We start from the raw sequence: 72089 nt of genomic DNA, 5'->3' as shown, positions 1-72089 counted from the left end.
CTATACAGGTGTATTGTTGACCAGGACTCAAAGATTGAACAAAGACAGTCATGGCATAACAGTTGAGGAGATGACAGAGCAACTGACACGAACATACCTCTCACCACTTTGGAAAAATGACCACAACAGGAATAGTGTCAGAAAAGCATGACCTGAGGCCTCACAGTCATACTCTAGGAAGTATAGCACTTCTTTTGGATGGCACCAGAATAAGTATGAAGGATCTGAACAACTAAACTTTTGGGTGCCTGTATATTGTCTTGCAAGTCAACCCTGTGTAGGTCAGCACTTTGAGTGTTTTAATAGAGTACATTCCTTTTTCATTCCAGAGAAGTAAATTGCAGCTATCAAGCACAAGCAATGGTGCAGTTTAAGTTACGTAGTAATGAAATGGTGGAGTCTGGCTCAAAAACCAGCTAGGTTGTAAAAAGAAGTAGCACAGTTCAAGTGCACCTTAAGTATTAACAATGTTAAACATCTAACTTCAGAACGGGATGGCACAGAAACATTAGCATTCTGCTGTTTCCATGAGTAGAAGCAGGTTACATAGATGCAGTAAGGTTCTGCCCTTTTAGCCTGTTGGTTTCTTTTAACAAAAACAATCACTGAAGGATGCACCTAAAGCACAGAAGTTAAGTCATGTGCTGGGTAATTTCCCAAACAGCATTTGAAACTTGGGGCCTTGTTCACACAGCTTGGAGATTATTTAGCTAAAAGTCACTTTTAAAAATCTTTCTGTGGTAACAAACATTCATATCAGCGTATTTTTTTTGTTCCACTTTACATATGTGAGAACACTAATGCTATTTCTGTATAATTTGACAACCATTAAAGCTGCTTCTGATGAAAGAATAAAGTCCAGCAACATGTAATAAGACAGAAACATTTCCAGCATTTCATAACATACTGGTGAATCCTGAGTAAACTATTACCCTGTTTAACTAGAAGATTAATTGCAGTACTACAATACAGGAATCCCTCTGAAAATGAATATCCAGCTTCTATTTGAGCAACATGATGCTCTTAGAGCCAACAGCTGTGGCTACCTATACTCAAAATACTGCAAATCTATCAGCACAAGTCTAAAACAAGACAGTACCTTGACACCATTTGCCTAATCAGGCATACTGATTCAGGTTCACTCGCTGCCACCTTCATACAGCTGCAAAAAGTCATCTATTTTGTACTTCTGGGCATTGAAGAGGAGTGTTAAATCCAGATGTTTTCAGGGCAGCATGCAAGGGAGGGAGCACAGCCCAGCTCTTCCACTCTAGCCTGAGCAGCTAACCACCAGGGAAGCGGATTATCTTCACAGAGAAGCTAATGTGAAGAAAAAAAAACAATACTAAATCAGGAGGAAATAATTTTATTCTCCACACCTGTTCCTCATTGGTATGTGAGTGAAACATCTGTTCCTATTTATAAATGAGCGATGAAGTTGCCACAGAGTAAGACAATGGAAGCTTGTCCTCATGAGAATAGCAGAAGTACCTTTTCAAGATAGGCAGCTTGGGAAAGCTGCATGGGTTTCCGCTTGCTAGTAAGCTGGAAGTAAATCATAATCTGATACAAAAATCCCTCAGAGGCACATTTCTATTGCTGCCAGGTCACTTAGCTCACAACTTTTGGAATTTGGTTATCTAAAGTATGTAAATAATCACACAGTTTTGGGGGCAGGCATAAACACAGGTCAGGTCCTGGCTGCTGTTTTGTCGACGGGAGATGGACACGAGAGGCTGCACTTTAGCACAAGGGAACTGAATCTGAAGTGTTAAACGTCTGTCATTGAGTCACAAAGGTGCCAAATATAAACCAACCAGAACCAACCAAGTTGCCTCCTCAACTTCCCATCCAGGGAAATATTTTTACATATATCCATCTTCCATAGCAGATATACAGAAATCTGTCATCCGGCCTCACCTTAGAAAGCAGGTTCCTTTAGCCTCCACCTTCTTTGACCACTCTCTTCCCAGCCCTTTTATTTAGAGCAATTGAGGCCGTTTCCTCTGCTCCCTGTTCATTGCCTGGCTTCACCCCTCGCTTTCTGGGTGAGGTCGTAAATCCCAACAGATCAAGGGATTTGGAATTGTATTTAAGAGACTAGTTCGTGCTGTTCCCAGGGGGGAGGTGGCTTTAGTGATTTGCTGCATAAAAGCACTTTCTTTCCCTTGTTACAATGATTTCTGACACTCCTAAAGCAAACGTGTGCTGGAAAACATCCAAGGAACTGAACTTTAGAATTCTCTCCTGGCAAAAGGCATTGATGGGTAATGATCTTTACTGACCCAAAAAGAGGAACGCAAAGGCTTTGAGGAGACACTGTATTTAGTGTTGCTGAAATGAATTAGAGACAGTAGAAATGATGGTCTGCCTGAACTGAGCTAGTTCCCAAGGATTTGGTTAGCAGACAGTATGGACAGACCCTTGCTGGGACAGAGGGCATCCCACTCGGCTACTCAGAGGGGCTGTGATACAGGGCTGAATGTGGGTTCAGCAGCACCCAGGAGAATCACTCTAATCCCTGCTAGGCTGGGTGCTCTGGCCTGGGTGAGGCTGCGGAATTACTGCTGAATTTTATTTCCCGGTGGAATGACACAGCCAGATATCAGAGTCCGCCTCTGAGCCCTGTACTTAAAGTCATCAGATAAAAGGCACTAATAGGCCATAGAGAGTTTGCTTGGACACAGCTGCTGGTCACATGCATAACGTGAAGCAACATAAAAACTCTCCTCTCTGCAGGACTTTTTCAGTATATTGCAGGAGACAAAATGTCCTGAGTCTCGCTGTACTGCAGGGAAGGGTCTGGCATGATGCGAGTGCAGACACCCAGCTCAGTGTGGTGATGGCAATAATCCAGATGATCAGACAAGCATAACCAGAACTCATCTTTTTGTTAAAATGAGGCTGTATTTCTGCCTACAAGTCTATATATAGTCTGGGTTATAACACTGTTTTTGATAGGATTCCAGGAGCGCAGAGCTGCAGCATGTAATACATATAAGTTTTCAGGATAACCTTGGAAAGCAGGTGCTGAGTTGTTGGGTCTTTTTACTACTTATCTTCTTTCTTCCTTTTCCTTCACAAAAAATGTTAAATTAAATTACAGTTTGGGTCATTTTTCAATTTACTGAATTTTTCTGAAGATTCAGAGTTAAATTGGATGCTTAAGTTCACCAGGAAGCGCTTGAAAAACTGGGCCACTTGTTTAAATGCTTCATGTGAATCTGGGAGTCTCAGCAGAGTGTGTGCCAAAATATTGCCACAGGACAAGGAACAGCTTGTGCAGCATGTTAAACTGCAGTGAGTTTGCATGAAGGCAAGGCTATGAACTCTGCTTTCTCTACAGCACTAAATGTGCAGCTACCTCTTAGAGGAACATAAGGGTTAAGAAAACTAAACCCCACCTTGGCAAAGCAGAAAAAGCCTTTTCTATTTCTCTGTCTGGAACATTTAGAGGTTTTTACCTGGTATTGTTAAAACAGCACTGTTAAAATGTTCCATGTAGTCAGAAGCATTCCTTTGTAATCTGGGCAAATTATCCCCAGAATATCAGCAATTCAGGTATCTGTCCTGGTCTGGGATAATGGACAATAAGAATATTAAGCAGAAAGGACTAGGGGGAGGAAATAGGTTTCAGCGTCCTTTTACATCAACAACTTTGTAGTAGACTACAAAGCAGTTTTGAGCCTCTCTATAACTTGTGATTAGTTTTAGCTCCTCTTCCAATTTTTCCCCTCCTACTGGCCATGTCTGAAGATTTGAACATCTCTGTCAATAATAGAAATATTGCAGATAAAAGGAAGAGGGTGGCATAGCTTCTGGAAAAAAATTGCCGACCCTCCAACCGGAGTAGGCAGACTCAGATCTTGCACAGAGACGCCCTTATGTCATAGTCAACTTGACGCACACGTTTTTATACAAACTTAAGGAAATTATTAAAGTTCTGTCTCTGAGAGAGCTTTTTGTTGCTTTGTATCACTGTAGTAGTGTACCTCAAAAAAGTTATTTCTATTCTAAAAATCTCATGGAACTTAAAGGTGTGAGGGGAAGTTAAATAGATTGCACCTTGCTTTAACCATAAGTATATATTCAGAAACAACTTTCTTTTCTTGGAAAAGTAAGGTATGATCATTGTAAAACTACGCTGAACAGTTTGTCCTTTGACTTTTTAATCTTTAGACCGACTCAGTTGAAAAACACCGTTGATTGCACCATAGATACAAGTTCTGATAATTCAGCTGGAGATTGCTTTGTCTGAGAGTCCAGTAAGTGCTGGATAAGTCCAATAAAATTCTCAGCTGAGCACATATTTTTATGGAATTATTTAATTTAAAAGAACTTCATTTAAAGTCCTATGTCATTATGAGAAGCAAGCCAACAGAATGAGAACCTGTCATGTAATATGAATTAAATGCAATATGAATTATATACGTTGGATTGCAAATAATCAAGATGAATAGCACATACATACCTACCTGTAATGTAGGTATGCAATTGTCCTATCACTTCATTTCATTCTCCCTTTACAGTCTTTAGTTGCCTTCTTTTTTCTCATGTCTAATACCAGAGATGTGCTCTCTGGGCAAGGACCAAGCCTTTACTCCATCTAAAACCATTAGGCTGCTTTTGAATGTAAGTATATAAATAGAAAAAAGTTCTTTAAGGAAGAAGCATCAAACATCCTACATCTAAACACTCCCCTCAGATGTAGTAATAAACATAGGACTGCACTTCTCTGCTCTACTTCTTGGTCTCTCTGCGGTGAATGGAAATGTTATTATTGACTTCAGAAGGAACCAGAAATAGCCTGAAAACAGCATATACAAGTAGTAGGAATTGTTTCTAAGAGACATTAGAACAGAGGCTGAAAAGTAGTCTTTTTTATTCATTTTAATTTTTATTAGGTTTGTTGTTACTTTTTGTGGCTTCTATTGCCAGAAGTTCTCAGAAGTTCTTTCTAGTAAAGGAGGATTCCTGCTAAGGCCTATCAATGGGGTTTGAGGAAAAGAAAAAAGTGAATTAAAATGAGAAGGGAAAGAGGCTCTGCAGGACATACCTGGCTGTACAACAATATCCCATCCTGTAGCTTATTCCATAAAACATCAGTGTTTAAACTTCTTCAGGCACAGCAGAGGCAGCGATCCTACAAATTTAAAAGTAAATTGGTGAGTAAGGTCCAATCTCATTTGGCATCTGATTATCAGCGGAGAAGGTCTTAGTCAAGGGGTTCAAAACTCCAACTGGATCCAGAGAGCCCAGGACACTATTTGATTATTTCCCCAACTCTAAGCCTCTTTGGCTCCATTTGGTGTTGGATGTAAAGGATACACCTCCTTAGCTGGTTTTAAAAGGAAGATGAAATATTGCTTTGATCATCTGTAAGATCTGAAATTCCTGTGTTTCTTTGATTTTGCTTGTGCTGCTTTTTCTTCAGTGCAATCTTTACCAAGTGCTTAATTTTGCTGCTTTGTTCATTTATGCTCTTGGCAACCTGTACTGCCTGCATAGAAGCTCAAAATAACATGTTATATGCCTGAAGAATAAAGATGTCCTCATCCTTGTGTAGAAACACCAACTATTTCAGTTACTGCTGCTCATAATGAAAATTTAAATATAAGGACTTAACTGTTGGCCAATAAATGTACTCCCAGATCAGCTTAGGTTTGCTAAAATAGAGCAAAATATTTTTTAGGATTCTTTCTGTGTGAAAACATTTGGCTGGTTGTTGATCTGAAGAACATGACTCCCGAATAACATTGAAATAAACGTTACTTGTGTCAGAGCCCTTCTCCTAATGTGATATTCCCTTTCAGGCAAACTCGCTAACTGGTACTCCAGTGTGTATACCTCACCACCCCTCACATACACACCTGTTTGTGAAAGTGTGTGCTGGGAGTGATTTAGGAACTTGCCTAGGAATCAGTCAACTGATCTTTGTCTATCTCCTGTTCTACCCAAACAGAGTAGCAGCTGTTGGCAGTGGCTGTTAGTAGGTAAGGACTGATGAAAATAGAGCTAGTCCTTGAAAGAGAGAGATATTCTATGCAGGGCAAACCAGACAAAGTAAATGTGGTTGAAGCCCCAAAGACGTAGCTTGTTCTATTTCCATTTTGCAGGAAAGGAGATTCAACTAGGAGGGGAAGAAGGAAGCTAAATCTATGACTGTCCACTTCTTTCATCCCCCACTCTCTGGATTCATTTTCGAATGCCTTTCGAATCCTGTTTACAAAGGGAGCAAAAAAGGATTTTTTATATAACAGTGAATGAAACAGTTTATGCTACTGCAATTGTTTTCTCTATTATCAGCTTCATCACCCTGGCCAAGAAAATGAAAACGGGGCAAATGCAGAGGTAACAGACTTGGAAGTAACCTAAATACGTGTTGACAGACAATTCCCCTGAGATTACATGTTCAACTGAGCAAAAATGTTTAACTGTCGTCTCCTCTTCCGTTAACTTGGTTACATTTATGGGACTTCTCTAGTGCTGAAAATCATCCAAGCAATTATTTTTTGTGACTTGGCATGATTTGTGATGCACCTTTAGCAGCAAAGGGCCACATGAATTTGTATAGCAGAAAATATCAGAAATCTTCTCACCCCACTGTTCTGCTTGTCAGTGGCTTGCACTAGATGCTTCACAAACAGCATCTATGGCCCCTCATTATGAATGCCACAGGTGAGATATACGTGAGATTAACATAGAACCATAGAATCATAGAATTGTCTAGGTTGGAAGGGACCTTGAAAGTTTTTCTTCTAATCTGTGTCAAATCTACTGCCTTTGAAAGCTCTATGAGTTTCCTTGCTATTATATTATGGGACAGGTAAACTATCTTAATCAAAGCTACCCAGTATTTTACACTGTTATTATATCCTATTGCTCTTTTTTCAGATTCTCAAGCACTTTTGTATTGACTGTTACGGAACTGCTCCCAGTGCACACAGTTGTAAGAGAGCAAGATTCAGTGTCTTAATCTCCTTTAGTGATTAAAAGGATGATTGATCCCTCCATTCTGTTTGTCTTGCCAGTTAGTTCAATGCTTTCTTTTCTTTCCACTACATCTTTTCCGTAAGATGAGAAACCCACAATTTACTGTAAGTGGAAACATGCCTTAACTGAAAATACTGTTTTCCACAGTAATCTCCATCATTCGCTCAATGAAGCTAGTATCATACTTGGATTTAGTACTATCACTGCATGCTGAGCAGACATCACTACTGGGCTGACTAATGCTTCGTTTTCATTTGGCCTCTGAACTTCCCCCTGCTTCTAAAGGAGAAAACAGTACAAATAAGCCTGCCCTGAAGGTTAACAGTTTCAGGCTGGGGCCAGCCAAGGTACCTCTCCTCCATTAAAATGCTTTTTTTCTCATGCCCTGCTATCTAGACATAGGAATGGATCAATATAGCTGCGTACCGAATGACAAAGCAGTGCTCAAGGGCAGAGGTAGCACCTCGAGGAACCGCAACTCACATCAGATAGATTAAAAGTAGTGCCCTGAATTGCAAGTGGAGAGAGGAGGTCTTCTAAAGTATCACATTCTACAAGGATAAAATGCCTCCAGAAGTTCATCAAGGAATTTCCCACTGAATTTCTAAACTGCAATATTTGCTTTTCCAGTGGGCCTGCTGGTGTCCCAACATATCCTAGAGGTTACGCTGGAAAAGCTTGTTGCTTTTCTCACTTTTGCTTAGGATGTTGTTAAACAAGATGCATGTTGAGTGATCTTGAAAAAATGTCCAAGTTAAATTGTACTTTGTTGATACAGTAGCACTCTCTTCAGGCACTTTTTTAAAGACAAAAAGGAAATTTCCTATTGGAAACTAGACTTTAAAGTAGTTACAGTTTATAGCTCTGCACTTCAATGACCAGTGTTGACAAGAAATAGGGTACTAAAACGTAAAAATAATAAAACATGTTAGAATTGGAAAGTTGGAACTGTATTGACCAGGATCCAGACTATTCTGGTTTCGTATTAAAGGTTAATGATCAGAATGAAAGAACACAAACAAGCTCATTGGTAGCAATGCAGTGGAAGGTTAAATTATATGATGTGATATATGATACAGCAAAGCAAATGAATCCCATTTGACTTGCTTTGTTTACACAATAGTATAAGAGATGAGATTCACATTTTGAGGCACAGAATCTTCATCCAGGAATTTGAAACAGGTAAAAAAGAATGAAAGGAAATAAAGTCTCTACTAAACATAACTACCAGTACTTTCTTGTGAAGAGGCTTTGAGGCTTCAGCCCTGACCCTGGTGATAAATAAAACATCCAGCGCTGACCTGCTGGGGAAACACAGCAGAACCCCGAATAGGTGGTGGGACTGCACTGTGCGTCAACCGGTGTGTTACACACGGAGCTTGTCAGTCTGCAGCAGGAAATAATGCAGCCCTCCCAAGGCACCACAGCCGACAGCACCCCACAGCTGGGGTATTTCAAAGATCTAAATGGGGGAACAATAATGACTGAAGAAATCCTGACTGTCTTTCTCTAATCAGTTCAAAACATTTGCATTTCCAAACAACAGAAACCCCAAAGGACTTATTTTGTTGTTAAAAACTGTCATAGGAAAGATTGTGAGTGGAACAAGGACTACTGCAAGCCAGTAATTACTAAGACTTACAAACTTTAGGGGATTAATGATTGCTAGAGGGTGTTCAAAGCCAAAGATGGAGACAAAATCAGTCATTACAGTCACAGGAAGATACTGGACATGGGAATAATTTCTGACACAGTTCATTTGTGACCTGGTAGAACACCACAACCAGTTTCACATTTCTCAAATTAGGTCTGCAAGTGCAGCTCTGCCAGAAAGCAGTCACTACAGCAGATTGCTTCATGCTTTCTTTTTTCGCAATGACAAATCTGACGCGGAGTGTTACTTTAGCATAAAGAGAGCCAAATTCCGCCTGATGGAGGCAGAGAGGCTCTGTTTATTATGGTATCCCTAAATCTTGCAGCAGGGGCAGCTCAGAACCCAGAGGTCCTTAGACTCTGCTGCCCTCATGTTGCCTTAATGTCCTTGGACACAGGGAGCCACAGACCTCCTTCGCATAGGCCCAGTAAGTGTTTCATGTTATTCCAAGGATGGACTTGGCTCAGAGGAGTTTCATTCGTTGTCAGTTGCAGTGGAGGGGGTTTTTTTGTTGTTTTTTTTTTTTTAATATACTTCATTTATTTCCATGTCTTTGATGCTTTCCAGAGCAGCTCTTTTCTCATTGTCAGCTCCAATTAAAGATTTCCTGGTACTATGTGACTTCTCCCTGAATGCCTACAGCAGGCCTGTGCTAGTGCTGATCCTGGCTGTCACTTGTGGAAATTTTATTCCATTTTCCAAATTTAAAATTGGAAGCTATATTGGAAATGAATGGCATACAATTTGGGGACAAAAATTAGGATTCATTTTTTATGCCTGTAGTTGTCTGAAAAGATATTGGGATATTGTCCCTACAGGCACATACATGTCCCCACCAGCAATGTCATGACAAGAGCAGGGTGACCACCCTCTGCTTTAGGTAGCCAAATGGGCAGTTAAACTAGTGTGGCAATTCTGGTGCAGATTAAGAATTGAGTTCTAACTTAAGGTGAAATTGCTTCAATTAAAAATAAACACTTAACAAATGATAGCAGGTGTTGGCATTGTCCAGGTGACGGATAAGATTGTTTTAATCTCTCGTCAGTTTTCTAGAAATTAAACTAAAGCAATTTAAACCCCTCCAAGCTTGGACAGCACTTGCCTGCAGCCATGCTTGTGGTTTATGCTGGAGTGGCTTGGGGTGTTCTTCCACTTTCCATATGGGGATTTATCATCTTATGCCCGTTGGGAGAGGATAGACAAAGTATCTATACCTTGTTGATGAAGGCCATGGTTCTCCATCATCTGGGGAGACAAATCCTGTTCCTTGCCCCTTTCTGACGAGAGGCAGACAAGCAGGGAGAGCACCGGCATTGCCCTTGGGAGCTCTGCCCTCCTTTATTGCTCCTGTGTAGAGGAATTGATAGTTTGAGTCCTGTCTTATTGGTGGACGTGTATTAGGTCATCAGTCCCTCGCTGCCTTGGTAGCTAGGCAGCTTCTTAACACTGCTAGCTGACTCTAGTGGTGTCAGCTAGGAACAAAGCATATTTCTGATCTGGGAGGGTAAGTCTGCTCGTAAGTACCACTATCAGAAATACGTTACATCTATTTTTGGCTGCAACTAGGATTGAACCCCAGTTTTTATAAAGGGAAAACGAATGCCAGAGCTTGCATATAAGTGCACTACTGCTCTTGACTGGCAGAAGACACCAATAATCTCTGCTACTGGTTGAGCTAATTCGTTTGTTACTCCTCATTAGCCTGTAATGGCTTTTACTGCTAGTATTGTTTTTAAGGCTAAGGATAAGAAATACATATATATTTGCTGTTTGGGACCAGCTCATCCACATATGTTTTCTAGCTCTTTCTGAAGGAGGTAATTGTTACCAGTGAAGAAATCTGCAAGTATCTTTATAATTACAGTAAATAACCTGCTCTGCAGTCTATAATCTCAAACAGCATTTTTCATCTCAGATTAAAAATATAACAGAAGACCTCACGGTTAAGGTGAATGAAAATGGGAGTGACATAAAAAGCATATCTAAAATCAAGACACATTTACTATCTCATCACTTATGGCCTTCTCTGGCTTAAGATGTTTTATTTAAAATCTATTCTCACTCTTTTTCCTTGTCCTGTCCAATCTCAGACAAAAGAAGAGCTGAAATGGTTTTAAACGTTAAGACCATGATCTTCAGTGCTGGCTCTGTTGCTGGAAGTTAAATTCTTACCCAGTCCGTTAAAGGGCACTGGTTTCCCATGTCATATCTAGTTTTGATCACAGCAGAAAAATGGGAAACAATGAAGACAGACATAATGTGAAACAGATTTTTAGCTTTCTGCTTGATTTTTTTTTTTTGCATTGGTTTTTCACTTTTGAAAATATGAGTAAGAGTTAAATTCATGCTCTGTGAAAAAGACCTATTTTTTTCTCAGTTCCTGTTGGAAAACATTGCCTTTAAAACAAGATGCTATATAAATAGTAGTGTGCTGTAAGAGTGCTGATGTGGATTGGGTGGCTAAAGTTCCCCATGGTGGCTGGCAATATTCCGAAAGGAGACTTATAAAGCTTGTGAGCAGATCCATTTCCAAAAAGACTGGATGAAGTCTATCCTGGAAAAGCTCCTTACCTGATTCAGTGAATCTCACTTGGAACATGTGTTGACTAATTCTAGGGCCTAAGTCAACCCATCCAGGTGAAACTTCATCCATCTCAAAAAAGAAAAAAAAAAAAAGAGGCTAACTAGTCAGAGTTGTAATTTACATGAAGAGTGATATTAATCTCTCTCCTAATAAACTAAAACAGAAGGTATGACAGGAGGCATGAAGCCAAACTGACATGCCTGATTAAAAATCTACTTAGGTGGGCTCCGTAAGTGGAGAAAGAGGGTTAAGATATCTGGGGACTGAGATTTCTTTTCTACAATGTCTTCCTTTAGTTCAGCATCAAACAAGGTCAAGATTACTGCTGTACTCAGTTTCATACTGCATTAGCAACATCTTGGTTGCGGGCTTAGCAAGGCCTTACTTACAATAAGTTCCCCCGAGCAGAATCAGGCTCTATTCAATTAATTTGTTTCCATGAAGTTCCACATTGTGTTGTTGTGCAGTAAATGCTACATTAGATCATTAGTACGTAAATCATATAACTGCCTATTTAGAAGGGTCCCCCGCAGCAAAGGTTCAAAGGCAGGATTGTAATTGCTCTGACCAGCAAGGCAGTGCTATCCCAGGCTACCAGCTTGCATGCATGGTTATGAGCAATCTCCTGGAAAATTGGCCCAATGAGAGAGGGAGAGGAATTAGACATGTTTTAAAGTTTGAAGCCAGTGATCAAAATTTATTTTTCCACTGTGCATTCTTCTGCCTGTGACCGCCTCGAATTACTCAGGAAAAGTAAATGAGCCTAGAAAAGAGGGGAAACAGTTGAAAAGGCCTTGAAAGATGTATGTGATTTTTGCTGGATTTTTGAGACTTTGGAGATGTCATTTCACAAACTATAGGGTGGAAGTTCAAGGAAATCTTTGCTAGTAAGAGGAAAAAGGAAAAAAAAAAAAAAAGCCAAACCTCAAAAACTCAAACAAGATACAGCAGGGGGAAAAAAAGGAAGAGGTAGTGGCAAAGGTTGAGGGTTTGGAGCAGTTACACCTCTGTAAATTCTTTCTGAAAGCTGCTGACATAGCTTTGGCATCTGATCATCTCCTAACTGCTGATTAACATAGCACTGTTTTATATTTAACTCAGGCCAGAGCAGGAGGGACTGGGGGTGGGGTTGTGCCGTTTATAAGGGGAGCACGGCAGGAACAATGTTCTTCTGTGTCGGTTCCCTCTGTCTCCCAGCCCAGCTGCACTCCTTTTGATCATTCACATTTCCTCCAAGTGCATGTTGTCTTTAATTAATTGAGTGCCTCGTGGAAAGCAAAGTGGGGGAGACAGACAGAGAACAGCTATAGCTGCACAATTAAAATACAAACCAAGTCTGCTGAGTTCACTGAATGCAAGTGTGGAAGTGACTAATAAGTTTTTTTACGGTTAATGTTTTGCTCTGAGAACAGACCCAGGAGCAGAGATGGAGGGCATGGATTTTGAGGATGAGAAGTCCAAGAGGTACTGCATGAAGACAAAGCATGTGGCTGTCATCTGTGGCGTTGTGGTCGTTGTAGGTCTTGCCGTGGGGCTTGGCGTGGGATTGAGCAGACCTAAATGTCAGCCAGAGGATCCCCCCACTTCAGGAGTAACAACAGATCAACCAACAGATCGGCCAACAGGTCAGCCAACAAACCCTCCTCCCCCAGTGGATTTGAGTCCTTGTCCTCCTAAAAATGATGAGACTGGAGAATGGAGAAATTTCAGGCTACCCACTTATGTCAAGCCTCTCCACTACGATCTGGAAATGAAGCCTGAAATGGAGAAAGACACTTACAGTGGGTCAGTCAGTATTTCTATTGCTTTGGAAAAATCTACCAGCTACCTGTGGCTCCACCTGCGAGAGACCAAGATTACAGAAATGCCCACACTCCAGAAATCCTCAGGACAGCAGATTGCTCTGAACGACTGTTTTGAGTACGAGCCGCAAGAGTACATAGTGATGAAGGCAGAAGCAGAGCTCTCTGTCACTGATGAAAGTGATCCCTATATACTCACCCTGAAGTTTGAAGGCTGGCTGAATGGTTCCCTGGTTGGATTTTATAGGACCACCTACACTGAAAAAGGAGTGATCAAGTAAAGCGGTTTCTCTTTTATTTATTAAACTTTCTTCTCTATTTCTACTTGCTCAGGCATGCTCTATTCCATGCTCTATTTGTTTCAGAGTCTGGTCTCTCACCAACTTGCTGATATTTCTGGGCTGTTCTTTAATTTTCTCATTCCCCTAAGGAAGATGTTGTATTCAAAACCCTTTTGCTGTTGACAAGTGAATGGGGGCTGGAGAGATGAAGGGTTTGTTGTTATTATTATTCTGAAAAACTTTTTCAAACTCTACTGGTCCCAGGTTACCCTTGAGTTTTATGAATGGCTCCCTCAGAGAGCTGGAGGGATTGAGGCCTGTTTTTATCTCTGTAGTACAATAAATAGAATACAGCTCTCAACACTCTCTCCTAGCCCTCCCCAAGGTAACAGATTTGGTGTGAAATGTTCTTGTGGCAGTTTTCCTAACATAGTGCCTCCTTGATGTTGTAACCAAACCAGAACTTTCCTGTCCCTTGTACAGCTGTTTTAAATGATGGGTAGGAAAGTCCTGATGATGAAGGTTATCTTTAACTTGTTTTTTTTGTGCTCCAGCTCTTCCTTTTTAATATATCAATAGTAATTGAAAGATTACAAAGCCTCTGACAGTTCAGTTAACTCATTCCACTTCCCAGGTTTGCACTACTTCAAGGTGGAAGCTTGAAAAAGCCATTGCCCACTGCTCAGAGACATTTCTTCACAGTTAACATATAAACACTCATCCATTTTCCGATATTTATGTTTCCGAAGTAACTCATTCTAGCCTTTGTGGCTAGAAGATAAACTTGGCTAGACTTTTCCAAGGTCCTGTAGCAGGAACACGGAGACAAACAATGATGTGTTTTCAGGGCCCTTGTTTGCCCTCCTGGGACAATGGTGTTATGAGTGAGTCTCACATCAGCTCCATTCAGTCACTGACAGATAATGCCAGGAGTAGCAGCAGTTACAGGCACCAGCAGCAGCAGATCCAAGAGGCAGAGGGAAAAGCAAGCTTTGATTTTTCATACTTAAACATAGTTATCTGATCTGGGAAGAAGCTACGTAGAGAACAGCTCAAACTCCAGCTCTTTCCCTCTTGTTTTTCTCCATCTACCACCTCAGTATTGCTCTGACTCAGAAGGTGCTTTTATTTCATACTTTGAGCATCTAACATCCCCACAGCAGTTTTAAAGAGTAACATCTTAGCATCTTTCTGAGTTGAGGTGTGTTACTTCCATCTCATTGGTGAAAGATACCTAGATATTAAATCAATTGGCCCAGTCATGTCTCAACACCAGAAGAGGAGGACCAGAACACAGATCTTCTGTGTCAAAGAGCAGGATAGGCGAGCGCCCATCCCTCAGATCCCAACAGTGTAGGAAGACAAGGACCAAGCATCTGATGTCAGGAGGAAACAACAACTTCATAAGCTAAAGAAAGCATAAAATGTGAGCTCAGTGCAAGAGGGTCCCTACTTCTTGATTTGGTTGCTGGAAGTTACAATTGCAAGGATGATCCTAGCCAGCAGTCTGAAAGCACTCAATACAGAAAGGAACTTGAGCGTGTGAGTTTGTTTATTAGGCTTGAGAAGGGCTTTAATAAGAATGAGTGAATGGTGATTTCTGAAATGCTTTTCATGTAGTTAAGTTTGGGCAGACTGTTTATGAGGGTGGAAGAGGCAATGTCCGTGATAGTGATAAGTACAGCTTTGAAACAAAAGCAACCACCAGCCAAGTGGTGCTGCATCCACCAGCCAAGCTGGTGCTATGCGGTAGGTGATAGGATGGGGTGAGGAAGAATGGTGAGAGAAGGGTTTTATTACTTATTAAAACTGCATTTTCCCCTGGCTCTCTACTCAAAAACAATGCTGACCAGAATTACCTTTTGTATTTCGCCTTTGCCTGAGGAAGACATCACCCTTGGTCGATTTAAATCCAAATAGTTCCTTTTCATCATGTTTTAAGTAAATATAAATCAGGTAATAGCAAAAATCAGGTGAGTCTGTTAATATCAGATGTTAGAGAGAAGGGGGCTGAGGTGAAAACGAGAGCCAACGTGTAATTAACCTGCTCCCCCATCCCTTCTGGGCAGCGTTAGAAGCAGCAGGACCTCTTGAGAGAATTAATACCACTGGAAAGTCAGCTCCGAGGGCTGAGCTGCTCCCCAGTTGTCTATTTGTGAGGGCAAAGGTTTGCTATAATGCCTTTTGTTTACCAATGGGGCACAAGTCCAGGCACGGCTGTTGCTTAGATTCACATCTCCCACCATATTTTGTGGAAACCAGGTAGACATGTGCTGAACATGCCTGTGAGTCTGGGATCCTCGGTAGTGGAAGAACACCTCATTTGTGAATGCTGTTCAGACAGATCACACAATCCCTGTCAGGAAAAAAGGTGGTTTTGGACATGTCTAGAAGCGGATCTTGAGATATCTTGGGGACACAGTTATTTAAATTGATGTGAGTATGCGAGTAGGGATCAGGAAAGCAGAAACTTTGAGAATGCAGATTTTAGACATAGACCTGCCTAGATCCTCCCATGGGTGCCTAAATCCAGCTGTGAACACCGAAATCCTTTGGTAAAGCTATTCCTCCACGCATTTCATTTCCCCAATGATGAGATGGGAATAACAGTCCTTCCCTACTTTGCATGATGCAGTAAGCTTAAATACATTACAATTGTGTTATTTTCAAATATTAGAGAAAGGTGCACAAGAGTGCCTTGCCTGGTACAATGGGTTCCTTTAAGGAATGTGCTAAAACACCCTTTTATTTTCTCCTTAATATTACAGATAATATAAACATGTCCCAGCAGCTGTTTTTGATTTTGCATTACTATTAGTGGCAAGGTATGACTTCCATTTTATAGAAATTCTCTCTGTCCTCAGTAAAAGTAGAACAAGAGGTTTATAAAAGCTAGTCAGCTGGACACATCTCTAACAGGGAGACTTGCATTTAGGATTTTATTGATTATGGAAAGGCAAAATATTCTTTAGTGTACAGAAGTACATAAGTAGCACTCCTGCATTTCTTCCTCAAGAAGAAAATGTTCTCAAACAAAGCAATGAATCTGAATTTAGGGAAAGACTAGGAGAAAAATTCTTTAATTAGCTCAATGGGAGGGGTTTTTGCACTAACCCCCTACGGTCTGGGAAAAAAAGAAAAGGAAATTCATCACGGTTCTAAATGCAGCACTGTTTCATTTTGGGAACAACTGGATGCAGTCTCAGCCAGATCTTCACTTATTACTATGATATTTACAACTCTAGTTCACATTTAAAGGTCTGAAGAAAATCTTATCTAAAAACTACTTTATGCAGTTTGAAAGGAAATTAAAAGGAAATTACAACATTTCATGTTTCTAGTGCCATTTCTATGCATGCCCTAGCCGGGAGTTCTCATCATCTACACCATAGCTAAGATTTTCCACTGCTGATGTCTGTTTGCCTCCACAAATATATGAGGATATAAGGATTATCGCCTTATAAATCAACAGAGATATCACAGTGTTATCAGTCTGTAGGAACAAGATATAAATGTGTCATATGTAGCCAATTTTTTAAGTAATAGCTGTGAAGCACTGCCCTGGGGACTTGAAGTTAATTTAATTGTGAAATAGCTTTCAAATCCTACAAAAAGTAGAGAGTGACACCAAACAATTTACCAAGCAAAAGAAACTCTATTGAGTCTGAAGTTATATTAAGGTGAATGTTCATTATGCTTTCTGCCCATGAACTTTTGAGTTACTATTCCAATGAACATGAATGATAAGAACGCAGACATATTACCTTCATCAGGCTTGAAAATGACCCTTGCTGCTACAAGTTCCTAATGACCAGCTTAGTATTTAACCGTCACAGGGCAATGCCAAGGGCAACAGAGACATTGAAAAATTGGTTGTCAACTGAGCTTGTAGGATTGCTGCAGATCTGTAATTTATGATGTACACTTTTAATTACTTTTTGGAAAGAAAAACTACCTTAATATAGTTGGAGCAGCTGTAGAAGTGCCGTCAGAAAATGCCCAACATTCCAGATTAATTGAAGAAGCATCTGTGATCCCTTTCACCATCAATCACTGGAGAATATGCTCTGCCATTGGATGGTTCATTAATAGGGGAGCCTGATGTTACTGTGAGAGGCAAGCACATGATACGAACATTCATAACCTTCACCTTATTTTTTTACGTGACCCCTATCGTCTAGCTCCTCCAGTTGTTTTTGCATAACTGAGATGACTTTCTAGACCCCCCAACACAGCTAGCATAGCATCAGTTATGTACTAGGATGTTTACCTGGACTTTCTATCTTTCACCAGCAGTTTCATTAATGGAGTCAGGAAAGCACAACAGCAGCAGCAGAAAACTGTACTTGGTAACTGCAGAAAAAGAAACACACAAGCAGAGTGAGATTTTAGGGACACTTACACAATTCCAAGGTGTCTTCTCAGGAGATGTTAAAGACTCCAATTCCAAGACGTGCTCCAGTGGGTAAACAGCACAGGGAGTGACTTAATTAAACATCCCTATACCAGGACCTTAATTTCCTTTCAGATAATACCATCAGTAGTTTATTTTGAGCACAAAAATCAATCAGAAAGCTCATAGGGAAGGTGAGCTAAATTTTTACCATCCATGAGGGTATTTCATTGTATTCATTGTATTTCATTGCCTGACTCCTAAAAATATTTGATGACAAGCAATTGGCTTTAGCCTTTGCCCTGAAACCCAGAGGATGTTACTGACAGACTATTATACATGTTACGCATGCCTATACAATGTCAGCTTGTGCATTTCTGATGTCACCTACTTTTATGAATGGACAAGTACACACAAATATTTGTGGTTGACTTTCGTTTGTGAAATTGCTAAAACGTTATGCTTAGAAGTTGCAGATAAGATTTAAAAGGTATATAATGAAGGCTTGTCAATGTGTTGTTTGTTTAAGGAGCATTGCAGCTACTGATCACGAGCCAACAGACGCGCGGAAATCATTTCCTTGCTTTGACGAGCCCAACAAAAAGGCAACTTACAACATATCTATCATCCATCAAGACACGTACCAAGCGCTTTCAAACATGCCCGTACAGGTATGTATTTCCCAAGTCTGCCGCCTAAGTGGAATGGATCTGTAAAGCCACTGGAAAGGTAGCACGGATTGCAAGGTCCTTGCACATTCACGGACTCTATCACCCAGACACTGTAAATTTAATGTGTTAATTTATGTGTGTTAATAAATATTCCATAAAACAGGACTGGTTGGTTGGTTAGGACTTCCAGTGGTCTAGCAGCACGCAACACGGCAATACAGGGCCAAATCCAAAGCAGAAATGAAACGCCTCTTCTGTCTTTAACTAGGCTGGTTCTCTATTCAGATATTCTAGATGAGCATCCCCTACTAGCTATAAATAGGTAATGGCATGTTCTTCAGTCAAACCAGGTGGACTCTGAGAAGGAATACTCTGGAAGACAGCTGCTTCCCAGATGGGAAGTCTAAAATAATCACTGAAACTACATAAAGCTCCAAAGCAAGTATCTGCTGATCACAATCTAATGGCAAAGGATCCTGCTAGCAAGAAAGTCTAGGATTACTTTTTTTAATAATACAGGATCTGAAATCCCATCTGTCACCTCATGGGTGTAGACACTTGTCAGTCTACTATGACTGTAATTTCCTAAATAATCTATTTCTGGACCCAGTGGGTCAAATTCCAAGTTCTGTATGAAATTCAATGGCATCTATTATCTACCTCTGGGCCCTCTGGAAGAAGACTGAATGGCTTTCAGCTGCGAGAGAATTTCTAATGAGTAATTTAACTGAATGTGTAGTGCAATGTGTAATTTCTAATGAATATGTTCTGAAGCGGGAGATAAAGTGCCAAGTTTAAAAAATAAAAAAAAATAGAAAAAATTAAAAAGAGCTTCCAGCCTCCAGGCTGTTGACATTTGCATCTTCCCAGTCACTCCCCCGCCCAGAAAACAAAGGTCTGCTTTACTGTGTACTGCTTTAGAATCATAGAATCACAGAATGGTTAGAGTTGGAAGGGACCTTAAAGATCATCGAGTTCCAACCCCCCTGCCATGGGCAGGGACACCTCCAGTAGAGCACGTTGATCAAAGCCCCATCCAGCTTGGCCTTAAACACTTCCAGGGATGGGACATCCACAACTTGCCTGGGCAACCTGTTCCAGTGCCTCACCACCCTCACAGGAAAGAATTTCTTCCTAATATCTAATCTAAATCTCCCCTCTTCCAATTTAAAACCATTACCCCTTGTCCTGCCACTACACTTCCTGACAAAGAGTCCCATTTATTTAGAGTTCTCCAAACCTTAACTATTCCCTAGCAATGCAGCTGAGAGAACTACTACCAATCTGATACAGCTGCCTCCCAGAATCTTAGCAAATTTAAAGCTCTGACCTATTGTTATTAAAAATATTTCTATGGTACCTAAAGGAGCACCAGGCACTTTAACAAACAACACATGAAAGGAGAGTGTTTGCTGCATCCTTACTCACAGACCTCAGATTAAGTGAGGGTACCAGCATGGAAGGTGAGGGTATGAGACTAGATGTTATCAAGATTTAGTGGGTTTTGAGATTTACTTTACACTTTTACACATGGACTTTGCCTGTATTACTGACATACAAAAATAAGTTTTCAAAGGGCTAGCTACCGCTTGTTAATTAATTTGCTAAAATGCAAGTAAAGGCACAGAAATGTAGAATATGCTGAGTTCATACTCAGGTTTGCCTAACAGATGATAACAGCCCTTTGTCATCTGGTGTCCTCACAAGGTCAGGAGCTCTGTTTTTAGTAGTGAAAGATCTTTGGGAAATCTTTTCAACAAACGGAAATGTAATTATTTCTAAATGCAAGGCACGTTGTGTGTTACACGTCCTGTAGTAGTTTTGGTGGTGTGGAGCTTTACAATCAATACGGCAAAATCAGCTCAGCAAAATCAGAAACTTGTACATTTCATTTGCATTTTTCACTGGAGTGAATTATATTTTTTTACTCTTTTTTCACGAAGTTCTGACTTTGTTGAAAGAACAAAATATATCAAAATAGAGTCCAAATGAGTCAAATAATGGAAAAGTAGAATGCAAATACCTCTGTGAAATACCTCTGTTTGTGAATATATCTATGAAAAGGGTTTTTTGCTCATGGGATCGTACCACCTGTAACTTTCACTATCTGTGCTTTATTTATATTGTATTTATAACAAACAAATCTCATGAAGTATTGTATCTCTAGAAGGTTAATGTCTTTTATATGCTGTTTGCTTTTGTCTTATTTAAGTTAGTCATCCAGTCAGAAGCAAAAAAAATATTAGACAGGCAATAGCAGATAATGAATAGCAGAAATAAATATATAGAGGATGAATCACATACAACAGGTTGCAGGTTTGGTCATACAGTTCAGTTGAGAGTTAAGGACATTTGGGAATATCAGGAATCATTTTTAATAGATTTACAAAACAAAAACTATGATCAGCACTAAACCTTATGTACATTTAAACATCCCACCAATTAGCAGTGCTAATTTGTATCTGAATGAGTTCAGGATAGATTAATTAGACTGGGCTTTATCATAAGTAGCATCTCTGCAATCCCTGACTCCTACATGATGCGTGTATTTAAGAGAGGAGAGAATCCAGTCTTTTCTCTGATCTGTCCAAAGCAATGTTATTACATGCAACTATTTCAAGAACAAAACACACTAGCATACACTGGAAAACTCCTGTTGGCAAAATTCCTGTGCATGTGAATAATTTCAAATCCTTGATGCAAAATTAGAACCAGGTAAACTTACATAGTGTAGAAAAACAAAGTCCTGTTTCATGTATTGCAGTATTGCAGGAAAAACATTTTGTCTGTTCTCATGCCATCAGCAATGGGATGCCAGGAGAGCTGAAGCTGGAGAGGTGATTTATCATTCCTATGTAGTTGCAGCTTTCATAGAAATATTGTACCGTCTTCTGCATGTGTTTGCAATTCCAAAACCCAAATTAATTATTTTTCTATTCCTGCAGCAAACTGTACAGCTGGGCAATGGCTGGAATCGGACAACTTTTATGAAGTCAGTTCCCATGAGCACTTACTTGGTATGCTTTGCGGTGCACCAGTTTCAGTGGGTAGAGAGAATATCTGCTAGTGGAAAACCTGTAAGTCCTGTTGCAGCCTGAACATGGTTCGGATGACAGATGCAATGTGATTTGTATTTAAGAGAAAAAAAAAAAAAGGAAAAGAAAAAGAAACATCTAAACACCTCTTTTATAATACAAACAAGAACGTATTTTTTCCTTTCTTATAGCCTATTTTATGCAGCCTATTTTATCAAGTGTTATTTTAGGTGTTCACAGTGGCCCCTCTGACCTTTACATACAATGCTTTGCAGTTCTTCCCTGTCTCCCATCTTGGTGAGATCCCAGTCAATACCTCCCATACATGCACACAGGTGAGGCACACAGTTTCTCCAACCTCATCCCTATCTTGAAGCCCAGAATCTGAAGGAACGTACAAGTCCAGGGGTACAAGAGGTGTACAGGCCATGGATACAGATACTTTATAGCTTTCCGTGGGTTAAAAGGTATGAATCTGTGTGCTTGATGCTTTCCTATTTATAGTCATGGAGACACAGGACTACAGTGCTATATGCCATTACGCATTTGCTCTAATATTCTTTATTTTACAACAGTGACTAAAGGCAACTGCCTAGTGTGTAAGTTCTTGACAAATAAGTATAGAAGTGATAGTGCCTGCTTAAACAGCTGAATATTTGGTGGGTGCCCTACTGAAGTGAGTATGTTTGAGCCTAAATCCATAAAATTAAAATTGTTCCTTTTTTTAGCTGCAACAGGCAGTCCAATCCAGTTCTCGCTTAGATTCAAATCTCCTGAAGGTGCAGCTGATCAGGCATAAGGAGATCACAAGACATTACGTTGAATCATAACCTGAAAGCCTAAAAATTATTTTCCCCTCAACATAAGCTCCTCATTTAGCTGAAACCTGTTTGATGCTCAACGCACTGTTATTTTTTGGTTTACATGCTTCTTTCATCTGAGACAGGGGACAATCCCAGGGCTACACGCTCTTGCTGCTTCCCCTTCCTTTCTTCTTAGGGGTGTAACACGTGGTCTTGCAGTTCAGCTGAGCTGGCACCGCTCTCCTCCTCTTCTGGAGGCCGTGACACCAATGGACAGGGAATCTAGAGCAAAGCCCCAACCAGACCTCCATTCCCGTAGCAAGTAAGCTCCTCCTGAGTTTCTCTACCCGAAAAAGCTCAGCAAATCCTTCCCTACTTAAGGCTGTTCACTGATGTTAAAATCTGCCTTGTATAAATCTCCAAAGTGCTGATCCAGTTTTTAGCCAACACTTCCTGGCATAGTGCTGCGCTGAGGCCTCCCTCCTCTACGCCCTTGCCAGCATCATGCTGTACACTTACACTTCTTGACGAATAACCAAGGCTAAATTACACTTAGCCAAGCAAATGGAGCCTGGTTTGAGATAGCCATGCAATATTCTTAGATCCCTGCTGTTTGGCTGAGTAATTTGCAAAACAGGAGAATGATTTAGGCCACTCAACCACACGATTCTGTTAACCAGATGCTCTTCAGCGCGGCTGCTCCATTCACAATCAAGGACGGGACTTGGGTTATTTGGCCTCGATAGATGTTCTCTAGAGTTTAGTTATTTGAAGAATCAGAATTTCTGCAGCTTTTGTAGAACATAGTGCAGTAGGAAAAAAAAAGAAATGCTGAAAATGTATGTAAAACGCTTTGTTTTCTAGATGCAAAAGTTAGCACGCTCTGCTTGTCCATGCCACACTCCAGAATATGGCTCTGAGGACAATATTTGGGTTTTTCCCCCTTAGCAAAACAGTCAAATCCACAATGTTCCTGACTGATTGTAGCTTTTGTAAATAGAAGGGAGTGTTCACTGAAATGTGGTAATTAAAGTGTGCGTTTGTAGAAGCAGGGGTATTCATGTCAGCACAGAGGTTGCCTGAAGAAACATCCTCTAACTCAGGCCTCGGTTACTACACATTTTAATCAATGCTATTTGCTAAACAATGTCTGAGGACTTGCCTGCACTAGAAAACTTGGTTTTTAAGTGAGGTTAAGATCATAACCGTTTCCTTTCTCTTAGCACGGACATAGTTTTACCAATATAAAGTATATGTGTAAGATTGTTTTTAATTAAGGGAGCCACATAAACTCCATCACTAAAAATTACCTTTTCCCCAGGAAAACCAGGCTATCTTTGGAGATTTTAATCAGATATTTAGAAAGTTCTTCTCCTAACCAAACGGTTCCTTTCCAAAAACTTTGAAGCCCACCTGAGTAATGAGGTATTTAGGTTCATTGACTGCTGAAAAGAACATTCCATAGTTTGCTGTATAAATTGCTAGTAATAAATCCCTCATCCAATAGAAAGTATCCATGTGATCCACATATTGCTTTCATAAACAACAGCAACAGCATACAGCTCACATGACACGGTAAATTATTTAAAAACTCTGCCGGTCCCTCTGAAACCCTTTGCCCTAACAAAGACATTAAAGACATTAACGGAATCAAGAGTGGGAAATGTGCCTACAGCTGGAAACAATGCTCCTGAGCTGATTACCTGTCAGGTACCAAATGTCTGGTTTGGAAAATCATAGAGGAGATTATACAAATGAAACCCAAAGTCAGTTCTAGTGCATGCTAAAGGTTTTGGAAACCATTAATATGGATCAGCTAGGGGACCAAAGACTGCTAAATTGGGTAAAGAGCTTACTGAAGTGGAAATTGCAGATTGTAATTGCAAACTGACCCTGAGGGAAATCCCCTGGCTGGAATGGATTCCCAATTGAGTTTCATAAGCTTTTTTTGGTTTTGTTTTTTCATTCCAGCTTTATTTCTGACCACTTTCCCATCCTCCCCTCTCGTTGGAGGAAGTGTAATTTCATGGTATTGAAATCAATATGTTGTCAGACTCCAAGAAGGCTTCTAAAGTAGGCTGGCTCCTTTGCTCAGTTTGGACCCTAAAATCCTGGCTGTAAGACAGCATTGAGCAGTAAACAAGCCACACCAACACAGCCAGAAGAATGTGGCCCATTCATAAGAGATACAGAGCCTGCAAAACTATATGGATTGGTTTTCCTAAAGCCAGAAACTTCAGTCCATACAAAGATGCCTACAGCTCCAGCCAGTGGACACTCCAGTGCTACGGCTCTGCTCTGGAGCAGAGATCTGTGTGAGCTTTGGGACTAAGAGATTGAGGGAAAGACCTCCAAAAGACTCCATAAATTCTGAAGTCAAGCTTTGTCTTCCTGATGTGGAGATAACATCCCAAAAGGCTTTTTCAAGCTGTAGGTATCCTCACCATGGTTATGGGTGGCATAAGGACTCTAGTCCTCCAGGGCTTGAGGTTTTCTACTGCTTGACAGTAACAGCCAACACAGTCCCAGGCACCAAGCATCAGGGGTGGAAAGGTCAGCACTCAAGACACCATTTTTGCATTCAGGAAAAAAAAGCATGCTCAGATATGCAAGCGGAGCACAGAAATGGTCAGTCATCGCACAGAGGGCTACCACCCATGCCAGTTTTCCTGGACCTAACTGGTAGGAAGAGAGCGAGCTGATTTTTGTCTGGGATTTCCAGGGGTGCAACAGCCCGGCAGGCACCGTATCTGTGACTGGGTGGCTGTGTGGCCTGAGGTCCTGGACAAACAGCCACTCAATCTGCATGGGCCAGCATGCCTGGGAAGAGTTACAGAACTGGTAAACTCACTGTCCTCAAGGGGTCTGAGATATTCAAGGACAAGAGGAAATTATGATGATGGTAGGTAAGAAAGGTAGGAAGAAATTGAAGAAAAGAAGGTGTTATGGGCTTCAGACACATTTCAGGACAGAAGTGCTCCTAAAGATTGGTCTGATGGGATCAGTCCAGATCAATGAATTGTTCAGAACAAGTGGATTCCCTTTGATTGCACTTGCCCGGGGTTCCTTCCTGAGCAAACAAGACCTTGGGGAAAGAGGTGCTGGTATGCACCCAGGCCCTGCTCCAAGCTTGGCCACTGTGAGCTTCTGGACATGAGTCTTGTTGTTTTTATAAATTAGGCATATTGTGGAAAGCGTGCACTGATTATGTTGTCTTATGTACGACATTTGAAAAACTTTGTTGTATAAATGTGTTGGGGAACAGAATTCAGTGTTCAGGCCAGTCGCTCAGAGAAAACCTGCAGTGTTATAGTATACATATAGAATGTCAAACAACTTTTCAATGCTTGCCACCTTCTCATTTCTTTTAACTGAAGACTGCTCTAATTGTCTCTCTGTATTTTACAGCTGAGAGTTTATGCCCAGCCACTGCAACTACACACGGCAGAATATGCAGCAAATGTAACAAAAATTGTATTCGACTTCTTTGAAGAGTACTTTAATTTGACCTATTCTCTTCCAAAACTAGGTGATTATTAATACTTATATTGTTAATTTTGTTAATTCACTGTCATGGTTACGTTTCTTCTACAGGTCTCTGTGCTTTGGTGTAAAACAGCATGAAAGCATTTGGTTGCTAACTGCTAATATTATTTCAGGATATTTTAAAACTGTGCCCATGTAGTTCAAGATGTTCTTAAATTTCATGATGGGAGGGCTGATCTAAGTAACAGTTTAGTTACTAGTTCTCGCAGTTCAGTTTGCTGAACTGAACCACTGGTTGTGATACGGTTATTTTAAAGTGAGCTAAAATAGAGCCAGAAGAAGTTTGAGAAAAATATGTACCACTTCCACGGGACCGTCGGGACAAAAGTCAGCAGTGAGATAAGTGGAGATGTAAGCTGCCAGAGAGTATGTCACACTATTTATTAACCTCAATGCAAAGTGGGTGTGTATCCACTTCTTAGAAAGATGAACAGCATCCAGCATATAATATGTAGTTTCTACTGCTGGGCTAAATAAAGACCCAGAGTTAAACAAGAGTGGGCACATTATCAAATTTTGCCCATGGTTACAAAACAAGCAAAGAAAAAGTAATGCAGTTGGGCATCCTTTAGCTTGGACTATCTGGACTCTGGATCAGATTTGTGCTGTTTGAACTAATGAAGTTGGGAATGTAATCAGAGTTTTGGAAATGCCCCCTCCTAAGACCTCTGAAGAGGTAATTCAGTTAGATTCATGAACTTAAAAGGATGGAAAAATATTAACTACAAACAAATCAAAGCAATGTAATTGGAGGAGGACAATGAACAATGCCATCCAAACTTTTTATTGGCTATTCAAACACGTAACTATCAGGCTGACCTGTATTACTTTAACAATGGATTTTTACTTCCTCCTTTCAAAACATCATCTGAGTTTACTGTAAATATCTATTTGCATTTCAACAACTTAATTAGGACAACCAATACAATATCTTGTTCTTTCACACACTGGTCCCCAGTAATAATTGGGACTATATCTCACCTATATTTTCATTCAAACTTTCATTTCCATAAAAGCCAGATGACTTTGCCACATCGGTGTATGGATAGGGGCCTGTCTGCGCTACCGGGTGGACTGGTAACCCCAGGTCAGCAGTATCAGAGGCCAGATGCTCTTTTATACTGGTTTTCTCAGAATGTCTATTCGTTCGATCACAAATTTTGACTTACTGTGTTGTTCCCCTAGTATTAGAAGTCATCTAGATCAAGCCTGATGAATCAAATATGTTTCTGCATAATGGTTTATTTAAATATTGTATTTCACATTGATCTATGGCTTCTGGCATTGTCATTCTCCCTGTGATCCTCATTTTGACTGCCAAAGAAGCCCTTGCCAGACTATCAGCTTTGATTCTGTAATGAAGTTGTTTAAATTAAAATAAGGAATTCCTATCTTCTATTAGAGTAGAGTGAGGGTTGTTTCTTGTATTCAGTTTTAAATTCATCTGTACTTTTCCACTAACCCACATAGAAAGGCTGTGGTCATTATTTGCAGAAGAAAATGCCAGTCCAATTGAGTCCGCAATTCTCATTTAAACCTGTATCGATTACTGACCATAAATGAGTGACCCCCACAAATTGCCAGGAGCAGAAGCAGATGTTGTTCACTGCATGGGGGATTTACTTCAGTTAACATGTCAATAAATATTTTTAATAAAACAGTGACAAACAATGACATGCCTCATTATGCTACAAATAGTTTCAGGAGGTTTACTGCCTACAGCTTATCCCCAGACAATACTATTAATTTCTGGAGCCAAAATTAAATGATGTATGATACACATGCTCTCAGGAGGTGGCATAGCATCACCTCGCAGGACAGATCCTCAGCTAGTGCAACTGATACTAGGTCTATTAATCTCACAGAGCCAGAGCGCTTGCTGTAGGCCAGTCCCCTGCTTCTCAAACACAGGTTATAGACTGCAGTCCACAGCAGTAAGCCAGAACCACAAGTTCACAGCAAAACAGGCTGCGAATACACAGAAAGAGGACAAGCTAAGTGGCTTAAAGGATACAGTGGTAATCATGTTCTCTTTCTTTCAATGTAGATAAAATAGCTATTCCAGATTTTGGGACAGGTGCTATGGAGAACTGGGGGCTGATCACATACAGAGAAACAAACCTGCTGTATGATCCCAACGAGTCGGCCACTTCCAACAAACAGAGAGTAGCTGCTGTGGTAGCCCATGAGCTCGTTCATCAGGTACGTTTTAAGACACGATTCATTTTTACAGTGCTTCAAATGTGTAGTCGCAAATTTTAATCTTGAAAATACTGTCATTAACTCTCTCTCGGGATCTTATCCATGCGCTCACAATTTAATTGCAAAATATTGTGTTAAAACTGTTCCCCGTTAGTACCAGAAATACTGCCTCTGAATTTTTCTCAGGAAAATTGAAAACGCTTGGGTCCAGACTGTGAGCCAGCTTATGAAAATCTGTCTGAAATGTCTTATAGGAGGTAATTTGCATGTGCAGATGTCTCTTTTGGGCAAGCAAATAGGGACAACTATACTCTGTGGAGGCTGGATGAAAACATATCCTTACAAGCACAAATCATCAAATCAAGAGGAAGAAACTAAAAATATTTTCAGTGGCACATGAATCATTAGCAATCTCCCCAGTAATATGTAATTTTATAATAAAAGTGGTGTTTTAACACAAGGCAAGGCCTGAATTCCTATTTAAACCCCAGAATTATGATAATTTTCATCTGGCAACGGGAAAAAATGTAAACATATGAATGTTCTATGTGGAGATGTGAGATACTGAAATGTACATTTACTTTTTAGCTAACATTATATCTTTCAATGTTTATAATTGTAGTGGTTTGGAAATATTGTGACCATGGACTGGTGGGATGACTTGTGGTTAAATGAAGGATTTGCCAGTTATTTTGAGTTCCTGGGAGTAAATGCTGCAGAACCAGATTGGCAAATGGTAATTATTTCTGTCTTGGGGAGGGTTGGCAGGGCTGGGGGGAGAATTGTGGAAGGGAGTGAAAATTAGACAAGGAAGATGAAGACTTAAAGTACATTTATAGAAAAATAACATAGTGCAGTGCAACACAGACAAAGTTGGTTTAAGCTTTTCCACATACCTATGTTATGGTCTGAAGATAGTCAAAATAAACTTAGTAAAGTTTTAGGCAGCAGGGAAGAGTCATTCTTTTTTAACAAGCTAGTCAAGTGTTTGGTTATTATTATGGCAAATAATATCTAGGTGGATTCTGTTTTAGAAGTTATAAACCTTAGGATGGGGAACTCTGCCTCCTTCCTCCCCAGCTCCATTTTCGCAAGAGGAGCCCATAATGCTTTGCAGATCTTGTCACAGTGCTGAAATTGGTAATACAAGCTCCTTTTTTGCCTACTAAGGCTTTTTTTTTTTTGTGTGTTATGATACACTAGGGAAAATAGGAATGGCAAAAGGTAATTTATCTTAGTTGAGGAAAAAGTCTATCCCTCCCCTCTCAGATGTAAAGTAAGAGTCGGCAAGTCCTTCTTTAGAGGAAGTGAAATTCCATTCCTTTTCCAACTGCCTCCCCCTGGAGAAGCTGCAATTCAAGCTACTTATTTTGTGAAGTTAGGCATATAGTCCTGCCTTTGTTTCTATTCTAACATTTTCTTTTTCTCAGCTTGAACAGGTTTTAATTGATGATGTGCTTCCTGTAATGAAGGATGACTCTTTGCTCTCTTCCCACCCAATTGTGGTCAATGTGTCATCTCCAGCTGAAATCACCTCTGTGTTTGATGGGATATCCTACAGTAAGGTAGGGTGATTTTGAGTGACTTCTTGTGACTTTGAGTGCAAAGAAAGTGGAGGCTTAGGAGAAAAGATAAAAGTCAGGGGAGCTCATAACCATTAACTCCTAACCTCCTTGGGCTGTGTCTGTGCGGATCTTTTTTTCGGGACATTCCCAACTGTTGTCAGTGATGATTCAGTCAAAAGTGACTATAAGAGGAGCTGTGCAGCCAGAGCCCCAGTCTGCCACTGTGTGCCAAGCAAACCTGCTCACAGCATGCAGAGGAGCAGGGAAATCACAGTGTCAGCAGATTCTGCCGCTAGAGTTGTTGATTTTTAAATTATCCTAAGCCAGCTACTAAGCACAACCCTCTCCCATCACCTTGTGCTGATGCAGCCCAGTTATATCAAGCCTCAATCTAATGCAAAGGCAGATGATGCAACAACAGAGGTCCTGGTGTCCTCTCCCTCACCTCACCATCATACCTTTGGGGCAGTGTAACTTCTACTTTGAGGAAGTAAGGCATGGAATCAAGCAGTGAAAACAGGAAAATAACTTTGTCTCATGTTACTCACAGTATTGCAGCCACCCAAGAAGCCTTAGCAAAGACGGGCTACCACCATTGTCTGCTGGCATTGTCCCTAAATTAGGAGATAAATTAGCTCCACAATTCACTGAGAGTTGTGGAGCACAGGACTGACTTGAAGTACAGTAGTCTATAGCCCAGGAGATGGTAAAGGACATTCCATCAGGTATTTGACAAGTTTTTTGCTCATCCTTGGGTTGTCCCTCTCAGTGGTGGTGAGGACCTGTGCTATAAAGTCTCCCTCGGGAGCCACCTGGAACCAACAGGAAACCTTGGGTCTTGGGTCAGCCATCTCCCAGACTGTGCTGCTTCTGACCCTGATACACCATGGTTCTGTTAACAGGTTTTTGTATGACTCTCTCAGTGTTTCCCATCTGATGCCATTACAGATTCCCACTGAACACACAAAATCTGCCATTATTAAAACCTACTTGGTGCTTCCCTCCAAGCTCCCATTATCAGCTAAACATAAAATATGTATTGCATTGCCTTTAGCTTAAGCTACACTGGAGTCTGTAGCCGTAGATATTACTTTTATTAGCTAGACTTCATCCATCCATTTCCATCAAGTTTTCTGTTTTCAATTGTTAAATCCTCTATCGAACAATATAACCAGTATTTATTGCATCATAAATGCCTCACAGTCAAATCATAAACTATGTGAAAACCTGCATTTTGTAACACTGTTCTTAAATCAAACTAGCAAAAGTCAAGAAATTTACAGAGCTAAATCAAATACTCTGGACAAAAATGTACTTTAGTGTTGAGCTAAACAAAAGACACACTTTTCTATGGTCTGAAAAAACAATGGAGAAAAAAAAAATCCTAGCTTCTACTTGTCTCTTTGTGCCTAGATAATTGCTACATGAACTCTTTTTTAAGCTAAAACATTTGAGGACTCATGCATTGTTTGGGAACAGTTTGCTTAGGATATAATTTGGCTTGAATGAGAAAGTCTTCACGTAGATTTAGCTCAAATTACTGTTGGTATTTATATATAAATGTGTGACAAAATTAACTTGGGGTTTTTTGGCTTTATTTGGCTTCTCTTTTGCATGTTTCTTATGAAAACAATCTCCTCATTATATTATTCATCACTGAACAAATAAAGCATAGTTTGGAATGCTTTCTGTTAGTTTTACTAGAGCAATTACAGGTTTTATATAATCTGAAAACTCCAATGAATTGTCTGAGGGTCAGCAGAGTCAGAGTATTGCAGAACCTCTAACCGCTGTATGATTGGTAGGGCATTATGTGCCTAGGAAAGATGTACTGGAGTAGAGCTGGTGACTACACAATTAATGTATGTATTGTTTTTAATCTGCTCTTAAAAAGTAATTGTATCTCAACTATTTTCCAGTTTAATCCTCTTAGTGTGAAAGATTCCATTAAAGTAACAATGAGATTTTTTGTCTCTGGAGTTCAAACATTGATTACCTTTTCAGAAAACAGATACTTTACTTAAATATCTAGATGCTAGAAATTTGTTCCTGGGCCCCCACATTTTTGGAACCTCCCAGCTAAAGAAACAGGATTAAACGTTCCACGTTTCTGCCACATACAATCTTGTCATATACTTAGCAGTTACTACTACTCTCTAGAAGTTATGTGGGTGTTGATAAAAGACTCCCCCCATATGCCCATCAGACAACATCAGCTATTCAAATCAAGGTCACTCTCTTGAACCTCCCCAAATAGTTAAGGAAAGTTATGAAAACACTGGGGTTCCTATGAACTCATGTTAACAAAATCACCGACTTCTCAAACACACTCCGTCATGGACTACACAGGAGGGGCAGGAGTAGGGGGAAAGCAGTAGTAGACTGCCTTCCGAAAAGCAGTAGTAGAAGATGCAAGGGCTAAATGTACATTGCAATTTAAAGCAAAAGAAGCATCCACTGCCCCCAAACGCATACATGAGTGTGTATTTCTACCCTGACTTTTAATACAAATGGGAGCCAGTGGTCTATGAGAGGTGATATCAGATAAGTGGCTGATAGACAAAGCTGAGGAACTGAGATACCCTAGTGCATACATATGGCCTTATGATCACCATTAAACATAAGCAGCCTTATGATTACCGCTAATGGATATCTGTTCTAAATTTCACCGAATCATTTTTGAATATATTTCATGTCAAACCCGTTAAATTACTGTATCAGAAAAGAGTCATCTGCTGACCATCTTGACTCTGCACCAATAGTCTGGAGAGTAGTCTTGAGGGATATCTGTTGGTCCCTCTGCCATGACTCATGCAGCCAAGTAGTTAAACACATACATAGGGGAGACAGGATTTACAGAGAATTCAAATAACATTTTTGTTTTTATGGGACAACTGGATTTTTAAACCACTTGTAGCATTAGGCTTTCAGCTGCCCTTTGATTTAGTTCAGAAAATGAAAACATGCTGATCCTAAAAATCATATTCTATGTTTTAGATTGAGTCTGCATTGCTTTTGTTTTCATCACTTTTTGCCCATACTGTTCTTTATTCCATGTGACTCTCCTACTTCTTGTTTCTTTCTTCTTTCAAGGCCCTCATGATTTTTTTTCTGTGGCACCCAAGTAACTTCTCCAATACCAGCTCTACCCTACTTCAGAGACCAAAATTCTTACATCAGTCCCCAGCAAAACTTATTCTGAATCTTGAGATGGCATCCTCAACATGTAAAGCCCTGGACTTGCAGCATTTTTAGAGTTCCCTACCTGTTGGGTTTCAGCTGAGGTCACTTCCTGTATCAGGCTGTGCTGCTGGATGGGGCTAGTTCCCCAGTTGCCCTCAACACTGTCCTGTTCAAAGTGAAACAGGGAGCCCCACTTCCACAAACTGGTGGGGTGGCAGGACAGTAACCCCCAGCAGCAGGGCTCAGAAGCCCTTCCACTGGCACAGCCAAACTCAGAAGTGGGCATTTGATTACAGCTAAAGACCAACCCTCATATCCAGAATTAAGCTCCGGCAGGTCAGCGTGCCATGCCATGGAGGAATTAGAAAAACCACTTCCTTAGTCGGATGGTTTCTATTTTTGCCTTATAAAGTATTCATTCATGTGTTGCTTTTTAGTGTTAGAGCAGCATGGATTGACCTTCTCCCCTTTCCCTTTGTCCTCAGGGTGCATCAATTCTCAGAATGCTTCAAGACTGGATTACACCAGACCTCTTCCAGAAAGGCTGTCAGGTAAGGGTGGCACCAAAACATGCCAGAAATGCAGCTCATCTTCATGTGACAGTAGCAAAGCCATTATTCAAAAAGTTAATATCAGAGATCCTTTAGTAGCAGAAGTGTTTAATGCATTTCAGTACTCAGTGGACAATGTCAAGGGGAAGAAGTTCCATGCTCCCACAGAAGCAGGAAGGTGAACTGCATTAAGATTTGATAGCTTGCCAGTGGGGACCTAAATTCATGACAGCTTTTAGTGGAGAAACCTCCACCACAGTGTTATCCTGTTGTCAGCAAGGATCCCCTTGTTCAGCTATAAAGTATCTCTGCAGCTGCATATGGCTATGATCCTCCAACCCACCCAAGCCTGCCATGCAAGGCTTACAAGCTCATCCATGCCCTTACGCAGGAGCACCCAGCCCTAGAGAGCCAAGATAATAGGGAGTAGAAAAGGGACATATTGCACAGTTCATAGTCGTTTCTTGTGGAGGAAAAAATATGATGCTACTAAATTATGAAAAGAAAGAAATGGGAGAAAGGAGCCCTCCCAGAAAGAGAAAGGTTGTCTGCCCTTTCCTCTGAACCGACATCTGTTGTCTCTGAAGAGCTACAGTGCAGACTTACCACATTTGTTCTTACCTCCCTCCCAGAAAGCACATTTATGGGCTGCTACAAGACAGTTTATTTCCCTTTATTTTTCCTGTCATACATTCAGTCAGGACAGTCTCCCAAGATGGGAAAATACAGCCACCTTACCTACAAGAAATTAATATTTCCCCTCTACTCAGAGCCTTCAAGAACATTAAGGCAGCTATGGCTAACAGTGAAACAAACAGCACCATCTACTGACTAAACATCTCCAGGATCCAGATAACAGGGTAGGAAAGCACTCGTTAAGCAGCCAGGTAAGACACAGGACTGGAATAGTGTTTAGGAGGTGCAAACACTTAGTTGACTACCATTATTCCTTGTAATAGCAATTTTGACCACTACTTAGGGGTGACTCGACTTTCCTACTTCCACTCTGAGTCCACAGCTAGTGAAATCTCCTGAAGTAGCTTCCTCCTTCTAAACAACCTCTTACATGAGACAGAAATTTGCAACAGGGTATGCTGGTGTGCATTCAAACAAAATATAAAGAACTCTTCAAGTGAAAATTCATTTCACTCTAACCAGCCATACTGGAAAAAGCTGACTTTTAGTGTTACAGGACGCATTGGAAAGCAGAGGAACTTCATCAGCTGAATATTGATTCATTTAACCTCCTACTCGCAATACTACCGCCCATGGATAGATTCTCTGTACAACTTATCCGTACTCTCTGTATCTTTGTACAAATGAGTATGTGTATCGTGTTCATAGGCAAAGCAGAAAGACCTGATAGTATTTTCACAGTCTTCTACCTCTCTCTAGGCATATTTGAAGAAATACCATTTCCAGAATGCCAAGACAAATCAATTTTGGGAAGCTCTGGAAGAGGTATGTTTTGCAGCAACTCAAACCCTTGCTAATAAGTGTTTTATATCTCACCCACTGATTTCAGTTTCCCAAACTTTTTATACTCTGTAGCTCTTCTGTCAATGAGATATCACAAGCTAGGCAACCTCCTAGTATATTCCAACACATCTTATTTCTAGCAAATGTATATTATTTCCTCATTTTTTTGGCACAAGAATGTGGGAGTGGAATAAGAAACAAGAAAGGAGGCCTTGCTGACAAATAGCCTGCTACTGAAACATTGCCCCCACAACTCAAACTCATTTCATGGGTGGTTTTACCCCTCTTCCACCACACGCAAGCACCCCATACTCTCCCTTCTCTCTAACCAGATTCAGTTGTTTGAAAGCTCTCAACAGTATCCATTCCCAAGTAATTTTGGTGCTTATCTCCGTCTCTAGCTTCTGAGTCCCAGTTGAGTCATTCTCTGTGCAACCATTTTCTGATCTTTCTTTTTCCTTGAGGTTGGACTGTTTCTTTTTATCTGTCTTATTACCCCCAAAAGCCCACCTGCATACTACCAGGTTCTTCCCCTGCTGATATTTCCTTTCCCTCTGTCACTGCGGTCACTCACACAGCCCAAGTTGCACTTTTGTGCCTCCTTTCAAGTTCCACTCTTCACTTGGTCCCAGACTTCTTCCTGCTCTCTCTCTGGTGCTGTGCACCTTCACATCATCTACCTTGTCTGAAGAAGGAAACAGTGATCTCAGCTCCCTTCCCTCACAGATGGCAGCCTGAGGAGGCAGCAGCAGCTTTCACAAGCTCCAGTCTCTAGGACAGAAGTTCAAGGTCCACAGAATGGATCAAATTTATACATTAGTGCAGCTGCTGGTGGTTAATACTGATTTCTCCTTCACACTCAAAACAGGGCATGCTGCTAGGAGACTTCTGGCTTTGAAAAGTCTCTTTATGTCCTTTCTGTCCTGTTTGGTTCTTTCCTCAGAAAAAATGGAGAGACCTTGGAGCATGCAAGGGGCCTCAAAGGTTCATTAGTATCTCTTGTTCGTGTTACTGGCCAGTCTCCTGCCCACTTTTTGTTTCTTCTGTCTGTGTTCAGTTTTCCAGCTCATTACTTCTTTCAGTGACAGGCACCATAAAAAGATTTAATGGAATATTTTTTGTACTGAACCTGCTTTCTCCTCTGCCCCTTTCTGCTCTTCTTCCTCTCAATACCAGAGGTTTGGGCTTTTTTCCCCTCTTTGAACTGAATTTGCATTTTCACAGCAACCTTCTCCCATTGTTCATAGGCAAGCAATAAACCTGTGAAGGAAGTCATGGACACATGGACTAGGCAGATGGGCTACCCTGTTTTGCAGATGGGAAGTGACTCAGTATTCACACAGAAACGTTTTCTCTTGGATCCCAATGCAAATCCTTCTGATCCTCCTTCTGATCTTGGGTAAGATCCTGCTGTAAATGTCTACTCAAAACAGGTAGAAATACTGTACAAATACTCTCTCCAACTGACATACATGAAGGCAGCGTTATATGCTTTCTTGCTAAACTTACTCCTAGCATTTCTTTTTAAAAAGAAACAAACAGGAAGTTAGATCCAAATATTTCAAATTCAGGACAGCATCAGCCCTTTGTCTTAGGGTTTCTTTCTCAAATACAGCAAAGTAAAATTGGACGGGGTCTCACAGAACATCTTTTTCCCATGCACAGGCAGCTCAGATGGTTGCAAATCATCTGTTGAACCACTGCAAATTATAGTCTGCCAGACTAAGGAAAACTGACACAAAATTATCTCTGCCCAGAAATCAGATACCATGATCCAGGTATTTTATACCACAATCATTTGTTCCATTTCCTATATGGTATAGGATTTATAATGCCTCACAGTGATCTGCACATACAATACAGGGTCTTCTCTACATGTCTTAAAAACATGAATTACTGTAAAATAGCTAGCCATGTATAAATGTTATTAATCCTCATCAGGAGCTAGTTTTTTCTTATGTAGTTCAGGAGGGTACTGCCTAATTTTAGTGATCTAAAAGATATTTATCTAGTCAGAGTTAGCAATCTTGGGCTCTTATGTGGCCAGCCAGCTGCACATATTCATCTACCCTACTCAAGACAGGTGGGATACTGTATAGGAGCATATTCATTAACAGCTGACTGATGCAAGAGGAGATGAATCCTACCTGTGGGTTGGTGGACCTGCATAAAAAAATGGCTTGGCTGCACCATGGCATTAACCAGCTGAACAACTGTTCAGAGCTGGCATCGCGTATCACAGAATCACAGAATCTTCCTGGTTGGAAGGGACCTTTGAGATCACCAAGTCCAACCATACATACACAAAAAAAAACCCCCATCAATCTCAGGCACTAGAACATGCCCAAAAGTGCCACGTCTACACGTTTCTTAAATACCTCCAGGGATGGTGACTCCACCACCTCCCTGGGCAGGCTGTTCCAGTGCCTGACCACCCTCTCAGGAAAGTCATTCTTCCTAATATCTAATCTAAACCTCCCCTGCCCCAACTTCAGACCATTTCCTCTGCTCCTGTCGTTATTCCCTTGGGAGAAGAGGCCAACACCCACCTCTCTACACCCTCCTTTCAGGGAGTTGTAGAGGGCAATGAGGTCTCCCCTCAGCCTCTCCTCGTATGACTTGTTCTCTAGACCCCTCACCAGCTTGGTGGCTCTCCTCTGGACACGCTCCAGCAGCTCAATGTCCTTCCTGTAGTGAGGGGCCCAGAACTGAACACAGCACTCGAGGTGAGGCCTCACCAGTGCCCAGTACAGAGGCACCATCACTGCCCTACTCCTGCTGGCCACGCTATTCCTGATATAGGCCAGGATGCTGTTGGCCTTCTTGGCCACCTGGGCACACTGCTGGCTCATGTTCAGCTGGCTGGCCACCAACACCCCCAGGTCCTTTTCTGCTGGGCAGCTCTCCAGCCACTCTGCCCCAAGCCTGTAGTGTTGCCTGGGGTTGTTGTGACCAAAACGCAGGACCCGGCACTTGGCCTTATTAAACCTCATCCCATTGGCCTTGGCCCATCGACCCAGCCTGTCCAGGTCCCTCTGTAGAGCCTTCCTACCCTCAAGCAGATCAACACTCCCACCCAATGTGGTGTCATCTGCAAACTTACTGAGGGTGCACTCAACCCCCTCATCCAGATCATCAATAAAGATATTAAACAAGACTGGCCCCAAAACTGAGCCCTGAGGGACACCACTGGTGCCCAGCCGCCAACAAGATTTCACCCCATTAATCACAACTCTCTGGGCACAGCCATCCAGCCAGTTTTTTACCCAGTGAAGAGTACACTTGTCTATGCCATCATTTGCCAGCTTCTCCAGGAGAACGCTGTGGGGGACGGTGCCAAAGGCCTCACCAAAGTCCAGGCAGACAACATCCACAGCCTGCCCCACATCAAGAAGGCAGGTCACACAGTCATAGAAAGAGATCAGGTTGGTTAAGCAGGACCTCCGTTTCATAAACCCATGCTGGCTGGCCCTGATCCCTTGGCTGCCCTGTACTTATCGTGTGAGCTCACTCAAGATGATCCCCTCCATGATCTTTCCCAGTACCAAGGTCAGGCTGACAGGCCTGTAGTTCCCCAGATCTTCCTTCTGGCCCTTCTTATAGATAGGTGTCATATTGGCCACCCTCCAGTCATCTGGTACCTCTCCTGTTGACCAGGATTGTTGACAGATGATGGAGAGAGGCTTGGTGAGCTCTCCCGCCAGCTCCCCGAGTACCCTTGGGTGAATCCCCTCCAGCCCCATAGACTTATGCATGTGTGGGTGCATAAGCTTCCTCCTGGATTATGGGGGGGTGTTCTGCTCTCCATCCTTATCTTCCAGCTCAGGAGGCTGAACACCCTGTGAGTAGCTGGTCTGACTATTGAAGACAGAGGCAAAGAAGGCATTAAGTCAGGCAAAGAAGGCAGTCAGCCTTCTCTTCCTCCTTGGTTGCAATGTTCCCCCCCGCATCCAGTAAGGGATGGAGATTCTCCCTGACTCTCTTTTTGTTGATGTATTTATAAAAACTTTTTTTGTTGTCCCTTATATTAATGGCCATGTTGAGTTCCAGCTGGGCTTTTGCCTTCCTAATTTTTTCTCTGTATAACCTAACAAGATCTCTGTACTCCTCCTGAGTTGCCTGTCCCTTCTTCCAAAGGTGATAAACCCTCCTTTTTTCCCCTAAGTCCCATCAAAAGCTCCTTGTTTATCCAGGCCGGCCATTTTCCCTACCCTTTAATCTTGTGCCTCATGGGGACAGCCTGCTCCTTGGCCTTTATCCTTCTTGAGGAGTGTCCAGCCTTCCTGGACCCCTTTGCCCTTCAGGACTATCTCCCAAGGGATTCTCCCAACCAGAGTTCTGAACAGGCTAAAGTCCGCCCTCCGGAAGTCCAGGGTGGAGGTTTTGCTAACCCCCCTCCCTACATCACTAAGAACTGAAAACTTGACCAATTCATGACCACTAAGCCCAAGACAGCCTCCGACCACCACATCTCCCACTGGTCCTTCTCTGTTTGTGAACAGTAGGTCTAGCAAGGCGCCTGCCCTGGCAGGCTCACCTACCAGTTGTGTCAGGAAGCTTATCTTTCATACATTCAAGGAACCTCCTAGCCTGCCTGCTCTCTGCTGTGTTATATTTCCAGCAGATATCTGGTAGGTTGAAGTCCCCAACCAGAACAAGGGCTGGCAACTGCAAGACTTCAGCCAGCTGCTAATAGAAAACTTCATCTGCCTCCTCATCCTTGTTGTATGGTCTATAGTGGACTCCCAGCACAAAGTCTCCCTTGTTAGCCTTCCTCTTCATCCTTACCCATAAACACTCAACTTTATCATCACTGGAATCTAGCTCTAAATAGTCAGTCAAAACACTCCCTAATGTACAGAGCCACACCCCCACCTTCCTCGCCTATCCCTTCTGAAGAGCTTATAGCCATTCATTGCAGCATTCCAGTTGTGCCAGTCATCCCACCACATTTCCGTGATGGCGACTACATCATAGCTGTCCTCCTGCACAATGGCTTCCAGCTTATCCTGTTTGTTGCCCATGCTACGTGCATTAGGGTAGATGCACTTGAGCTGGGCTACCAATTTCACCCCCATCCTTGGCCCTTTACCCCCAGGCTTATTACTAGTTGGCCTGGTTTTATCCTCTTTCCCCTTCACTTCTAGTTTAAAGCCCTGTCCATGAGCCTTGCTAACTCTTGGCCTAGTACCCTATTCCACTTTCAGGACAGGGTTTTCCCATCCTTTGCGATCAGACCTGGTGTCCTGGAAATCAAACTATGGTCAGAGAACCCAAAGCCTTGCTGGTAGCATCAGTTTTGGAGGCAGGCATTGATCTGCCTGATCTCCCTGTTTATCCATTCATCAGTCCCCAAAACTGGAGGGGCAGAGGAGAACACGATCCGTGCTCCCAAACCCTTGACAAGTCATCCCAAGGCCCCGAAATCTTTCTTCATCGCCCTCAGACTTCTCTCTAACTCATCATTCTCTACCTGTAAGATCAAAAGAGGGTAATAATCTGAGGGCCGTATCAGGCCAGGAAGCTTCATGGTTATATCCCTAACACAGGCCCCAGGGAGGCAGCAGACCTCCCTGTGGGAAGGGTCCGGCCAGCATACAGGACCCTCAGTTCCCCTCAGAATGGAACCACCTATAACTATCACCCTCCTCTTGCTCTTCACAGAAGCAGTCTTAATACATGGAGCTGGCTGCTTCGGCAACTCCCTGGATGGGGCTTTATCAGCATCCTCAATTCCCTCATCCTCTGTCTCCAGAGGCCCCTATCTGTTCTGTACGGGCACCTGGGAAGGTGGGGGAGGTCTAGAGGGGACTCTCCTGCTGCCCCGAGCAGGTACCTGCTTCCATTGCCCCCCATCCTCTCCTAGTTTCCCTCCTTCAGCCTGGTGACAAGAGGGCAGGGGATCCTCTGCCTCTCCTGGAGCCTACACCTGCTCCTTTTTCCCTAAGGATGGCAGGGTGTGGCTCCACCAACCCACTTCCCTTTCACATTCCCAAATGGTCCTCAACCCTTCCACTCCCTCCTTCAGCTCAGCCACCAGGCTGAGCAGATCATTTACCTGCTCACAGCGCACACAGGCACTGTCTTTGCTGCCCTCCTGCCAGAGGTGACAGGCTCGGGCATCCCACGCAGCCCGTCACCTGGACAGCTGCATGTCTCTGCGGCGGATCAGTTTGGGTTGCTTTATTCCTTTTGACTGTGGCTGCAGACCGAGCGGAGACCATCTCTGGATGTTTTCCTTCCAGTCAGCCCAGCCCGCCCGCCCCTCGTTCCTCCCCTCACACTCACCCGCCACGCGCCGTCCTCCACCACAGCCACGCGCAGCCAGCCGACCGCGTGCCTGCTCTTCCCGCCTTTAAATCCCCTCGCGGCTCCTGGCCACGCCCCCTCCGCGTCTGATTGGTTGCCGCGGACTTCCTGCTTCCCGCTGGGGCTGGGGCTGTGAGGGGGGAGTGTCTCTGAGCTGGGAAGCCCCTCAGGTCAGCGCCGTGCAGGCCTCACCCCGGGCTCGACTCAGGAGTTGCCGCCGCCGCCGCCGCTGCTGCCGCCCCGCCGACCTTATATTCGAAGCCAGCCCCCATTTTAGAAGCAATACAATTTTGCTAGCGTTTCAGTGAAAGAGTTTCAAATTAACCCGGTTTTGGAAGGTTTCGGTCCTTGAACTAGCCCAACGCAACTAAACCAGTACAACTTGCTTGTTTTACAAACCAGAACTAAATCTACTCAAATGCCATTTTCCATCAGCTTCTACTAGTTATTTTAATACAAAGGGCAAGAACAAGGAGAAAAATTTAAAAAACGGTTGTGGCCACTTTATTTCATTCGGATTAAAGAGAAAAAAACGTGAGCCGTGAGAAGGCCCATGGTGTCAGCAGCTTTGGATAGGTATCGAAAGAGTTGGGACGCTATAATTACTCATTTATTCACGATGTGTATTTCTCCCAGCACAAGCAGGAAAGTTTGCCAGCTTTTGAAGCAGCTCTAGCTGCAAACTACAGCACTGCGCCATCTGAAGGCTGGTGGTACAGCCTATTCAGGCAAAAATACTTCTTTCTGTTAAAAATTTTGACATACTGCACTATGCTCTGAGGTAGCAGACTGGGGAATCTTACTTTTGCCTGAATTCGAGACTTACGTCATTTGTCATTTCTTGAGTAGAAATCCCAGCACTGTTCCTACCCTTAACACGTTAAGAAGCTTCACGCTGCCCCTCCTATTCCCAAAGCGAGAGGGGAAATTGTTTCGGCATGTAGAGTTTTTATAAATGACTTAGAAATAAAATGCAGTAATATATATTATAATGCTGATATCATCTATTCTGGGATAGACTTACTCCCTTGCCTAACAGTCAATACGCTGAAAATCAATACCTCCTCCTTCACACCCTCACAGACGAGGATGAGGAAGCTCCTGAAGAGATCCTACCCCGGATAGGACTGGCCCATTTCACATCTGGATGCGGGGTTTTGATTTAAGCAGTGAAAACTGCTGGCCTTATGTATGCTTTATTCTCAGAATGCCGCAGGGATAGTCTCTTGAGCTGCTTTCTTGTTTCTGTCTTGTTTGGCTTGAAAGAGCCATCTCCTGCATGGTGGCACTCAAAAGAAAAGGGAGTTCAGTAACTTGTGCTCTTAAAATAGTGTTCTGGGCAAATATGTAGCTATAGCATAGCATGTAAGGAAGACATCCTCAATATGCAGTTAACAGGACACAACTATTGTATCTTAAGCTCAGGAAAAGTAATCTCAGGAACATAAAAAGAAAACGAAACAAAATCCCCCTCATTAAATCCATTTACAAAAGCAGTGTGGTTTTTTTAAAAGAAAAAAAAAATGGGCTTTCTTTTGGAGAAATACAATACTGGGGCTTCTGGCCAAACAATAACCTCTCTACATTCCATGGCAGTAAGCTCCATAAGAGAACTAGTGAAAACTAGACGTGTATAAATCTGTTAAGATATTTTTGTTTAGAAGATACAAAACAATAGCTGATCTTTCTTCCTGGAGGCAGCAGGAGATACCGCAGCCTTTGTTTTGTATTTCCTGGAAGTTAATGACCATTTACTTAATTCAGGGTTGTAAAGAGGGCTCATGTTTTCCTGTAGTGCTGGTCACCAGGGCATTTAAGATGGAACAAAAATCTCCCTGGGATGGACTATAATATGCTAATATGGAACAGCAGTTGACTGCTCAAAAGGGCTTAATCATAGAATCACAGAATGATTAGAGTTGGAAGAGACCTTAAATATCATCGAGTTCCAACCCCCCTGCCATGGGCAGGGACACCTCCACTAGAGCAGGTTGCTCAAAGCCCCATCCAGCCTGGCCTTAAACACTTCCAGGGATGGGGCATCCACAGCTTCTCTGGGGAACCTGTTCCAGTGCCTCACCACCCTCACAGTAAAGAATTTCTTCCTAATATCTAATCTAAAGCTCCCCTCTTCCAATTTAAAACCATTACCCCTTGTCCTGTCACTACATTTCCTGACAAAGAGTCCCTCTCCGGCTCTCCTGTAGGCTCCCTTCAGATATTGGAAGGCTGCTATGAGGTCTCCCCGGAGCCTTCTCTTCTCCAGGCTGACCAACCCCAGCTCTCTCAGCCTGTCTTCATAGGAGAGGTGCTCCATCCCTCTGATCATCTTTGTGGCCCTCCGCTGGACCCGTTCCAACAGGTCCACGTCCTTCCTGTGTTGAGGACTCCAAAGCTGGACACAGTATTCCAGGTGGGGTCTCACGAGCGCAGAGTAGAGGGGCAGAATCACCTCCCGTGACCTGCTGGCCACACTTCTCTTGATGCAGCCCAGGATGCTGCATATAATACAGCCAGGATGCTGCAATAATTTTAGCAGCCCTATGCAGGTGGCTGTGCAGGTACACTCAAGGCATGCTCTGTCATCCTACTGCCCTGACTGCCTGGTCATGGCCTTGGTCAGGCTGTGCTGTGGCTCCCTTCCAGCCCAAATGTCTCAGCTTCATCCTGGGCATATCCCAGACTGAGGAGCCTGCACCTACTCACTGAAGGTATTCAAGGAATCAAAAAGCAAGAGGTAAGATCACATTTGGCTCCCAGTGCTTTAGAATGAAGGAATTAGGGTTGTCTTGGAGAAGGAAAATAGACTGGAAAAGGCAAGAGGTCCTATTGACTGTATGGCAGCGGTTGCTTCATCTCTTTCAGTTTTTCCATCTGCAAAAAAAGGTTTCATGATACTTAACCAGTTATTTCAAGTCAGTGTTGCAAAGATTAACTGGTATCTGCACAAAGCTCTAGACACGTCAACATTAACACTGACACCAACCATCCAGATATAATCATCTTTTAGTTGAATTAAGTGCTTTGTACCCTACTAGATTATTATCTGACATGACGTGAAGATACTTTTTAGCAGGGCTGTGTGTTCCAGAGGTGTGTTAATAAACTACACAGTATAGCACAATGGAAATTAATTCATGTGATCTTTCTCCGATTATGGGTAATTATTACCCTCTCCAGCATACAGACTCACCAAGAGGTGAAGACCGCATTCAGAAGGACATGGCCCTAGCAGTTCCATTGATTTTCAAAAAAAGAACCAGATAAATTGTGCAGCTCTCAGACGTAACTTCAGGCACATAATTAACACAGTACCATATTAACTTGACTAATAAGTCAACATCGGACACTGCGCAAAATCTTACTCCACTCCCTTGCTCAGTCTACCAGATGCATTTTGAGAACTACTGATAAATACAAGGTATTAAGACAAGCTACTGCTATTCCCCATCTCTAAAGCATGGACATGCTCAGACATTTCATGCTTTTTATTTTGCTTTTCAGGGAATACGACTACCCCAATGATACCAGACCAATATATGACATTTTGTTGCCTGAATAGACTATCATAGCACAGAAACATCTTTACAACATAAACAACAGCTATTCATAAAACGCTATGGTTTGTTACAAGGAATATTTGGTAAATGTATATGTACATAAGCACAGTTGGCTTCAGAAAAAGAGATGTAATCATTAAACCAAATAAAAAGATATATTGGAGTTTTAGCATTTGGTTTCAAATGTCACTTGATTCTCTTTCCCTTTAAATAATTTCAGTTACAAATGGAATATACCAGTGAAATGGAGACTTGGGAATTCAACAAATTATACTTTCTACAACACATCAGATTCTGCAGGTAAACTTCCCCTTCTCTTTTAAGAGTAATGAATGGATAAAGCTTTTCAATGTCCTTAACAAGAAACAAAATACAGAATTAACTTTCATGCTTTTCAATTTTCAGATCCACAAACCAGCACACAGCTTGGTTGTGCTGAAGGTAGTAGTCATTTCTGTAATAAGATGATTATTTCCTCTATATATACATTATGTCAGTTTAGACCAATTTCAGTAAGGTGCTTCAGTGTGTGTTTAAATCCAGTCCTATTCAAGGAAACATCTAAGCATACTCTTAATTATGATGTACTAAAACCAATGGGACTTAGATATGGCCTTTGTCGAGTGAGGTGAAATGGGAGGCTGATGAACGCGTCTGTGGCATGGTAACTGGCAGTCTGAGTTCAGTTAAAGAAAAAGAGCTACAAATGATTAAACACGTTTTCTAATGCTGATTTCAGGAACAAAGAAAAACCTACAGGGGTGTTTTTGATGATTGTTCTATTATGCAGTCAAATCTGAATTTCTCATTCTACAACTCCAGAAGTCAAAAATTGGGGAGGGGGGAGAAAAAAAATACCGACTTTTTAAATTTCATCACACTGGAATTTCAGAAATCATCCCTTCTCTTCTTGTACTTGTTTGAGTATTATCTGTTTAAAATGCAATTTGTCTTTTGTTCTGCTTTTTTTTCACCTAGTTGCTTTTAGTATCCATGCAAAAGCAAACAAAAAAGTCTTATGTCACGCTACAAGTCAGAGATTAACACAAAGACATTTTCTGTCTCTAACTTCCACATGACATTACAGTGGGCTGCAAGGGGCTATTAATGTGACAAAGCCTGCAAAGGCACGATTAGGTGCTTACATCTGCATCCGTGAAAATCTTAGCTAGTAGGGCAAACAGCAACTGTAGGGAAAAAAATGCCTTTTGAAATGCCTTGTATGGGTCATCCAAACAGAAAAGTGCTTTTAACTCCAGCCAACCTCAAACCACAGATTGAAAACCATGGCTTTCAACGGGCAATAGAAAAACTTTCATAAGTATCAGCACCAACTGGACCAGGCCAAGCTTCTGAGAAAGGAACATTTTTCGAGGATTCATTTTAAATGGGAAATTCCTCAAACATGACTGCTTGAGTAAATTTTCAGCCTATTTTGTAATTCCTTTATCTGTAGTTAGAGAAACTGAATCAGAAAACAGTACAGGGAAACCCTGAAAATGTTAGTTGAAAGAAACTGAAAAAATTAAATGAATGAAGGATAAAATATAGAACTTTAAAACTAAGAGTAAATATGAGGGTGAAAAACCTATTAAAAGGGATATTTGCAAGAATCGTTTCTTTTCAATTTTTGTCCTTTTTACCATGACTCTAATTTTCACCATCCTCACCCTAATCACAATGATCTCCGTTTTAAATTTAACGAATTAGGTGGCCCAAGTAATTACCACAATTCACTATTCTAAGACAAGTGCTGGCATTCATTAAAGTCTATAATAACACATCTTTACTCACAGCCATTTAAAAAATAACTAACTAAAATTAAGGTTTGGATCTTATTTTGGTATCCATTAAAACCAAATATTACTTTTGGAGTGAGGGAATCTCCAGTGAGTTCTGTGTCATGTAAGATACACAAACTGATCACTCTTTCTTTGTTTTGCAGGAATTGAAATACCACCATCTCTTTTTACGAACATTAACCCAGACCACATTGGATTCTATCGGGTCAATTATGATAGTCAAAACTGGGCCAGGTTAAGCAACCTTCTGGTCAGCAACCACAAAGTAAGTGTCATAACATTAACCTGTCTGGTGGTCTCTTATAGAGACCTTCGTAGAGGCTGTTTTTTCTGCAAATAATCTATGTATTTTTTATCACTCTTTTCCTCTTTTCACACAGGACTTTTCAGCTGCTGACCGTGCAGGGATTTTGGATGATGTCTTTTCTTTAGCAAGGTAGACTAATTCCTTCCAGAGATTTCGACACACGTTTTTTCACTTTCTATTGGCTATTGAATAGAATTAACTCAACTCAGGTGGTTGAAAGAAAATTTCTGAATTTGTTATAAGTCTTAATGATTTATTGGCTGATGTTGTCCACCAAAAGGGGCAAATTCAAGTATTCATTGGCATCTTGCAGTACCAATGAAGTCAAGTGAAATGCTCCCCTTCATTTCAGTGGCAGAAAAAAAAAGACGGCTTTAATTGCACAGGTCTTAAAAAGGGGTGTTTTTGCCACGTAAGTAACAATAATAGAAGCACTCCAGAAGAAGTTAGGTGTCCAGAAAATCAGAGGCATGCCTACAATGCATAGCATGGCATTAGGAAGTTACCACCTCAGCTATCTTGTTCAGAAACTTGCTTGGAAACTTGTAGCTCTTGTACCCAGCCATGCTGACGCAGATAAACTTTAGGTGACCTTCTGTGACAGCCAGTACGTCTGAATCTTCCCAGCCTTTCAGAATGTCTCTAGGGCTAGCATTTCTTTTTTATGTGACAGGAGTTAATGTAGTCAGTTGAGGACTACCCACTTCTGGGCACACTGGGCTGCTGCACAGTGTGAGCAGCCTCCTCACAGCAGTGAGAGCTCCTGCGGTTAGGCATTGACTGACAGCAATCCTCAGTGGTCTCTTTGGAAAACACCTCCCAAGTTACATTCCAGACTATTTCCCCCCTCCCCCTAAAATGTATTATTTCAGACCTTCTAAAGTAAATAGTGTTCTAATATCTTTGAAGAAGCAAGTTCTTAACATTAATTAAAATAACAGAAGTTATGTTTTCTAATTCCACAGACCTGGACTCGTGAATTACTCTGTTCCTCTGGAGCTCACAAAATACCTAATAAATGAAACAGACTATTTACCTTGGCAAAGAGTTATCTCATCTGTAACTTACCTCGCAAACATGCTTGAAGATGATACAAGCCTCTATCCCCAATTTCAGGTGATGAAGCAAAAAAACCCATCCCTGCATAGGACCACTGGATCTGACAGTTCAGGATCTGTAACAGCAATAATATTGAAGTTCAAGTGATTTTCAATGTTGCTGAGCTATCAGTATTTACTTTTTGTTACAATACTCTTAAAAAAAAGTGCTGAAAACTGCTTAGTGCTGGTCTCTGAATTACCTGGATTCTCAATTCAGGACTATGCACTTGGAGGAAAGAAATTATGCCTAATTATTCTTATAGTCCATCACCATAAGTCACAGTACAGATATTTGTTAGTCAAGGCTGTCCTGCATCCAGTAAAGAAGAATGTATAGGGCAGAAAAATCTCGACACCTGTCCTCAGCACGAAGGATGGCTTTATCTCAATGTGGCAGTGAGCAGGCTTGTTAGTTGACCTAACATGCTGAACATGATTTAATGATCACTAAAATAAGTATGTCCTGAACTCAGCATTATCTCTGGAAAACAGTTGTGGCAGCGTGTTCTTGCTGTACCCCAACCTCCATTTGGGAGCCCAGACAAGGCTGGAGAGAAGCAGGTTGCCTTTGTCCTAGCCCTGCATCAGTATTGCAAGCATTCAGGCTTGTCATGCTGTGATGATTTGGAAAGATTGTGCATGTTTGTGTTCCTTTTTGTTTAAGAGATGCTAGTTCTGGGAAAAATGAAGGAGAATAAACTATGAACATAAATATATTATTATTTTAAAAAATCTACACCAGTAACCAACACCTTTTTCTACCTCAGGAATATTTTCGCGACCTGGTAAAACCCATTGTGGATCAACTGCACTGGAATGATTCTGGAAGCCATTTGGAGAGGTTGAACAATCTTTTTTTTATTTCTCATGTTATTGGTGCATTCAAAGAATGCTAAGCAGTAGGAAAGTATCTCTCCCCCCCTCTCTCTCTCTTTTAAAGGCTTCTTCGTGCAACTGTTCTAGACTTTGCCTGCAGTATGGATGACACAGAATCTTTGAACAACGCTTCTCAACTATTTGAGAAATGGCTACAAGGAGAAACGTGAGTGCTCATGGCTTTTGTGTTTGGTGAAGAACACAGTATGTGACTTGGTCAAAGATCTCAAGCAAGAAGCGGGGAAGAATATTCAAGTACTGTTTATTTATTTTAGTATTTCTACAAATCTCCGACTCCTGGTATATCGCTATGGGATGCAGAACTCAGGCAATGAGACATCGTGGAATTACATGTTTGAGAAATACCAAGAAACTTCATTAGCACAAGAAAAAGAAAAGCTGCTGTATGGCCTGGCATCAGTGAAGAACATCACCCTTTTGGACAGGTGATTTAAACACACAAAGATTTTTTTCAGTGCAGAAGCAACTGGTCAGTTTGTTCATTCCCCTTCTCTCTCTCCTGTGTTGTCATTTTTGTCAAGAGTACAGCATGAGGAATGCAACACATTTTCAAGACCAGTTATCTAATACCCCCCCTTTGAGATTGTACTATAGTAGGAAAAAAGCCTTGCTCCTTTAGTGGAAAGATATTAAACACACGGTATTTTCTGCACAGCACCTTCACCCTGTGTAATTTTAGCTGTCTAATAATTAAGCTTGAGGAGAAAATTAGTCATCTACATTTCCTCTATAATCAGTGAAGGGAGGCAGGGCCTCCAGAGCACTATTTATCCCAGATCAGTAAAAGGACTTAAAATCAACTGGAAGAGTTGCTTTTGGGTGTTGAGAGTCACCCTCCATTGGCTACAGAGGGAGTTTGCTTAGACTAGATGTTTACCTTCTAAGTAGCCAAAATTAGGCAGACAACCTTGAGCAATTGTTACTAACGGTCCTCTGAAGGCATCCGTGTCAAGTTGCAACGCTCCCTGAAGTGCTGTGCAGAGATATGTGAGCTAGAAACAGAAATGTTGTATTCATGCCACCGTGGCAGTGATGGGGATACTGCCCCGGGCTGGTCCAGCTGTCAGACTGGACAGCATCTCCCCAGGCTTCCATTCCGCACAAACACACCAGCTCCTTTAAGCTTATCTGATAACTTTGCATGCAGTTGTATTGTGTAGAGGAGATGCAGGCAAACATCTTCACCAGGGCCATTCACCACTTTGTTGGAGCCCTACCTAAATATCAGAAGATGGAGCAGTCTCTGCCTGGAAGACTTCCAAGTTTAAACAAGATGAAACAAGGAAGTATAGGAGGTTCAGGAAGAGTAAATATAAGACTCAGAGTAATTAAAATAGTGGTAGGAGGCAGCTGTATTCCTAAATCTTTGTGACCACAACAGCCATAATCTAAAGCCATTCAATAACTAATCGCTGACATGATTAAGACACTAATTAGCTAGATCAGCCTATATTTGGAGAAAATAAAAAATCTCCCCTATAGCAGGGAGAACTTGTCTCTTAGTTTACTATTAAAATAACAAGGAAGGGGAAAAGAGAAAACAGATTGAGAAATTGTCCCTTACATATAGGAAAAAAGAGGACACTCCTAAATCCCAGGACACAACAGTTTAAGGGTGTTCTTCTGCAGCTGCTGCCGTGAAGCCATGACCACACTATTCATCTCCCTGCAAACGTACATGCTGAGGGATTCCTCCACTCTGTCAGTCAAAACCATTTCTGCTGTAACTGGAGGTATAACTGCAGCACTTGCAAGCATGCTATGCCCAAATGAATTTTAATTTTGTATGGGAGTTTCAGAACAAAACACAGATTTCAGTGTGAGCAAGCTACCTGCATGTGTGCTCATGGTCCCTGCTACTTTTTTGGCACTTGGCTACCTAAACAGGCTAGAATATTGGCTGATCCAATCTTATTTTCAGTACTTGATTGAAATATAGGAAAAATAATGGGTTTTGGCTATTTTCAAGTAACTTAGAGACGTAAACCCTACTTACTTTCTAAAGAGATGCCTAACTGCTTAGATTTTTTTTCAATACAGTTATCTCTTGACACAGTTATCAACAGATACTTATGTTTTAGATCAGTGTACTTCACCTTCAAAATGCTGTAGACAAAAATAATATTTCTGCTTGGAAATGGGCTGTAGACTGAGGTGGCAAATACTTGAGGAATATAGACATTAGCATTGCATTATTTCTCATCATCATCGTGTAAGTGTCTACTGAAAGTGTTAATTTATTAACAATTTTAATTTGTTTTCATGGTCTTTCATGAAAGGCGCTCACTGATTCTTGTGCATTTGCCTTAGGTATCTGAAATACATTTACAACACCAACCTCATCAAAAGCCAAGATGTGTTCACAGTCTTGAGATACATCTCGTATAACACCTATGGGAAAACAATGGCCTGGGACTGGATACGACTTAACTGGCAGTACTTGGTGGACAGGTACGCTAATGAACTCGTTGGAAACTTTAGGTGTACATCCAGTTGTATATCTTGTTATATGCCGTGCTTTTCTATATTTTCACTGTACAGTTATAATCACTGGCCTTTGCAAAATGAAAACTGAAAGCATATTCAACACAGTTATATCCATCTGCTGTGAGAAAGTACTCTGCTGCTAACTTGAAACCCACTTTTTCCCTAAATGATCACTACCAATAAATGGTGATTAAAAAGTACAGAAAGTTCTACCGAGGCCAGAGAAGTCTGGTTATTGCCTGGAAATTAGTCAGTCATGTCTCCGCTCTTTCTGTTCATTTCATAACAAGAAGACAGTGTATAGAACCTTTTTTAGTTCCTTCTAGTGGCAAAAGCAAGCAGCAGATGTACAGATGAGCAGTGGAAGAAACAGCAAACCTCTTAGCTTTGCTCCTCCCTAGTTGAGTGAATTCTCTCTCCTTTCTTCTCCTTTCTAAGTGCTCGGTGAAGGCACAGAAACAAAGCATACCTGCAAGCCTAGAGCTGTGATCTGGACAGCAATTGTATTGTTGAGAAGCAATGCACCTAATTCCCAGCATGAGACAATAAGTCATTAATTTAAAAAAGCAGTTCCCCAGAAGAGATCACTCCATTAGTAAATGTATTTGAGAAGAGCACAGATATTGTATAAGAGTACTATTTTTCCAGTATTTCCAAAAATGCTGGAATCTGAGTGCATCCATTTTATTGTAGCACAGTTAGAAGTTTAAGCTTCAGATAATTACTTGTGCCTTTTCTTTTTAATGGCTTTGCAACAAACATCATTTATTACATTGTTTTCTAGATTCACTATCAATGACAGAAACCTTGGTCGAATAGTAACTATTACTCAAACCTTCAACACTGAGCTCCAGCTTTGGCAGGTACGGTGACAGCACTTCTCTTGGGTTTTAGTCAATGTATGTAACAGTCTACTGGCCAGAAAACTTGACTTTTTAATTCTTTAAATGTGTAAAGCAGTGTAAGTTACTGTAAAACTATCCCAGTGCTACTAGCCTGAGCTTAAATATCTCTCCCAGGCAAAACTACCCTTGACCAGGTCCCTGTAAAAAGCCACTTGCCCAATAGCAGCATTATTTGCTTCATGACAATTCTTTTTCTCTCTCTTTTCCAGATGGAAAATTTCTTTGAGAAATATCCTAATGCTGGGGCAGGAGAATTGCCCAGGAGTCAGTCAATTGAGCAGGTGAAGAACAACATTGAATGGCTAAAAGTAAACAAGGAGGAAATACGAAGGTGGCTAGAAGCACAGGCCCGCCCTTAAAAGTCTTACTGTGTTAAAAATACCAGGCACTCATTTGGGCACTCAGATCCTCAACGATATTTAGCAATATGGATTTCTCACCTAGGTACCTTAGAGGACCAAGGCCTGATTTTTTTTCTACACACGCTCAGGAGACCACTGCCAGAGCAACGTTTGGGTGGTTGCTGATCCCAGATCCTGCCAGCACTTGTGTCCAGGAATAGCTTTATATTTTGAGAGATGAATCTGCCTGAACAAACAGGATAAATGTTTAAAGTTGCTCAAGGCAGAAGCGATGGCAGAACTGGGGTCCTCGCTGGTCAAGCTGGTCTCACTCCTTCCGCATACCACTCTGAAAAGCTACTTCTTGGTTCACACGGAACTGTATCTAGTAGACTCAGGGATTCCTTCCAAGTGCACCTCGCAGGAGCCTTCTCCTGAAGGAAAGGGAAGCAAGCAGTAACTTTAACATTGTCTGAAAATTGTCCCCTATATTTATAGCTGTAAAAATTCTACATTTGAGATTTAGCATCGCATTCTGATACTACAGAAAGGCCAGTTAAGCTTCTCTCTCCATTGATTTTTGATGTTTAAGTACCAGTACTCAAGGGATCAATATTATCAGCTTCTTTTTAATGTTATTAGTTGGGATTCTGTAGCTTGGGGTAGGGGTTGTCTTGGTTATTTTTGTCTTATTTCTAAATCTTCTCAAAAGAAGAACTTGTGGCAGCCATTACTGCAAAAAAAAGGCGTATGGTACTTTCTGTCTCCTTTCTTAGGGAAAAATAAAATTAAAAAAATCTACATGGAAATCTTAGTCTCTTTCTAATAAAGCGGTAAAACTGTCTGGCATATAGAAAAGTAGCTGTTATATAGCCCAGCTATGCCATCCATATAGCTTCAGTGACTTTTGAGGGGGAAAAAACTACTATCCCCTCTGAGAAAATACCCAAAAAATGGCAAATTCAGGCAGAGGGGTCAGAAGAGTCCCACTGCTGCATTCAGTCTACTGCAGAAGTACAGGCAGCAAAGAATCGAGTCTCAGTCCACTACGATGCTGGAGAAGGCAGTGGGGCTGCTCTGACTGCCCCTCCCAAGCTGGGAGCTGGGGTGCCTTGAAGGTCCCAGGTTTCCATGTGCTGTGTCCTGACACCCTATAGGCAGCAGACATGAGCATCAGGCCCATCCTCCTTGCCTTCTCCCTGGTCCTCTGAGGGGAAAGGCACAACAGAAGGGAACCAGCTAAAGCCATCCCTGTCCAGACTCCTTGGGAGCAGGACCACAGAGCACCTCACAGTAGGTAACCCTGGGAGAGATAAGGCACAGAAATCGGGAAACCGTGCAGCAGGACGGGAGGACAGAAGCATGGAAAAAACGCTTCTTTTCCCTTCATCCTGCAATGCTATTCAAAGGGAAAGCTAGAGATGTTGAGGAGATGGCTCTAATGTACAGAAATCCTGGGGTACAAGCTTTGCCTGCCTCTGGGCCTTGGTACGACACAGAGGGCTCCAGAAAAGCTTATGTAGTCCCGGCTGGAAACCCTTTACCCTGCTGCCCCAGGAGATCCAGGACTGGTACTGTTTAGGGCCTCTCCCTAGATACCCAAATAGCTGCGACAAGCCCAGACAAATCTGGTGGCCAAGTCAGTTGTCCTGTCAAAGGAAAATGTCAGTCATTTGCCTTCTGCAAACAAAACATGACAGGATTTTGACTAACAGTAGTTACAACTTGCTACAGATACCAGCTGCTCTTTAAGTTAAAAAGGTGACAAAGGCACAGGCAATTTCTTACAGTTTTTCGTCTTGCTCAGATTCACGCACAGAGGGCAGTGAAAGTGAAGCAGCTGCCCACACCCAAACTACCAGCAGCTCAGCAGCACAGGGGGAGCAGGCTGTCCTTCGGCAGCCGCCTGCTCCATAGGACACGTGCCAATTCGCCTTCCCGATTCTACTGTTCCAATGAGTGAAGCCAAACAGCAACGCTCTTGGTTTCAAGATCACGAACTGGTTTGGTAGCACCACGCTGTAATACTGTCAACGTATTGTTTCACTGTGACTGCACAATAGTACGATCAGCTCAGAAACATCTTCTGTGCGCTGCTGGTGCTGTATGTTTTAAATTGAAAGTTTTTAATTCCAGCTGCCCGTGATGTACAACAATGCAAAACTGATAAGAAGACGTTCAAGCACATGGCTCAGTTATTTTCCCTTTCAGAGAAGATTTAATGAAATTTGGCAGAAAGAACTGATTCTCCAACTATTCATAAGCCACCGCCACAATTTGCTGTAGAAAGAAAAGAATGAGTACTGCGTGAATGATACCAGATTAAGTAGTTACTTTAAGAGATTTCTCTCCTTGGTTACATGTAGGCCCACTGAGTGGGATCAGGCTGGCCAGTGTTGTCAGCTACAGTAGTAGGCTTTCATCAAGGAAAATGTAAGAAGTAATGAAGATTTAAATTAGATACGAGGAAGAAATTCTTTGCTGTGAGGGTTGTGAGATCCTGGTCCAGGTTGCCCAGAGAAGTTGTGGCCGCCCCATCCCTGGAGGTGTTCAAGGCCAGGCTGGATGGGGCTTTGAGCAACCTGCTCTAGTAGAGGTGTCCCTGCCCATGGCAGGGGGGTTGGAACTCGATGATCTTTAAGGTCCCTTCCAACTCTAACCATTCTATGATTCCATGATTCTATGATTTTCTATGGTGCTGGAAAGCTAAAGCAAAAGCAGCCTTCGTCCAGATCACACAGACTTATCACCGTTCAAAACAAGGCACATAGCAGCAGCATTGCGTATTGCTGTAGTAGAAAAAATTAAAAAAGGTCAATCAGAGAGAGACAACAGAAAAATACCACTAAGGCAAAGAGGGAGCAAGAAGCCAAGAACAAGCCTGAACAACTACTGGGCTCATGACCCTGAGTGAATGGAGGAGAGAAGGGGATTTAACCAAGTGAACCAAGCAATTGCCGCCTGTCATTTTATTCTCACTCTGTTCAGGAAGATGGGACCATGTGCAGGTTCTGTGCCTGAGCCACGCTGGATCAGAGAGACATTTGACTAGTGCTTGGTTACTTTTGATGTTACAGAAAGGTTAGCTGGATTTCTACACTGATCTTCGTTGGGTAGGTGAACATGGAAGTAAATCCAAAAGCCCAAGAAGAAGGCTGCTTTTATAGCAGGGTAAAGGTTCTGTCAATTTTAAATAATGTACCATAGATTACGCAGTGCTCTTGCTACCTTTAACTGGCTCATGGAGAATGTACTGTATGGCATGTGCCTCTTTCAGACTGTTTGTCCTAGACGGATAACAAATCTGGTACATGCTAAATCTTTCGGTCAGGAACTAGTGCATTTACAAATGGTCTGTGATAAGCCTAAGAATGCCAATTTGAAACTGAATCCAAAGAAATGTGAACTGTTTTAAAAAGAGATAATTTTCCCTCGGTCATTCGATCAGCAAGGAAGGAATTTCCACTGATAAAGCCAAGTGAGGGAGTGCAGAACCGGCTGGCCCCTTAGATCCACACAGCTTTTTGAGGCTCTGCTGTTCCTATTGTACCACAGCAAAAGCTATTGCACGCAGTGAGGTAGAGGACCGCTTTGAGTAATCGAAGTGCGATGTGGTGGAGTTAAATAGGGGCCACTTGTGACTGTTGCAGTGTTGCCTTACACTAGCTCTGCAAATCCTTCTCATATCAGCCACAGCTGTGTGTCCTATAGTGCCCGAGCCTGGGGCCCCAGGAGGCTGTAAACCTGATAGGCACATGAAAATGCTTTATCTTGATGATTCAGGTAGAGAAACAACTGAAAACATTGTATTACTGGACAGAACAAAAAAAATGAATAGCACCACTGCAAATACCAAGGCACCTACAACTCCTCAGCTGAATAAGTTTCTAAAACAACAGTTAAGATCACTACAAAGCACGCAGACATAAAAAAAGTACCACATATGTATGGTATGTCTCACTATTGGAATAGGACATGATTAGGAAGTATCCCTCCAGTCTTCCCACAATGACCAGTGCCATTTCTTGGCTACCACCATTTTCAGTGACGGCGTCTTCCAGCAGCTTTTGGGACTTAAGGTGAAAGGGAAAAAGCTAGCTTGTGGTGGGTGCAGGACAGACTAGCTAAATCAGGTCAGAAGGATAGGACCTCATCCCGTTGCTGCCAGATTAAAACTTCCTCTTGTGTTATATGTATCCAATTATGAAAGGTAGTCAAACAAAGGTGTGTTTGCTTTCCCAAGTGTTTAGGCGGAAGCCAGTTGACCTAGAGGTATTCCAACTTCACATCTACACGTATGGCAGCTGAATGTATGCCCATATGTGGAAAACTGGTACAGAAAGATACAGCCATACGAGACTAAGGAAATGTTCTCCAGCTCACAGGTACTACAGTGGCTCATATGGCTGCCCAGATATCTGAAATTGTCCAAGATGTGTTTCAGAAACAAAACCACAAATTTATTTCTAAAAGCATCTGAAGTGTATTTGGTTTGGATAAGTCTGAGAGTTTCTGGCTTCCTGTCAACGTTAATTTTCCCTCATCAGTGTTAGTTTTCCTTTGGAAATGGATGAAATGTCCAGGTGTCCGCTAAATATCCTTTCCAGCACTTTTGAATTTTTTTTATTTGTGAACAAGAGACTGATCACTGATATGGTTCTGATCACTGATGCGGTTTTTTCCAAGGAGTGCAAGGCTAAGCACAGATCACGAGGTTCTGCCATTCCAGAGTTCCCATTCTGTATTGCCTGCTGTCAAATGTGTTTACGCACCACAGGTCAGCGAAGAAGCCTCTCCAACCAGGAACTACATACCACAGAGCTACAGAGCTCATAGCTGTAGCAGGTCTGCAACTCGGGGGTATTTTTTATGTCTTTCGCAAAGAGGGAGCCTGAAACCAAACAACTGCAGGATGCTCTCTGGAGGGTAGTCAACATAGCTATTAGCCAGGGAAAAAAGTTGCACAATGTTACGGCAAAAAAAGGTGTTAAGCCATAGGTCAAGTTCTTATGAGCCAGAAGAGTTGCTGTGGCAGTCTAAGAAGCAGATTTTCCAGGTGTCTGGTGGGCAGCCAAAACCTGATTTGATTCATTTATTTTAGCAAATAGTCACTTTCAGCAAACTGAAATTATGGCCCACCCAGGTTTATTAAGCAACTTCAGCTGGAGAAAACACTATGGACCTGAAGTTACAAAATCACTGATGAAAAGTCATCACCCCTACCTTTTTCTTGAGCTTGAGCACTTGCAAAGAAAACAAGCAGATCAAGGCTCAATTCTGCCCTCTCCACAGAAATGCACATGAACTCTTCCTCATGATTACACTGGGCCTGTTCTTCCAAATTCTCCTGTGGTACTTAAATAATAGCCAGGATTAAAAGCAAATTAGTAACTTTCTAGTTTGATGTTTCGCATAAACTGCCCAGGGAGTGGTTGAGTCACCATCCCTGGAGGTATTTAAGAAACGTGTAGATGTGGCACTTCAGGGCATGCTCCAGGGGCCGAGATTGCGGTGGTCTTTTGTGTGTGTATGGTTGGACTCCGTGATCTCAGAGGTCCTTTCCAACCATGAAGATTCTGTGATTCTGTGATAAGCACCTAAGAACACAGGACTGCCAGACCCTTGTATTTTATTACTTTAAGTAAAGATGGATGTCTTCAACAGAGGCTGCTAATAAGCTCAGATTTGCATTAATAGGCCCTAAGTAATTAGAAATGTGGAGGAGCATCATTCCATAGTACAGTGGTTTGAGCAACAGCCTGAAAGGGCAAATGTGATTTAAAATTCGCTCCAGCAGAAACAATAATTCACCACCTCTCCTATCTCCTGCACAAGATCTCCAACCACTGCACATAAGGGGTGTTCCTCTCCTCCAGTGCTCTTGTAAATGCAGGCCTTCTTTTACTTTAACACCTCAAGGACTCCAAACCAAAAGGCTCAGTCCTATGAAAGGGAACATTTCTGTGTCAGGCGAGACAAGATTTCAGCTTTTCATTTCCTCAGCAGAAAACAAAGCTTCATTCAAGCTGCACAGACTGGCTCCTCTCCTCCCTAGTTCAGGAGAAAAACAAACAAACAAAAATGTGCTCCCCCAGTGAATGCCCCGGAGTAACATGACTGTTGGCTTCACATACGGGCTGCTGAGCTCCCTGGCCAGACTGCAACAGAGGAAAGACAAGCTCCAGGCACGAAAGTGAACCAGCACAAACTAGGAGGTGAACCGGAGCAAACTACACCCTCAGGTATCACCCTAGCCACAAAACAGAAGCACACAATTGCACAATTTGAGAAAGGCCGATGCAAGCAGGGACTGGTTTTAATGAACATTGAGTCAGTCACCACGTATTGCAAAAACGGAACAGCCAGCAGAGCCAACAATGCATAATTAGCATTGAAACAACACAACCGAGGGGGAGGTCAGCCAGAGCCAAGATCGGAGTGCAGAAGGGGGAAATCAGGCAAGACGCCAAACAGCATGTCTTAGCTGGCACTAGAGTGGCCCAGTCAGAAAAGTCAGGGCTAAGATGAAGGATGCCATTCATACAAGCATGATGCCAGGCTGACGTGCCGATACAGTGCCTGCTGCTCTACACCCTGGCCAGACTGCTGCCCACGTCTCCTACCCGGGTCTGCAGATGCACAGCTAGAAGAGAGCAGAGCAAGAAATGTTTGGTCATCTTTGTATTTTTGAAAGAATGGAGAATACCTCATTTGGCCAAAACAAACTGCTCATTCTGATCTAATGGATAGGTGGATTTACTCAGGAGAAAGACGTTTTTGGTGTGCCTTCTGGGCTGTCCAAATGAACATGGAAACAGAGAGGCAGTTAAGTTGCCAAAGCAGGTTGACATGTATGTCCTAGTTGTACAAACAGCCTGTGTTTTGTTCATTTAAACACACCTGGTTTAGATGTTAACTGTTCTACACAAAATACTTAAGAGTTCTTTCCAATTTATTGAAGGAATTTTTATTATTTTAGCTAGGACTCTTTACATAGGAGATGAATGCAACCTGTTGAAGACAAATCAGATGGGGAGGACTAAGGACAGAAAACAGCACGCGTCAGAAAACATATTAGTGAAGTATCATTAAGTTTTTACTATGGGAAATGTATTACTCCAAAAACATATGTTAAAGTAAAACACAAACTTCCTACTATAATTAGGAGCTATTGCTCAAATACTTCTTAAAATGCAACTCAAAAATTTTGATTTATTTTCTGTGTGCAGTAGAAAAAAATTAATATTAGTGGTCTGGGAAATGTGGTTTGTCCAGGCATCGCCTAATTTCAGAGGTCTGTAATAACTGCAGTGATTGTATGGCTAAACGAATGGTTCAGCAACGGAAATAAATAGGATAACCATGCAGATGCATCATGGTGATGAACTTCTTTTCCTCTCGTAAAAGAAAGGAAAAAAATCTCCTTTATGGGAGACGGAGGACTTGCAGCGCAGTTTTTCCTTACTTTTATTTCTCCACAGTGTATTAAGAGCAGCCTCTAGTGACAGTTGGTAGCCATTACATTTAATTACACCGGTTTTGACCGCGTGCATGTTTATGGAAACACTTTCTTAACTAATTGAAATACCTCTTAAAAAGGAAAACAAAGTTGCCTTAAAGATCTTATGAACAGCACCAGTCATTAAGAACACACATGCTTCTAAGTAACATCGAATAAGACTACTTAACCTAGAATAAATGTCAATCATTAAAGCTGAAATTTGTAGGCATGGAATAAATTTAAAAAAAAAAAAAAAAAACAAGCCATAAAACAACCTTCTGTGTCACTTTTGAAGATTACATTTAACCATTTGAGTCACCAGAAATTGCTGAAAATGCAAGTTATGTTTCAAAAAGCAATGAGCACTGCTACAAAGGACCAAGAAGCCAAACACTCAGAACTCATGACAGTCATGACAAGCTTGCGTACACGCCTGTATGACGCTGGCACACTGGACTCTGGCATGATGACTATCTTACCTCAAACAGTTGTTTGCAAATTAAAAAAAAAAGGCAAAAAAAAAAAGCAAAACCAGGCATGTGTAATTTGCAGAAATTATAAATACCCATAAACTCCCTTACACCACCCTAAGCCAGGTACTTCTTAGCTTTCTTCACCTATAGCAACTGAGGGATTAGAAAGATACTACCTCTCCTTGCAAACTTCACTTTCTTTATGGATTCTTTACGAATACACACACGCTTCTGCTTCGAGGGGTTGTGGAAACAAGCGTTTGCCCGTGATCGTGGTAAAACGATCGCTGCGCTCGGCAAAACGCTGGGGGGCCGTGGCAGGGGCCGCGCTGCAGTGGGGAAGGAGCTCTGGCTGCTGGAGGTGCGGCAGGGAATGGCAGGGCCGGTGCTGCGGAGCTGCTTCTCTCCAGAGGCAGTCCACCCCTCAGGCCTGCTGGTAGCCCGCAACAAAGCCCTCAACATTTCCAAAATGGGCTTCTGTTTGCTTTTTTTTTTTAATCCGTTGCTTTGGGGAGTCATATGTTCTTTTATTCCTCGCTGAAAAGAAGTTAGGAAATATTTGTTTAAGAAACCTTAGCACCTGCCTTTAAGTCATTACTTCATTTTCAGAAGAACGAGTCATCCACCGCTGCCTGTGGTGGCTGCTCTGCAGCAGACATGGACCTGCTCGGACCTCCAGAGAACTGCTCCAGCCAGTCAAGCTTTGCTTACAGAAAATGGACCCAGCCTGACAGCCATGACTGTGTCTGTAGCTTCAGATTCAGTGACGCTTTTCACAGAATTAAAAAGGGAGGCTAGAGAGCAAGAGGTAGGCTGGGGAATGGTGTCCCAGGCAGGACAGCAGCCAGGTATCAGGCACCTGTCTCCTCAGCACCAGGAGGATGCAGCCCCTCTCCCTTGGGGAGCCAGGTAGGCAGGCCAGGAGGAGAAGCCACCAGAGGGACCAGCCTCCCTTGCACGGCTGACTTTCCATGGGCTATGGCCAACAAAGCCTGGCGCTCAGTGCTGGGGCAAAGTTGGCCCTGATAGAAATGAGGGTTTGGAGCACGAGGTCCCTGTATTCAGGCATGTCTCCTGCCTTCCCTCACACTTACCTCCTCTGGTGGGGCGGCCGTTCTCTTACATAGCCTGAGGAGGCTGAGGCCTCTTACAAATATTCATCTCATGCCAATGAAGCTGCCAATTTTCTCTTTTAAAGTAAAAAGCCTCTCCCTGAGAGCACAGGCAGGGGCTCAGCCCTGCCACTGGGCTCCGGGCCACAGCTGAGTTGGGCACCCCTGCAACATGGCGGCCTCCTGGCTTCACCTCATGCTGGCTGTCGGGTGGCGAGGTCCCTTCACAACCCCTAAAGACGTCGCCGCCTCAGGTCCCCTCCTAGGCTCTCCCCAGCAGGGTCGCCCAAGGCCTGCTCTGCCTCTTCACCACGGTGAGGGATGGCGGCAGTGCTCGGGGATGAGAGTGGATGGCACAACATGTCCTGAGGCTGCCATCATGAGGGAGAACCTCTCTCCCGGCGCCGGGAGCCTGTCAAGTGTTTGCGTCTTCTCCACGCAGCGGGCAGGAGCACCAGGAAGGAGAAAGAAAGGCCCTGCTGCCATCCTGCCTGATCCGCAGTGCCCCATCCCCCCTGCGAGAGGCTGGGCAGCACCCAAACCCTCAGCAGGTCGCACACCCCCCCCGCCCTAAGGGAGGGCCAGGGCCGCTCTCATTACAGCCACTCATCGGACGCTAATCCAATCATCCCGCTAATGAAATCAGGCTGCGCCGCTAATGAAATCACCCTGCGGCAGCCGGTGTGGCTTCGCAGTGCTGCTGCACTCAGCATGGGGTCGGGCCGTGCTGGTGGGTCACCTCTGCTGAGACCCCCCCCCAGACCCACTCCCAGTGGCGGGGACAGGCAGCAGGTCCCCTCCAGCCATGCCAGCAGCACGGCCTCCAGCCCTCTGCCACCAGCAGCCCCTGCCCTCCCCAGCGGGGAGCAGAAAGCAGGGTGGCTGATAACGGAGCCACCAATTACGGGTTTTCCACTTCTCCACCGGCATGGTTTTGCTCAGGGAGCTGCCGCTGGCCTGTGCTGGGAAGGGAGGCTGGCCGGGCGATGGCCTCTGCCTGGCGTGGATGCTCGGGGAGGGAGGTGATGTCTGCAGCACTTGCAGCATATCCAGCTTCAGGGTAACCCTGCTAATGAGTCGCTCACATGAATTAGCAGAGAAGCATCCCAGCGCCCTGGTCCTTGCCTCTCCTGGAGTTAGTCTCGAGTGTTCCCAGAGTAGATCTATTAACCAAAAAGAAAAAGGGCACCCATTTCTTTATGAAATGGGCGCTTTGCTTCTGCTTTACTTCTGGTAGTACCATGCCTACATGGTAGAAGGTGCTGAAAAGAATGCTAATGCCATTCCTTTTTAATGTCTTTTTGCTCAGGAGCCTTTTGAAGATGCCATAAAAATATACCATATTAACGTTTGTTTACTTTAAAAGCTGCTGGATGTAGGGGAGCATCCTGAAGCATTTGTCTTGTGTTTGGAGTAAGATCTACCTTTAATTGGATGTATTTAATTTTTTTTCAAACATCTTTGAGCTGAAAGAAACGAAAGAAGACTGTGGTTAACAGTATTGTTTGTATGAAACATTCAAAGGCTTTAGCATTCTGAGAGCTAGTGTGCTTCACCAAAGGTCTGCTAGTTAGTTGGTGTGTTGTTTAAGGGAAGGTTTTAATGGTGTAGGAGGCATAAGCCTTTGTAAATAATATTATCTTAAATGCAGAAGGCCTTATCGTGCACTCCTTGCTCAGGCAAGTCTCCTCTTGAGATCATCTGGAGTTTTGTCTGAGTAAAGAGTGCAGAATCCAATCCACGGTGAGCCAACTGCTTAATCGAGTGGTACAGAAAAACACATTCAGGCAGTTTTCAGTCACATCTGCTAGACATCAGTACTGCTGCGATCTCACTAGAGGGAGCAATTTATTTTGAAATATTAGTCAATATTAGCTAAGCGCTTAGCCGGGCTGCCAGTGGGTCAAAATTAAGAAGAATTTTCTGAAGCAAACACACATTTTAAGATAAAAAGATAAACAAGGGAAATGGAGAAATGAAAAGACAGCACTAGATAAAAATCCTAACTTCTGAAACAATGAATTGTAAACAGAAAAAGGCATCTATGTGACATATGGAGATGATTTTTTATGTTGTTTTTCCTGCTCAAATGTCTACAGTAGAGGTTTTGTCCCTGTTTCCAGTAGATATTCCTGTTTTCAGGGATTACAGATCATTTTCATTGGCCCTTGATGGGAAGTTTTATTTTAAAACATGGGTAGAGCTATTCTCTTTTTTATCATAGGCTGTAAAAGGAAATAAATTCCCAGATGCATCCAGATTCTTAGAAGTATTGCTAGCACTCTGGCTCTGTCAACATTTCCATCTTAAACCACTATTTAATGTTGAGTCATAAACACCTTTCTGTAAACATTTATTTAGTGCCTGACAAGGTCTCCCCTCTAAAGGGGAGAGGAGAAGGGGTTTCTCAAAAAAATCAGGGTTTTAAAATATTTTTCATGATATCTTTAAAGACTGTTCTAAATCTGTCATGATTCAATACTGTCCTTATTCGAAGTCTATATCAGGGTAAGTTTGTTCTGGACTTGTACAGTGCCTGGCACAGTAAGGTTCTCAGAGACCCGAGGCACTGCAGCGAAAGCAAATAATACAGATTTAATACTGACTGTGTTTATGCAGTCTGACCCTGAGTACCGCTTAGCTCCTGGGTCCTGCTGTCTGCCTCAGCTACGTCTTGACTTTGTGTTGGGATGAAATGTGGGAACGCAATCACTCGGCTTTGCCCCCTGCCTGGTCTGGAGTTGGGAAAGGGGGTCTGTGAGCTAAGAGGGAACCAGAGGGACCTCCATGAGGTGCAGTAATATGGAACACCCCTGTCCCACAGACGAGACACAGCCACCAGGAATTATCCATCCTCACAAAGCCGAAATGATCAGCTTTGTGCATCTATGTGAGTGCAGAAGCTAGCTCTTTGCTTCATATGCTCAGCAAAGAGTGGCTGGATGCAAAATCACCGAGTCTGTTTGCTCTGGTGGGTTTCAGACACAGCCTTTAAAAGCCCTAAACCTGCCATCTGGTCCTCTAAAGAGGAGCCGTCTCTCTGTGGAGCACCGACTGTCTGATATAATTTGTAGGATGGGAACTGGAAAGGTCTACATGTTAGTAAGCAAGATAACATCACTACCCCCCACGATATTATTAGACCAAAGGCATCGTTATTAGCAGAAATTATCAGCATCACGGTTATGTTTGGTGACCATGTTGGCTCTATGCTTTATACAAACAAAAATCAGCTTTTACTTTCCAGATCTGATGTACACAGAGGACAACTTACGCCCATATCCTTGCTGAATTTCAGGAGGCTGGATGGGGGTATGGACTCTGCACTACCCCAGGCTCTGGCCGCGTGCTGGTACAGAGAGCACGATGTTATGCTTAAAGAAGCTGTGCTTGCAATACAGCAGGATCTGCCTGGAGCTAAGTGCCGTTTATCACAGGGTAAGAAACCGAAACGGAGCCCGAGGAAGGGAAGAGGAAAAGAAAGGCCATGCAATCCTTATCTCCATCACAGCCTGGAAGAACAGCCTCTCTTATACTGCTGCTGACATTTTACTGTCAAGAAAATCAAATCTTAGTTTTCACTGGAAGATTTTAAAAGAATGGCACAAGCGAGTGCAGATTTAAGGCTACCCTCAAATTCGATTGAATAGTGGGAGAAAATAACTTTTTGTAGTTTTAATCTCTACTAATCCACCGGGTTTCTTTATTTTTGATTCCAGACCGAGATGTTCTGGTAACGCTTTATAAAAATAACCAGATCCTGCTTTATTCTACTTGCCTTACTCTACAGGTGAATGGAGATTTAGTAGATGTGGCATCAGGCAAGGAGGAAGCGAAATCTGACAGACGGACAGAATGTGACTAACAACCAGTTCATACAAAAAGTCTTTTTGTTAGCACTGATGTAATTTCTTTGCTGAGCAAGCAAGGAAAAAAACTGTTTGGTTCTTTCAGCAAAGTATTGAAGTACAAGCCTAACTTTTAACTATGTGAATAATACCACTGACTAGTTCATATACGTATGATCAGTGTTAGAAATTTTAAAATGTTTGCATCTTCATTTAATTGCGGAGGGATCTCCAACTGCTTTGAGAAAATTTCCAGAAAGAAAATTCTGAATACTAAAGGAGATATTAAAAAATTAAATGAATGTGGGTACAAATTGTCTTCACATGCCTTCTCTCCAGCTTACAATCATTTCTGGTGATACCTGCCACTGTGTGTATTTATATGCATTTCTGTTCTCTTAGAATTATTGCAGCACCTATCTTTATTGCATTAGGTCAAATAGCACTGATGTAACCAAATGGTAGGTAGTACATCGGAGACGATGTCGTATCTAAAAATTGTGTCAGCAGCTTAGCTCAACTGAGGCAGCAGCAATAGCCTAGATTCTGATTTGCTTGATTTCTATTACTGAAAATCCTGAGTGGCCCAAAAAACAATCCAAACAAGTTATGTATGCAAAGTGTATGTAATCCTTTAATATTTAATAAATCCGTAGCATTTACTTGTTCATCTCATAAGAAACTTTTTTATGGACCAAGGTTCCTTTGGACTAGTGGCGATGTTAACAGGACAAAGTCAGCCCTTAACGTAAGAAATTTATGATTTTATGTTTCCCATTGAAATGTGTTGCCTGTTTACTGGAGACTGAGGTTCTCAGCATGACAGACATTTCAGGAAAACTTCAGAGGGCTCTGTATTTCTGTGATTTTAAAATGCTTGGTATTACAAGTAAAACCAAAAATGTTACGTGTAAAAAAAAAATATATACAGCTGTTCTATTTTTTACAATCCTAAACTTAAACACAAATTCATTCCTTCCCCACATATGGTTGGAGGAAGGGGGGTTAAGCTTTCACATTCACCAAACTACGCCTAGTTCACACAACCAGAGTGCTGTACAAAACCCACAAAGGCATCCAGTAATCAATTCTTTGGAGGAAAATGGGTTTCATCTACTTTTGCTACAAGAAAAAGTTGTGCCTTGCAAGAACCCCTTTGCCCTTTGCCATCTGAATTAGCAGTGCACTGCTGTTAAATCTAAGTGGATTAAAAAAGGGTAAAGACTCCTGGTCCATGAAAGCCTGCTCTATAGCTAGATTTTGTACAAGTGTGACTGTGTCGGTTGTGTGGGAGACCTGGGGGGGGGGGGAAGTACAAGGGGGGTCTTTTAACTGCCTCTACAGCTCCTGGTATCAATTCACTTACAGTGGCAGGAAGGTGCTTGCAATTCATTCCTTTTCTTGGCGAGGAATAATCATATCGGTATGGGGTCTTTATGTTGGTATAATGGCAGTCACAACGCCGGGGAGAGGGGAAAGATTGTGCTGGTGCTCTTATGCTCAAGTGATCGAAGCGACACAGCTTCTCTGTGCAAACCCGGCCGAAATAATGTGTTTCCCAAGAAAGACAACAGCGCCATTCTGCAGTTATAAAGCACTGGGCTTAAGAATTTTGCTTATGAGCATATCTAAGAGCTTGGCATGCTGACTAGATAAATGTTTAAAAATAAGTCTAGTGCCCAAGCTGACAAGCTTGTGCCTTTTTGAATATATTCATCTGAAGAAGAAAATGGATTTATCTGAAAGTCTGTTTCATTTGACTGAGGTTCTCATCAGGGATGTAACGCTTACTTGCCATTTTCCTTACTCACCTGAATATTTTTGCTATCTGGAGACAAAGAAGATAAAGAGGGTTGTACTCTATTAATCACCCTTCTCTTTGTTCTCAAGCTACCTCTCTTCCTTCTATCCCTCCTCCAAACACACATCCCTTGCCAAATCTTTAGAAAAAAAAATAATCGCTGCTATATTCTTTCAGGGACTCTAGCACTTACTGGTACAACATGTAATACTTGTGTCTGATTTGTTTTGTTGGGAGCCAGTAAAAAAAAAAAAAAATCACATAAAAATGGAATTTTATAAATAACAGATGTGAGGGGGTTTTGTGAAAAAAGTTTGGGTTTTAAAATATTCAAAGTTTTTAAGGAAAAGAAATCTAATTCTTTTTGCTTATTTGGTTTTCCATTTTTTTTCTTTTGTGTCTGTCTCTATTTTCCTGGGGGTAGAAGGCAAATAAAATTTTCCTGGGGAAGAAAATAGCAGAAGTATTGTCTTTGTTTTCGACATGGTGAAACGAGCACAGAGAGGCCAAAGTCAAGAAGTTTCCACAAAACTAGTATACCTCAGAGGTGACACTGCTATTCTTCAGGCACTCAATGTTACATGACACAAATCCCACTGGCATTATTATTTACCTGTAACATGTCTAGCATTTATTTCCATCGGACAAAATGGGGTTTGAAGAAAGGATTTTGCAGAAGAATGTTCCCTTAGAGCCAACACTTCTGATGATAGCCTCCTGCTCTCCCGCTTCAGGATCTGGGTGGCACTGACTACAAGCCTCCTCAAACTCCAGCTCCCCACATCTTCCTTCTCCAGCTGTTGTAACAAGAAGTCATAAACTCCATGCATAGATATAAAACTGTTCATCTATGGATGGAAGCAACTAATTGCCAATGCTGGCTTGTGGTGGAGACCTCAGGTCTCCATCCCAGGGCCTACTGCAGCTCCATGCAAGGTGTGGGGAATTTTGCACAGCAAGGTCCTGACTTGACCGGGGCTGGAGACATCACCGGGACACGTATGTGCCCTGTGGAAGTCTGACGTGCTGCCAGTCCTGACCACGTAGTCACCGTCCTGGGAGCTGAAGGCCTCACACCAGTACTGCTCTTTGGCCCCCTGCCCCACGCATGAAGCTTGAGGCCTCTCAGCTGTGTAGCAAACCACCGTTTTCCTCTCCTGGGATGGGAAGACAAAGACACAACCCGCTTTGCCAGATGGAAGGAATTGAAAATGGGATGGGTTGGAACTTGGTTCCTGTGTGCAAAATGCTGGGACAGAGGCCTGTCACTCCCAATCTGGCTGAGGGTGACATCCCCACTTCCTTGCCAGCCACAGGTGCTGCCACCTCAGCCTTGAGCCCTTCCTAGGTGGGGAGCAGCAGCCACCTGGCTTTGCACGGCCATGGCAGAGGTGGTGCAGGCAGCAGGGCCAAGCCACTCACGCTGAGCTGCTTTCCCTGGTATGCTCTTCACCATGCTGATGAAGAACTCCTCTAACCACAACCGCTGTTGGCATCTCCCTTATCCATGCTTATCGCCCTCTGCTCATGCTTACAAAGTCCAGAGGGGATACAACCCATTGCAGCTCTTCCTCATGCCCTTGTCTGTGCAGTCCCTCGTGGTCTTCAGCTAGGCATGCCCTTCTGTCTCAAGCAACGCTTACCTCTCTGTCATCCCTACAGAGAAAGCGCTCAACTCTCCCTAAATTTCAGTCTGGCCTGAGTGACTTCATTCTTTTGGCAAGTTCTGCTTTACAAAAAGTGGCGGTTCCAGCCACCGCTTGGCCGCAAACCCCCCTCAAGGTCTTCCAAGCTGGCCGAGGACAAGCCTGCCCAGCCCAGTGGAGCCTGGGCTGGATAGCTGGGGTTCAAAAGTGCAGCCTGCGGGTCTGTTTGACAGATGACTGGGTGGTTCCAGAAAGTGAAGCAAGCAGCAGCCCCCACCTCGCCATCATCGAGGGGAATGGGCTGGGATGTACTGCAGCGTTTTGGCTTTGTAACACATGGATGCGTGCTTCCTACAGCAGCTGTAGTCTGATGAGAGCTACAGCACGTGTAATCTGCAGAGAATGTAGCTGCCCAGCTCTAACAAGTCTCTCCAGAGTGTGTCCAAACTAGAGTTTCACAAATTTGGCTGATATTATGTAGGAAAGCAAAGGGCATGTTCCTGACATAAGAGTAACCCTGTCAGCAAATTCACATCCCTGCTCCTAAGTGCGTACAAACCCGTTCTTTGCAGCGAGATGGAGGTGTTTTTTTCCCTTTAGAAAATGAGCCAAACAACAGATTAATTTCATTATCCCTGGAAATACTGGCGGAGACATTTCTGCTGAATCTTTAACCAAAAGATAAATAAATCATCAACCAAAGATAGACATCCTTCATGAATGTTTTTGGTATGAAGGAAAGTATGGAAAAATTTTAAGGGCCTAAAATAGGCTTTTACAAAAGGAAACCACATTCTTATGGATGCAATGTAGTGCCATGTTTCCCAGTAACAGCGTTTACTATTACAGGCATCTGTGCCACACCTTTTGCCAAAGTACTTCTTCAAGGAAAAGGAAAAATGTTTCACAAGTAGCGTGATAAAAATAATCTTGATCTTCTTAACCCATTAGCAGTGAAGTTAAATATGCTGCAGCGTGGCATCTTCCCCCAGCTGCTCAGCTCCCTTTATCCAAAGGACCCCCTGTGTCCCGTCTTCCCCTCCCCTACAGAGACAAATTGAGCTGTCCCTGTCGCGTTCCCATCTTCCCCTTCTTGCAGCTATGGTGAGGGAGTTTTACAGTCCAGAAGCCAACTGAGCTGCAGGCAAAAATATCCGTGGCTCCTCTGCTTACGTGGCGTTGTCTAAGATGTGGTCTGGAGTTTGGTCATGAACCATCATCATCGTCTCCTCAAGGGTCTTCAGCTGTGACCAGCAAGATCCTAGGAACGTAGTTCCCATGCGACTCTTCTATTTGACAGCAAGGTCTAATGTATTGAATAATATGATCCCTTAGGATTCATAGCTCATTGGGGATTACTTGGATTCATCGAGAAAAAAACTTCTTCCAAAATTTTCACAAGCAGATCCTGGGAAGAGTTAAGGACCTGGGTCTACAGGGAAGGAGAAACACCTCTCTATGAATTAGAAATCATCACTGCCTTTTGCACATGGATGCGTTGAGGTGGGAAGATTAAGTGACATACCCAGGGTTACAAAGCAACCAAGTGGTAGAGCAGAAGAAGAAATCTGGCATCCAGACCCCTATTTGTCTCTAGTTTCTATTCCTTCATTAGCTGATGTTTTAAAATCTATAGTCAATGTTGCTATAATGCATTTAGAAATGAATGACAACTAAGTATTTTTTCTTGTGGGCAATAAAGATGAGCTGATTTTGCACAGTTGTAAAATTCTGTTACGGATAAAGGATTCTTTATTTTATAATAGCTATTAGAGTGTTTGTTTGCAGGATTTTCTTGGGGTGGAAACTTCAGAAGAAGCATTGCTTTGAGCTAATCATTTAGCAAAGGACAAAGATGCCTTAGATTGCTGATTCGTCCTATAGTTAATGGTTCTCTCAGGCTTTTCTCTGTCAAATGTGGCAACTATGACATCAAATGTTATCTCTGTAAACACATGCCAACTCAAAATAGCACATGGAGGGGGAAGGACGAAGAGTTCCTTATCCTATATTTTAACCAAGATTATGGTCACCAGCATGTTCCTCTCACCATGGCAAAAAATAGACTTCAGGATAACTATGCTTTCCGAAAGTTAAATTTTAAGAATAAATGACCAATCCAACAAACCATTCCGCTTTCACATTAGCCACCTTAGGGGATCATACGCTGAGTGCATAAAATATGGAATTCTCGTTTCTGGGATGCCAGAATTTGAGTTCTGAGATATTATTTGCACAGGCTCACTATGGGCATGAGGATAGCTACAGCTATTAGAGACTTTTTTCCAAAGATTTCGCAGGACAGCAGACTGGCAGTTCAGACAACCAGACTATTTTGTTGATCTGCCACCGATCTGCCATGTGACCTTGAGCAAGCCTTTTCACTTTTCTCTAGCTCTGTTTCTCCTCCTACAATTTGCCTTATCTATTTAAATGGCAGTCTTTCTGAGAAGGGAATTTCTCACCTTGTGCTAGCTAGCAGTGCTTAGCTGAACGCGAACCCGTCTTCCTTGGGATTATTGTATTGCAAAGCTAGTGAGTAACACTACCAATTAAAAGCACTAGTATAAAATATTAATAAGCTGGTTTTCCAGAGGGGATCTTAGTGCAGTCAGAGGAGCAGTAATGCCCCCTTCTCCAGTACTTCACTTCTGCTGCTTTTCCTATCCAGGAACTGAAGCTGTGACTTAGCATCCCCAGCACTGCCACTTTATGGTCAGGTTTTTGGAGGCAAGCCTCAAAACCTGTGAAGATGTGGGGTTGCAGCATCATGAAGCAGAGCTGGCCAGGCTTTGGCTGCTGAGCCGCACTTGACTTAGGAGCAGGTCAAATCCCCTCCCATGCTGGGCTTTATCAAGGAGGACGAGAGGTGCTCCTAATCCTGGCCATGAGTGAAAGTGAGCCTGAGGGGCTGCCAAGGTTTTCCTCTGCCTGCGGCACGGGACCTCAGCCACCCGAACTCACAGCCCCGGGTTGGCAGTATGCATCGTCCCAGGGGTTGGGGACCACCAGCAGCGGCCAGCTCCAAGGAGGGCCAGGCTCACAAGCAACACAGCCCTGCTCAACCACCCAGAGCAAAGCCGCAGGCATTACTGCGTGCCAAGCTCTCTCCCTTTAACCTGCACACCCAGCCTGAAGTGGCAGAGGACAGATAACCCAGGTGGTTCACAGCCGTGCTGAGACCTCTGTGCCTGAGGAGGCGATTTAGATGCAGCTGAATGACATGCCTGCTTGGCAGTGAAGAGCCACAGCCTGCCC

General features: G+C 42.5%; 1 protein-coding gene across 1 annotated transcript; it reads left to right on the top strand.

Moving 5' to 3' along the window:
* The first annotated feature begins 12657 nt into the window (after positions 1-12657).
* Positions 12658-52468, top strand: ENPEP (glutamyl aminopeptidase). Its single transcript, XM_074147751.1, has 20 exons — positions 12658-13310; positions 18237-18378; positions 21324-21455; positions 25625-25745; positions 27810-27964; positions 28587-28700; positions 29395-29529; positions 33198-33263; positions 34659-34724; positions 35990-36141; positions 44832-44911; positions 46557-46678; positions 46794-46849; positions 47686-47836; positions 48588-48661; positions 48761-48862; positions 48972-49142; positions 51028-51168; positions 51989-52067; positions 52319-52468. The coding sequence occupies exons 1-20, from the start codon at positions 12658-12660 to the stop codon at positions 52466-52468; spliced, it is 2862 nt and encodes a 953-aa protein (XP_074003852.1).
* The last annotated feature ends 19621 nt before the right edge of the window (positions 52469-72089 follow it).

The sequence above is a fragment of the Numenius arquata genome, chromosome 5, assembly GCF_964106895.1.
Source record: "Numenius arquata chromosome 5, bNumArq3.hap1.1, whole genome shotgun sequence".
Lineage (NCBI taxonomy): Eukaryota > Metazoa > Chordata > Aves > Charadriiformes > Scolopacidae > Numenius > Numenius arquata.
The sequence above is the reverse complement of the archived record's forward strand: the minus strand, read 5'-3'. Positions and strand labels throughout refer to the sequence as shown.

Coding starts and splice junctions, on each gene's coding strand:
- ENPEP (XM_074147751.1), top strand. CDS start 12,658: ATGGAGGGCATGGATTTTGAGGATGAGAAGTCCAAGAGGTACTGCATG. Junction 36,142..44,831: donor GATCCTCCTTCTGATCTTGG/GTAAGATCCTGC, acceptor AAATAATTTCAG/TTACAAATGGAATATACCAG. Junction 46,679..46,793: donor TTCTGGTCAGCAACCACAAA/GTAAGTGTCATA, acceptor CTTTTCACACAG/GACTTTTCAGCTGCTGACCG.